The sequence below is a fragment of the Lathyrus oleraceus genome, chromosome 6 (assembly GCF_024323335.1).
Source record: "Lathyrus oleraceus cultivar Zhongwan6 chromosome 6, CAAS_Psat_ZW6_1.0, whole genome shotgun sequence".
Classification (NCBI taxonomy): Eukaryota; Viridiplantae; Streptophyta; class Magnoliopsida; order Fabales; family Fabaceae; genus Lathyrus; species Lathyrus oleraceus.
Genome location: NC_066584.1, coordinates 497,113,127 through 497,185,215, shown reverse-complemented (window position 1 = coordinate 497,185,215; position 72,089 = coordinate 497,113,127). Strand labels below are relative to the sequence as shown.

The 72,089-nt window shown below is 36.8% G+C and overlaps 1 protein-coding gene and 2 pseudogenes across 1 annotated transcript; 1 reads left to right on the top strand and 2 right to left on the bottom strand.

Annotated features, from left to right (window-relative positions):
* Positions 1-33,314: 33,314 nt before the first annotated feature.
* On the bottom strand, positions 33,315-35,227 carry LOC127098449 (uncharacterized; annotated as a pseudogene).
* A 1,424-nt stretch (positions 35,228-36,651) lies between these two features.
* LOC127096429 (uncharacterized) lies at positions 36,652-56,369 on the bottom strand (annotated as a pseudogene).
* A 1,655-nt stretch (positions 56,370-58,024) lies between these two features.
* Positions 58,025-60,329, top strand: LOC127098448 (40S ribosomal protein S3-3). The gene is made up of 6 exons (XM_051037049.1): positions 58,025-58,200; positions 58,287-58,434; positions 58,546-58,717; positions 59,507-59,561; positions 59,646-59,777; positions 59,892-60,329. Exons 1-6 carry the CDS (start codon positions 58,171-58,173, stop codon positions 60,066-60,068), a joined length of 714 nt encoding a protein of 237 aa, XP_050893006.1. The 5' UTR covers positions 58,025-58,170; the 3' UTR covers positions 60,069-60,329.
* Positions 60,330-72,089: the final 11,760 nt, after the last annotated feature.

Below are 72,089 nucleotides of genomic sequence, written 5' to 3'. Positions count from 1 at the left end.
TCATGTCCTCCTTTTTCATTTTGGTGATGGTTGAGGGTGGACCAATCCGATGAGATCTACCAGAGAAGAAGATCGGAGATCTAGCTCCGGCGATGCGTTGGCATGTCTCAAACCATAGGATCCATCTATTTTGTTCTAATCATGAGCGTTGGTTTCAATTACCACTTGTGCAGCGCATTTTCTCTTTCATTTTCTGAATTAAAATTATTTTTTGGATCAATGTTAATATTTTTCATGATTTAATTGTTTTTGTGCATATATTTAATTGTTTAAAAACACTTTTAAGTTTCCAAAAATATTGAAATTTTTTCTCCAAGGTCCTTTGACCTTGTTTGACCTATGATAAATCTCATGGTCATTTATTTGGTGTTTTGATGAGGTTTTAGGATTTTGACCAACCATATTTTAATTTAATGCATTTTTAATTGTTTAATTGCAAATAAATTGTGTTGAGTTATTTTTATTGACTTGTTGAGTTTGACTATTGTTGTTGGGCCTTGGTCAAGGTTGATTTGACTTTGTTGGATTAAAATCATTGGATTTAGGGGATTGATGAAATATACATTTCATCTCCCAAAATGAATGGATGATTTTAATTTGATAAAAGTCCTCATTAGACCAATTTGTGTTGATTTCATGTCCCCTCCCTCTTCATCTCAATCCCATTCTATCCTCATCCATTTCTTTGACCTATGATATCTCTATATCATAAGGCTAGTTGATTGCAAAATTAACATAAGTATGGATGAGATTAGGTCCACCCTTTTGCCATTTTCTTTTAAGTGTGGTATGTTTTAGAAGTATGGTTCATAATAACATATCTCTAACATGCATTAACACTAAAATTTCTATTGTCCGACCTCAAATAATTGTGACTTCTACATAAGTCCAATTACGATTGCTTAACATAGCGCTAAATTTTGACACAAAAAGGCATAGCATTCTAGTAAGTGAGATTGTAAGTCTCCCCCCTTTCATGGTATTGTATGGAAACTTAGCCTTTTTTCCTTCCTTTGGAAGATGTCTTGGTTCAAGGATCCATGCTTGTGAATAGTGGGTTGAGTGTTCTCCAAAGAATGACTTAAACAACAAAAAGCAAAAGCAATACTAACTTTTAATCAACTAACATTTGACTAACTTTTAATTTCAAGTCATTTATCTTTTTCACTTTAAATTCAAGCCTTTATTCATTTGCCATTATTCATACCATTTAACTTGTTTACTTTAATATCATTTTCACTTTGCTCACTTGAGCCATATCTTGTGATTATATTGTGATTGTATATACTTGTTTGTGTATTTTTTTTGTGTATTTTGTTTGTGTATTTTATTTGTGTTTGTGGTCTTTTGACCTTAATGTACATAATAACAACAAAAACCCTAAAAAATGTTTGTGTGGACTGTTCGATTTGATCTGAGACATTGGACTTAGAGTTAGGCAACACTCCTTATGCAAAAGGACTTGGACAATGCCAACTTTTCTGAGACCAAGTGCTTGTGAAGAAAACTTTCATCTGATGCAAGTATTGAGACCCACTTTGAGTTTTTCTTCTACATGGTCTTGATGAAGTTGTTACTTTGAACCTGTGTCCAATGCCTATCTCTTAGCCATTCAAGGAGTATGTCATCTAGTGCATGGGAGATTATGAAGAAGATCATGGAGTTACTAAGCTTGGATGTGGTTATCTTTATTTGATGTTTTGCTCTTCACCTTGCTATTGTGTGTATTGATATTGCTTGATTCTAAAGTCCAAGGGAAATTTGGGTTTCTATATGAAATTTTTGTCTATTAGATTGCATCCCATTGGTCAGATCTTTTCAACTCTTAACTTTTAATTTTTTGCTTAGGATTAGTCTCTTCATCTCTTCCCACTTCTTTAATTTCAAAATCTCTTCCCCCTTTCAAAATCTTCTTTGCTTGTGATTTCAAAACTTAGACCTGGTTGCAAATTAGAAACTTTGGCCTTATGCCATTGCATTTTCAAACTCTTTTTCTTAACCAAACTTGTAAATGAAATTAACTATACTTGACTTAAAATTTCAAAAGACAAAAAGAACTAACACTCATTCAAACCTTTTTAGGCCTTTGTGCCTCTTTTAAATTTAAAGTTTTATTAAAAGCAATGCATTCACTTTGAAATTGTTACTATGAACTACGAGGTTTTGATCCCTCATTTTATGTTGGTACATAGGCACAAGTCTGAAGGTCTTGTCAAACACAAAAATATAATTAATGAATTCTTTTCTCATCCCCACACTCTATTTATTGTAAACATCTTTTATACCAAAACACATGTACACACAAAAAAGGGCTCCCTAGGAGTACCTAGGACACTTTGGGTGCTAACACCTTCCCTCTGTGTAACCAACCCTCTTCCCTGTAATCTCTGGCATTTTATTAGTTTTGATTTGAAAACTTCTTATCTTTGGGTTTTGTTCGTGCTTTTCCCTTTTCCCTTGGAAACAATAAAAGCGCGGCGGTGACTCTAATTTAATTGACGTTAAGTTTATCCATAGCTTAACGGTCATGAATTTACCGCTACAGAAAATTAAGTGGCGACTCTGTTGGGGATTAGTCTCCAGCGGGTTTAGCCTACTTTTGTGTATGTATATAATTGTATATTTGATGTATGTATATTTGTTTGTATGATATAATTTGCTTGTTGTGCTTGGTGATCTCTGAGTGGTGAGATAAGTTCTAACCCGAACTTGATGCAATTAAGATAGGAGGATGGTATAGTCATGTTCTACTTATGTGGAGTAGTCCTTAATAAGTTGGCTTGAGACCCATCTACTCAGTGGAGACCCTTTTGGAGCTATTGATGTCACACAAGTTATTTGTGGTTAGGCATTACTTTCTCTGATTTGGGGTCTGAGAAGTTGAGGGACGTAGAACATTTAACCCATCTTGGCCTATTTAGGACGTAGTACGGAGACTGTTCAGGTGTAGACTTAATAATAGTTGTTACGCGATACTACACTCAGACGAGTTTCTCTTGAGAATATTATGGGTTGATGAGTCAGTCATCCTAACCTATAATATCCGATAGATGGAATTAAGACTCTGGGAACTTTTTAGAACATGATCTACAGGTTTTATCCTTAGTACACTCCTTTAGGATGGTTCTTAACCTGACTCCATGCTCGTGACTCACAATAAACCCTTGATTCTTGGTTGATCCAATCAAGTCTTGTCAATATCACTATAACTTGGGTGTTGATAGGGTGAAAACCATAATCCACCAAAATGGATTATTGATCTTGATAATGACTTGATTCATCCCTTGACCTTTGTTTGTCTTGTGTGTGATCCCTTACTTGTGATTTTTGAATTCATGTACTCATGTGTATCATAACATTCATCACACCAAAAAAATAGCTTCAAGGAACTGAGGTTTTATTTACAAATATTTTCAGACCATGGACTATGGACGAAGAAACACTAAGAAGTACAATTTCAGATGTCCATATTTGAAAGAGTTAAGGAAGCTATCAGATTTTGTATTAGATCCCTTGGACTTCAAACAACGTCATGGGAAGCTTCTATCTGTATTATATGCTGATATGGTTGAAGGACTCTTGAGTGTGTTGGTTCAGCTTTATGACCCTCTCTACCGTTGCTTCACTTTTCCTGATTATCAGCTTATGCCTATGTTGGAGGAGTATGCTCATCTCTTGGGAATACCCATTTCTAGCAAAGTTCCTTTTAGTGGATTGGAAGAGATTCCCAGATCTCATACTATAGCTGAAGCTCTTCACTTGAAGAAGTATGAGATTGAGGCCCATTGGGTGAAGAAAGGAGGAATGCTCAGGTTGACTTCTGAGTTCCTCGTCAAGGAAGCTACTACGTTTGCTCAAGCTGGTAGTGCGGATGATTTTGAAGTTATCTTTGTGTTGCTCATCTATGGGTTGGCTTTGTTCCCTAACATTGACGGTTTTGTTGATGTTAATTCCATTAGAATTTTCTTGATTGGGAAATCCTGTGCCTACTTTGTTGGGTGATGTGTACTTCTCTTTGCATCTAAGGAATTCTAAAGGTGGTGGAACTATTGTGTGATATGTTCCTCTTCTGTACAAGTGGCTTATTTCGCACTTGCCTCAGACGCCTGCTTTTGTAGAGAACAAACAATGTCTAAGGTGGTCTCAGAGGATTATGTCTCTCACTAATGATGATATAGTCTGGTACGATCCTTCATTGAGTAGCTTGGAGATTATTGATAGTTGTGGTGAATTCTCTAATGTGCCTCTCATTGGTACACAAGGAGGAATCAACTACAATCCAATTTTGGCTCGTCGTCAACTTGGGTTCCCCTTGAGAAACAAACCTAATAACACTCAGTTAGAAGGTCTTTTCAATCAAGAGGGTAAAGATCCCCAACATTTGAAGCAGAAGATGGTACATGCGTGGCATAATATGCATAGGAAGGGAAGATCCGAGCTTGGTCCGTGCAACTGTGTAGCTTTAGAAGCTTACACTCTTTGGGTGAAGAAGAGAGCTTTGGAGTTGAAGATGTCGTATGCTTGTGAGAGACCTATGTCTAGGGTTATGGTTGAGCCATTAACTCTCCCTAACCAAGATGTAGAGGAGTTGGAAGACGCACTTGCCAAGATGAAGCAAGAGAAGGATATGTGGGAAGAGCGATTCCATGTTTTGAGCAGAAAGCATGAAGAGTTACAGCTTGAGTCTAAGGACAAGGATGCGCTAATTGAGCTTCTTGAAGACCGAGCAGTGAAGAGACAGAGAGATCCAGAGGGTCCATCTTCCTCTAGTATGCCTCAACTTTCCGGTGCTTGGAAGAAGATTGTTGATTAGCTTATCCTCGAGAAGGCTCGGATGTCTTTTGAGTCCGAGATCCGACTCATCCGAAGGAAGTACGCGCCTGCATCCAGATCATCTGATATTGTTGTTAGGGGATCCTTAGGATGACTAGTTTCCATTTCTCTTGTATTTTTGTATTTTGGTTTCTGAAATTGTACTCAGTGTAATCCTTCCAATTATATAAATAAAAGAGATTTTATGGTCAATCAAATTGTTACTATATATTGGCAAATAAAATATTATGTTCCTTGAAAATAAAAACAATCAAAGCATTACATTTTATGCATCATTTACATAATAGGTCTTTCTTCCTCCAGATGTCTCATTGGTTATTCTTCTATGCTTCAGCCAAGCTGACTCATCGATACAATACTCGCGCCAATCATCTAAGAATCATGGAACACTTAAAGCAAGAGAACAGAGAGCTGAAGGACGAAATCTCCCGCCTGACTGCCATGATGAAGTCAATTCTAGCTGCTCAAAGTCAATCTTCTCCAACGCCCGCAACTCCTCCTCCTCAGAGGACTCTCATTTCAGAGGTTGTTTCTTCAATTATGCCTGCCACTCAGTTCGCTCCCGCTATGCCTGTCGGATTCTCGTGGGGAATGCCACCCAACTTTGTGCCCGAAGGTTTTGCGCCTACTTTTTCTTCCATGCCGGCATCTAGCCCGGTCATGTCTGTGCCGCCACCGGTTGTTCATACGCTGCCTCGTGTTGAGGATACCATTTACCATTCAGAGCCGTCTTCGGGTCCGAATGTCTATGAGAAGATGAACGAGATTAAATACCAATTCCTTGAGTTGCGAAAGGAGTTTAAGACCTTGAGGGGAAAGGATTTGTTCGGTAAAAGTGCCACGGAACTTTGCTTGGTTCCCAATGTTAAGATCTCGATGAAGTTCAAAGTCCCTGACTTTGAAAAGTATAAAGGGAATACCTGTCCGCTCAGTCATCTCGTCGTGTATGCTAGAAATATGTCGATGCAAACTGATAATGATCAGTTACTGATTCATTATTTCCAAGATAGTCTGACTGGTGTCACTCTGAGGTGGTACATGGGTTTGGATAGTGCGAGTGTCTGCACGTTCAATGATTTGGGTGAGTCCTTTGTGAAACAATACAAGTACAATATGGATATGGCACCTGATAGGGACCAACTTCGGTCAATGTCTCAGAAGGACAAAGAGACATTCAAAGAGTATTCCTAGAGATGGAGAGAGCTAGTCGTTCAGATTACCCCTCCTTTGGAAGAAAAGGAGATGACTAAGATATTTCTCAAGACCCTGAGCTCATTTTATTATGAGCAAATGATTGCTAGTGCCCCTAGTGATTTTATCGAAATGGTAAATATGGGGATGAGGTTAGAAGAAGGTGTCTGTAAGGGACGATAATCTAAGGAAGAGGTATCATCGAGCAAGAGGTATGGTAATCGTTTCGCTAAGAAGAAGGAAGCCGAAGTCAATGCAGTATCAGTTGGGAGGCAGAGGAGGCCTCATGTCAAAAGAAGTCTACAACCCCGTCAACATCATCATCAAGTATCATCTATTATTCCAATATTTTCCAATAATCAATCTATGTCAATTTAACAACAACGTCAACAACAACGTCAACAACAACCACAACAAAGAACAAACAACTACAACAGCACCAATACCAATAATAATCATCAACAACAACAAAATTTCGAGAGGGAGAAGGTCTCTTTTGACCCTATTCATATGTCTTATGTTGAATTGTATCCGTCTTTGGTTCTCAAGAACCTTCTACAACCAAGAAATCCTCCACAGATTCCAGAACCACTTCCATGGTGGTACAAGCCAGAGCTTCACTGTGCCTTTTACCAAGGAGCTCCCGGTCATGATATTGAGAACTGTTACCCCCTGAAATATGAAGTCCAGAAGTTGGTCAAAAGTGGGATGGTGTCCTTTGAGGACCGTGCGCCTAATGTCAAAGCTAACCCATTACCCGCTCATGGTAATCCTTCTATCAATATGGTGGACGACTATCCTGGAGAGTTCAACGTATATGATGTTTGTTTCATTAAAAGGTCCTTGGTGATGATGCACAAAGATATATGTATGGTGAGTGATTGTGAGCATGACCATGATGGTTGTGCAATTTGCAGTGTTAATCCCCGAGGTTGTGTGGTCGTGAAGAGAGACATCCAGAGGTTGATGGATGAAGGTATGATCCAGATTTTTCAGTCCCGTCACTTAGGTGATGATGTGAATGTAATAGTTCATGTGTTCAAGACACCCGAGAGGGTGGTAATTCAATTTGACAGCAGCAGTACTAACAGTGTCAACAATAGATCGGTATCACCGTTAGTAATATAGTTAACGGGCCCTATCCCGTATGCGTCCGATAAAGCTGTTCCATATCAGTACAATGCTACCATGTTGGAGAATGGTCAAAAGGTCCCATTGCCTACGACCAGTTCTATTGTGAGCATTGCTGATGTGACGAAGGTGACCCGTAGTGGTCGTGTTTTTGGGCTTGTGTTCCCGAAGAGTGTAAAGGATGTCAATAAGAAGGTTGAAGTTCCTGCGGTTGATCCGGTTAGCGCTCTAAAGTGTCTGGTGAATCCAGAAGTTTGAATCCTAATGATGATGATGAGGTACTCCGTTTAATCAATAAGAGCGAGTTTAATGTGGTAGAGCAATTGCTCCAAACTCCTTCCAAGATTTCAGTGTTGTCTCTACTCATGAATTCTGAAGCACACAGAGAAGCATTACAAAAGGTATTGGAGCAAGCTTATGTGGAACATGATGTGACAGTGGATCAGTTTGATCATATCGTGGCTAACATCACTTCCTTCAACAATTTGAGCTTTTGTGATGAAGAACTTCCCGAGGAAGGTAGGAATCACAATCTGACACTACATATATCGATGAACTGCAAAGAGGATGCGCTGTCAAATGTGTTGGTTGACATCGATTCTTCACTGAATATGCTCCCCAAATCAACTATTTCCAGATTGTCATATCAAGGAGCTCTGATGAGGTACAGTGGCGTGATTGTCAAAGCTTTTGATGGTTCTCGCAAGATTGTAATTGGTGAGGTGGACCTTCCTGTGAAGATAGGTCCGAGTGATTTCCAAATTACTTTCCAAGTAATGGATATCCACTCGGCCTATAGCTGCTTGTTAGGAAGGCCATGGATACACGAGGCGGAGGCTGTTACGTCAACACTACATCAGAAGTTGAAGTTTGTGAAGAATGGTAAGCTTGTTATCGTCGATGGAGAGAAAGCTCTCTTGGTGAGCCATCTGTCGTCTTTCTCTTATGTAGAAGCTGAGGATGAGATTGGGACTCCGTTCCAAGCTCTATCTATTGCGGAAGAAAAGAGAGTTGGGGCACCCATGTCCTCCTTTAAAGACACGTAGAAAGTTGTTGAAGATGGTAATTTTGATCAGTGAGGCCGAATGGTAGAGGTCGTCGAGAACAAGAGCAGAGCTGGTTTGGGTTTCCAACGAGGGACGTTTGTGATTAAGGTTGAAGATATGCAACCCAGTTTTCATAGCGGAGGGTTCATTCATGGTAATGAACAACACTCAGCTGCAGTGATCGAGGGTGATGAAGATGAAGACTGCACCAATTTTGTGACGCATGGAAAAGCTTGCAACAATTAAACCGTTGTCGATGTTCCTGTTATTATGCATCATTCTAAGTAATTGCTTTTATTGTTTTTGAAAATCCTTCTCCTATGTCTAAGGGAGAAGTGAACATTGTTTGGCATCTTTCAATTTGATCATTAATAAAATGCAATTCTATTCATCCACATCTATGATGTTTTATCTTTACTTTTTTTGCTTTTCTGAAAATGGTAATCACAAAAAAAACATAAATAAATAAATACAATTGTCCATCTACATAATATTTGGTCACAGATCAGTTATCTAAAATCAAAATATCAAATTATTATGCAGGTTGGTTTCTAAACCCATTGAATACAATGATCCTACTCCTTCTCCAAACATTGAATTCCATGTGTTTGAGGCTGAGGAAGAAAGTGATGAAGAAGTATCTGATGAATTATCTCGTCTACTTGAGCACGAGGAAAAAGTCATTCAGCCATTTGAAGAGCAGATTGAGTTAGTCAACTTGGGTTCCGAAGATGATGTGAAGGAAGTCAAGATTGGGCCTCAACTGTGTCCAGAGGTTAAGAAGGGGTTGATTGATCTTCTCCAAGAGTATTCAGATGTGTTTTCTTGGTCCTATCAAGACATGCCTGGTTTGGATTATGAGATTGTGGAGCATAGATTGTCGTTGAAGCCAGAATGCCCGCCAGTCAAGCAGAAGTTGAGGAGGACTCATCCTGATATGGCAGTAAAGATCAAAGAAGAAGTGCAAAAGCAGATTGATGTCGGTTTCCTTGTTACTGTTGAGTATCCGCAGTGGGTGGCCAATATTGTGCGTGTTCCAAAGAAGGATGGAAAAGTCCGTATGTGTGTTGATTATAGAGATTTGAATAAACTCAGTCCGAAAGATGATTTCCCTCTACCACACATTGATATGTTGGTAGACAATATAGATAAATTCAAAGTCTTTTCATTTATGGATGGATTTTCTGATTATAATCAGATCAAGATGGCACCCGAAGATATGAAGAAGACCATATTCATTACACCTTGGGGAACATTCTGTTATAGAGTGATGCCTTTCAGTTTAAAGAATGCTGGTGCAACTTACCAGAGAGCAATGACCACTCTTTTTCATGATATGATGCATAAAGAGATCAAAGTCTATGTTGATGATATGATTGCCAAATCCAGTGATGAAGAAGAACATATTGAGCATTTGTTGAAGCTATTCCAGCGTTTGAGGAAATACAAACTTCTCTTGAATCCTAATAAGTGTATATTTGGTGTTCATTCTGGTAAGTTGTTGGGATTTATCATCAGCGAGAAGGGTATTGAAGTTGATCATGTCAAGGTCAAAGAAATACGAGAGATGCATGCACCTAAAACTGAGAAGCAAGTCAGAGGTTTTCTCGGCCGCTTGAATTATATTTCAAGATTCATTTCGCATATGACTGCCACATATGCGCCTATATTCAAGCTTCTTCGGAAAGATCAGTCTTGTGATTGGACCGAGGACTGCCAGAAAGCTTTTGACAGTATCAAAGAGTATCTGCTGGAGCCTCCGATTCTGTCTCCGACCGTTGATCATGTATTTGACTGTGCTTGAAGAAAGTATGGGTTGTGTCCTTGGGCAGCAAGATGAAACTGGAAAGAAAGAATATGCTATTTACTAACTCAGTAAGAAGTTCATCGATTATGAGACTCGGTATTCTATGCTAGAGAAAACTTGTTGCACATTGGCTTGGGCTGCTAAGCGTCTGCGTCAGTATATGTTGAATCATACCACTTGGTTGATATCCAAAATGGATCCAATCAAGTATATTTTTGAGAAGCCTGCTTTAACTGGGAGGATTGTCCGTTTGCAGATGTTGTTATCAGAGTGTGATATCGAATAACAATCTCATAAAGCAGTTAAAGGTAGTATCTTGGTTGACCATTTGGCTCACCAACCAATTGAAGATTACCAGTCAATGCAGTATGATTTTCTTGATGAAGAGATCTTGTGCTTGAAGATGAAAGATTATGATGAACCATAGCTTGAAGAAGGGCCAGAACCTGGTTCCCGTTGGGGCATGGTATTTGATAGAGCTGTTAATCAATATGGTAATGGCATTGGGGCAGTGATTATTACTCCTCAAGGCACTCATTTTCCGTTTACAGCTAGATTGACTTTCAAGTGTACAAATAATATGACTGAGTATGAAGCTTGCATTATGGGGCTTGAAGAGGCATTGATCTCAGAATCAAGTATTTAGACGTCTATGGGGATTCAGCTTTGGTTGTGAATCAGATTAAAGGTGAATGGGAGACGAATCAACCCGGTTTGATACCATATAGAGATTATGCGAGGAGGATTTCAACTTTCTTTACAAAGGTTGAGTTTCATCATATCCCTCAAGATGAAAACCGGATGGCAGATGCTCTTGCAACGTTGGCTTCAATGATTATGGTGAAGTATTGGAGTGAAGTTCCCAATTTGACTGTAATGCGTCTTGATAGGCCAGCTCATGTGTTTGCTGTTGAGGAAGTCAAAGATGAGAAGCCATGATATTTTGATATTAAGTGTTTCCTCCAAAGTCAGATTTACCCGTCAGGGGCATCTTTGAAAGATAAGAAGACTTTGAGGAGATTAGCCGACAATTTCTACCTAAATGGTGATGTGCTTTACAAGAGAAACTTCGATATGGTTCTGCTCAGATGCGTGGATAGACACGAAGCAGACTTATTGATGACTGAAGTCCATGAAGGTTCCTTTGGTACTCATTGCAATGGACATGCTATGGCAAAGAAGATGTTGCGAGCATGTTACTATTGGCTGACGATGGAATCTTGTTGCAAGTGTCATACCCCAAAATTTGCCCGTTGATATTACAAAGCATTTTCCAAGACCCTCTGACTTGATCTGCAAGGCACTGATATCAAATGGACAAAAGCCCAGCTCACAACAGGCCTAATCCAAAGTGGCCCAAAATAGCTTGCTCGCTAGGCGAGCAATTCCTTCGCCTAGCGAATATCTCAGCATGCCACTCGCCCAGCGAAGCACCAGGTCCAGAAAAAGCCCAGACCTAGCTTGCTCGCTAGGCGAGCAATCCCTTCGCCTAGCGAAGCTTGCGAAAATTTGAAGTTTTGGACCTCATTTTAAGCCCATTAGGTCACCACCACTACCACTATAAATACCAGCTCCTCTGCCACGAAAAAGAACACAGAGAGACGGACTCACTCACCCGGAGACACTCACACAGAGATCCCGAGAAAACCCTAGCACCGAAACCCTGCTGGTCCAAAGAGTTCAGAAGGCGGAAACCCTGAAGGCCGCTACCCGCTCCGAAGCTACCGTCGCCCAACTCAATCCGGCTCGCCAATTCAAGGTTGCAACTCGATTTGCAAACAGGTTTGCCTCACTATTATCGCTTTAGTTTCTTACTTGGCATATGATTTAGGATTCTTAATCTACATATGATTATCACTTTGTGTCCTTATTTTGCATGTGGTACCACTTTAGTGTCTTAATTTGCATATAATATCATTTTGTACTCTCATTTGGCATATGGTACCACCTCATGTTCTTAATTTGTGGAGGATATTATAATTGAATTCATAAACATTTTGGAGTCTTGCATGAGAATTTAAATGTGCTTGAATATTGTGAAATTGAACCATATAATTATGTGTTGGATGCCATAAGCCATGCTGCAGGTTGAGGTCATAATATTCTCAAATTTCAAACTCGTGGCCGCTCGCTAGCTCATCGCTAGGCGAGCCCGCAGCGAGCCTTCGCTGAGCCTTCGCTAGGCGAAGCAGAGGCGAACGGGACAGGGGCTGCTTTGTCTCTTTGTTGCCCATTTTATGTTTATCTAATCATGATTCTGCATTATTTGGCTTAACTTCCTGATTGTTATATTTATTTTATGGGGCAATTTCCAATTATATTTTGCCTCAATGCTCTAATCCGTGTGTTGCATGATGTAAAGGCTAGCATACTTCCAAAGAAATAACCGGCTAGGCATGCCGCTTTAGGTGTGGACATTCTTGAGGAGATGGCTTTTGGATGACCTAAGTTTAATATGGAGATTCATCTTGAATCACCAAGCTTGATTTTTAATGTATTGATTTCATTGATTCCGGTGGACCTAATTACCTAACTGATTACGGCTATTTAATTAATTGTTAAAATCCGGACCTTAAATAAATGATATCGGACCTCTCTTTATTACCCCACGATTACGTAATACGGTCATGTCCCGCGAATATGGGGATATCCTTAGCAAAGACCCTTCGGTTAAATCATCATAGTCCCTCGGATGTTGCCTTCAGAAATACGACTTTGTCCCTCGATGACCCTTCGGTGTAGCCTACGGTTAAATGATGATAGTCCCTTCGAATGCTAAGGTATCCTCACAACTGTTGCCTTCAATGACCAATCGATGACCCTACGATGACCCTTCTACATCCCAAGGATAAAACTACTTACTTCTCAATAGTAAGGACAGTTTTACCCTCATAAGGATAGGAAACGCCCGGAAAGACCTCAGACAGGTATAACCTTAATTGCTCATTCATAACCAAAAAATATACTTTTCACCTCACACCTTTCAAACCTCTTTTTTGGAAAATCACCACTTAGCATACATCCGCACTAGGATCATTGCCGAGTTATATTTTTCTAAACTATTTTCTAAATTAAAACGAGATAACCACTTTGTACACATTCATGCAAGAATCATTACAAAGTTAAATTCTCATTTTGCAAAACATTTTTCACACCTTTCTCAACCACCTTTTTCAAACTAGAAAACATAAATGATTGAGCAATTAAGAGCCCATGGATAACCATGGATACAAAGGGTGCTAATACCTTCCCTTTGTATAAAGTACCTCCCGAACCTAAGAATTTAAAATTAAGGTCTTTCCTGTTCTTTTCCACCTTTCCTTATGGGATAAAAGAAAAGTCGGTGGCGACTCTTGCTAACCGCGACATTGCGATTAAAAATCCAATAAAGTCCAGTTCACCGTATGACAGAACTGGCGACTCTGCTGGGGACGATTAAAGAGAGGTCCATCTTAAAAAAAAAAATCATTTATGTTTTAAATTGTTCCTTCGTTTAAGGGATTGTTTGAGTGAAAGATCCTACACCCGGATCTAGTGTACCTTAGGTAAGTAGCAATAGATCATCGCGACTATCCGGCGTATACTGGAATGGTTAAAATGATGGCTACGGTTAATGTGACACTTTGGTTGTCCTGATGTTCCTCATGTTACTTGAGGAAAAATTTGGCTTCCGCGTGGTGTCATCAAAGCATTAACCAGACCTTTAGAACCCTAATTGACTCATCCTAGCCATTAGAAAGTAGTGAGATAACTGGCTTCGGTTCCGACTGGGGTTGGTTGATACTCGATACTACACTCCTTGAGATTGGACTTTAGGGAAGCTTCGGTCAACCACTTGGTGTTGCACTGAAGTGGACTTAAAGGAAGGTCAATGATTGGAGATCCCTCTAGAACCCGGTTACTATTCTAGGACAGGTTGAACCAACCAAACTTCAGTGGGGAGGGTACTTACCTATGGAACTCATGCAAGCCTTAAAACCTAGGAATAATTGTTGTGTGACATGCTTGTGCTTGCATAACATCATGACATCATAACATTGAACTAACCATTTCAAGGACTTAGGGATTTAACTTTGCTCTGTTTTGTATAAAAAAAACAAAAAAAAAAACAAAAAAAAAAACAAAAAAAAAACAAAAAAAAAGTTTCCCTTTTCGGTAGTTTATGCAAAGTTAAATTCCAAAAGGCCTTGAAAACATTTCATGCATTGCATAGCATAACATAGCATAACAGGTACTCTAAAGGGATCAGTGTTCTCACGGTTTTCCTCCAAACAGAAAAATGGACCTCGAACAAACTGTCAAGGATCTCCATGCTCAGAATGCTCAACTCCAGGAGATGATTTTGAACTTATCCAGGGGGCAGGAGGAACTGAAAGCTCTCTTGCTCGAGAAAAAGAAAGACAAGAAAGCTGTGAGTTACATTAACCCGGGAAGAAGGCTTAAAGGACAGGCTGCGGGAATCAAAATCAGAATTCCGAAGGATCAAGAAGAGGAAACAGAGACAGATTCAGAAGATGAGAATGCTGATCCTTTCAACCCTGAGGATGACGATGAAGATTACGAGAATGAACAGTACTCTCCAAAAGATGGCAAGTACAAGTTGCTGGAAGAACGCATGCTAGTTATGGAAGGTCAGAAGACACCTGGTCTGGATTTTGAAAGTTTGGGTCTAGTCTCCGATGTGATCATTCCTCGCAAATTCAAGGTCCCCGCTTTCACTCAGTATGATGGGGCATCTTGTCCTCAGATGCATCTGAGAGCTTACGTGAGAAAGATTCAGCCGTATACCACTAATAAGAAGCTCTGGATCCATTTCTTCCAAGAGAGTCTGTCTGGCACGCAATTGGAGTGGTATTATCAGCTCGAGAGCTCTGACATCCATACATGGACTGATTTAGCAACTGCTTTCTATAAACAGTACCAGTATAATTCTGAACTAGCGCCTACTCGGCTACAGTTGCAGAATATGACTATGGGATCTAAAGAAAGTTTCAAAGAATATGCTCAAAAGTGGAGAGATTTGGCTGGCAGAGTCAACCCCCTATGACTGATCGAGAATTAGTGGACATGTTCATGAGCACACTGACTGGCCCATTCTACAGCCATCTATTGAGGAGTTCCTCATTGGGTTTCACTGAACTTATATTAACAGGTGAACATGTTGAAAGTGGCATTCGAAGTGGGAAGATACAGGCGACTATCTTTGATCCTCCGGAGACTCCTAATGGCATCACTGCCCCTCTGCCTAATCATGACGAGACTGTCAATGCTGTGGAAGATACTGATAACGATTATGACTTGGATAGCTGGATTTTCCCAACAATTGGTGACGGACCCAATAATTGGAAGGCTGAAGACACTATCCCGATTTCCTTTAGTCAGGAGTAATTGTTATTGCTATTTTAGTGTTTTAAAGCATTGTGTCTATACCCGGGGCACAATAGCTAATTTTTCAAGCGTTTTGTCATTTTCATAAGCATATTCATATTCAATAAATCAATGGACTTTTTGCATTCAAATATTGCGCTCTTTATCTTTCCTGTCTTCTTTTAAACAAGCTATGTTTTCTTGCACACACTCACGTAACAATTTGCCGATCCATATCCACTCTGGATCCTGTTGGTAATGACTCTGCTACTGTTCATTATGACTTTGAGAATCCGATCTACCAAGCCGAGGATGGAAGTGAGGAAGATTGTGAAGTCCCTGGTGAACTTGTCAGACTGTTACTACAAGAAGAAAAGACCATACAGCCGCAGGAGGAATCAATTGAAATTGCAATGGGTACTGAAATAGACAAGAAAGAAGTCAGAAGTTTCTTGGGGCACTCGAATTACATTGTCCGATTCATCCCGCACTTGACTGCTACCTGCAAACCCATCTTCAAATTACTAAAAAAGAAAAATCAAGAGATGGTATAGAATGATGAATGACAAAATCAAGAAATATCTCCAAGAACCTCCAATTCTAATGCTACCAGTTGAAGGAAGACCTCTAACTATGTATTTGACCGTGTTAGAAAATTCAATAGGGTGTGTTGGGGCAACATGACGAGTCTGGTCGAAAAGAGCATGTCATACACTGCCTTAGCAAAAGGTATCGACTGTGAAACAAGATACTCACAGCTCGAGAAAGCTTGCTGCGCTTTGGCTTGGGCTGCTCGCCGACTAAGACAGTATATGTTGAATCATACCACTTTATTGATTTCTAAGATGGATTCTATCAAATATCTACTTGAGAAACCTGCTGTCTCCTGAGAGAGTTATCACTGATAATGGTACTAAACTGAACTCTACACGCAGTTCAAAATAAGGCACCAGGACTCTTCTCCGTACCGGCCAAAGACGAACGGCGCCGTGGAGACTGCTAATAAGAATATCAAGAAGATCATACAAAAAATGACATAACATACAAAGACTGGCATGAGATGTTATCTATTGCTCTTCATGGTTACCGCACTTCGACAGGGGCAACTCCGTTCTCTTTAGTCTATGGAATGGAAGCCGCTTTACCAGTGGAAGTTCAGATTCCCTCTCTAAGAATCATGAAAGAGGCGGGCTTAGATGAAGATGAATGGATTCAGACTCGACTCGATCAGATAAACTTGATTGATGAGAAGAGACTTGCGGCTGTTTGTCACGGGCAGATATATCAGAAGCGCATGACCCAGGCATTTAGCAAAAGAGTCAAGAGACAGGTGTATCAAGTTGGTGACTTGGTGATCAAGCGTATCATTCTACCACAAGGGGATCCCAGAGGCAAGTGGACTCCCACATACGAAGGGCCATTTGTGGTTAAGAAGGTATTCTCTGGTGGAGCCATGATACTTGCTACAATGGATGGCGAAGACTTCCCGCATCCTGTGAACGCGGACATAGTTAAAAAATACTACGCATAAAAGAGACCCGCTAGGTCGACGTACCTAGGCAAAAGTAAGGGCATCCCGGCGAACCAAAAGGGTTCGGGCAAAAGTTAGGGATAAATATATAAAGACGTATACCCGGCAAGTCGAAAATCTGAAAAGGCGGCTTGGGCAAAAAGGGGCATCCCGGTGGACTGAAAACCTGAAAAGGCGGTCCAGGCAAAAATTAGGGATTAAAGCGTATGACTATGTCCCGTTCTCTGCCACCTTCACCCAAGTTCAAGGGGCTGAACAAGCCAATCACCTCTATCCGACAGCAGGAGATGAGATGCTTGAAGACATAATGACAGTAATGGAGTCAAAATCAATAGGGCTTATTCTGCATAGCTTTCTTTTTGTTGTCTTGACAACTTCCTCTTACTAGGATTTCTGTCTCCTTGTACACAAATTGCCTGTTTATAGGCCCTCTTTCAAAATCAATACAATTTCATTTCCAAAAAGATGCTTTTGTTTTTACCTGTTCTGTTTTGTTTGCGTAAACGTCCATTGATTTAACTTGAATTGACTTATGCACTTGGATATGACCAATGTTTACAAAAATGCATGCCTAAAATAGCAATAGCAATTACTACACGACTTCAGGATCGAGGAGAAGGTCTAACCACGCTTTCCAAGGAGGCTGTTACTAATTCGATTCCCCGGCAACGCCAATTATTCCCCAGAAGAGGTCGGCATCGCCCTACCGAAAGGTCATCCCTTCTATCCCCAGCCAGGCCCCGTTGGACAGAACCCGAATCCCCAGCTAAGGAAGGGCCATCAATACCAATGTCTCCGACCAGCGGACTGGGATCTATCTCCCCAGTAGAGTCCCCTGGAAGAATGTTTCAGACGCCTAATGCATTCATTACATCATTTCATATTACATACCTGCATACAACGCTCATATTTACTTCGTTCCGCGTCATACACTCTACATCATTTCATAATATATACATGCATACACATGCATACCAGGTTCGCAAGCATAAAACATCTCATGCATCATGACAGTGCATAAAACTAACTTTATTTTTCAGGTCAATTATCCTCCTGACATAGTCAAAACAAAGGTCCATTCAGACGGACATCCTCGTCAATTACATTCAAAATTCAACTATATCCCTCAGAGACTGCCTAGCATATGGTACATTCCGAGGTGTAGTCTAGCGTACGACTACTTTCTTCTTCAGATACATCTTCCAGATCTGCTCCATGTCGACATCCATTCTGACATCCTCCTAACGATGGCATCTATAAGCCCATCCCAAATATTCATTGCAAATACAGCATACACCAATACTATCAGATATAGCCTAGCATACGGTTCATTCTGATTCAGCTCAACATATAACTCCTTCCACTCAGATACGATCTAACGGACGATCCATTCTGATCTTCAACTACTCCAACACGGTCTAATGTATGACCCAGTTGGACCTTCACTTCTCAGGTACTGCCTAGTATATGGTCCATCCTGATTCATCTCAACACATGACTCCTTCAAATCTTCAAATACCACTCAAAGACAGTCTAATGTACGACCAAGTTAGACCTTCAAATCTTCAAATACCACTCAAATACAGTCTAATGTACGACCAAGTTAGACCAGATTCTGCTCAGTGACAGTCTAATGTACGACCAAGTTAGACCGTCAAGTCCTCGGATTCTGCCCAGATACAGTCTAATGTACGACCAAGTTAGACCCTCATCCCTTTTCTCAGGTGCTACCTTCGGACAGGTACATTCCTGAATGGTAGTCTGGTATCCGGCTACTCCCCTTGCTCAGGTGCTACCTTCGGACAGGTACATTCCTGAATGGTAGTCTGGTATACGGCTACTCCTTTTCTCAGGTGCTACCTTCGGACAGGTACATTCCTGAATGGTAGTCTAGTATACGACTACCCCCTTTCTCAGGTGCTACCTTCGGACAGGTACATTCCTGAATGGTAGTCTGGTATACGACTACTCCCTTTCTCAGGTGCTACCTTTGGACAGGTACATTCCTGAATGGTAGTCTAGTATACGGCTACTCCCTTTCTCAGGTGCTACCTTCGGACAGGTACATTCCTGAATGGTAGTCTAGTATACGGCTACTCCCTTTCTCAGGTGCTACCTTCGGACAGGTACATCCCTGAATGGTAGTCTAGTATACGGCTACTCCCTTTCTCAGGTGCTACCTTCGGACAGGTACATTCCTGAATGGTAGTCTAGTATACGGCTACTCCCTTTCTCAGGTGCTACCTTCGGACAGGTACATTCCTGAATGGTAGTCTGGTATACGGCTACTCCTTTTCTCAGGTGCTACCTTCGGACAGGTACATTCCTGAATGGTAGTCTGGTATACGGCTACTCCTTTTCTCAGGTGCTACCTTCGGACAGGTACATTCCTGAATGGTAGTCTAGTATACGACTACTCCCTTTCTCAGGTGCTACCTTCGGACAGGTACATTCCTGAATGGTAGTCTGGTATACGACTACTCCCTTTCTCAGGTGCTACCTTCGGACAGGTACATTCCTGAATGGTAGTCTAGTATACGGCTACTCCCTTTCTCAGGTGCTACCTTCGGACAGGTACATTCCTGAATGGTAGTCTGGTATACGGCTACTCCTTTTCTCAGGTGCTACCTTCGGACAGGTACATTCCTGAATGGTAGTCTAGTATACGGCTACTCCCTTTCTCAGGTGCTACCTTCGGACAGGTACATTCCTGAATGGTAGTCTGGTATACGGCTACTCCTTTTCTCAGGTGCTACCTTCGGACAGGTACATTCCTGAATGGTAGTCTAGTATACGGCTACTCCCTTTCTCAGGTGCTACCTTCGGACAGGTACATTCCTGAATGGTAGTCTAGTATACGACTACTCCCTTTTCAGCAGATTCAGCCTAATGGACGGCTCATTCTGCTCAGATATGGTTTAATGTACGACCAAGTTAAACCTTCATCTTCTCAGATGCTACCTAGTGTACGGTACATTTCTGAAGTGTAGTCTAGTGCACGACTACCCCCTTTTATCATCAGATTCAGCCTAATGGACGGCTCATCCAATACAGTCTATCATAAGGCCCATTTGGATCTTCAACTCAGATACGATCTAGCGTACGATCCATTCTGATCTTTCATCCCCAGCAAAGTCATCCGCCTAATGAATAACTCACTCTGGTATTCAGACACGGTCTAATATACGATCCATTCTGATCCCTCATCCCCAGCAGTGTATAGCATACTCTGACTCCCCAACGAAGTCAACAGCATGATGGATGATTCGCTATACGGCGTAGCGTATGACCCGGCATGACATCCATGGCTTCAGACATCGTCTAACGTACGACACCATCGGAAGCTCGTCATCAAACTTCCTGGATGGCATCTTTAAGCCCATCTCCCTCAAGACTAGCTCCTGATTGACAATCGCAAATTTTAGGGGCATTCTAGTGTTCAATAATCTTTCACCTCCAGATCACGAACGGCACATACCATTCTACTCTCTCGGTTCAAGAATATTGAACAGGGGCAGCTGTCATACCCCAAAATTTGCCCGTTGATATTACAAAGCATTTTCCAAGACCCTCTGACTTGATCTGCAAGGCACTGATATCAAATGGACAAAAGCCCAGCTCACAACAGGCCTAATCCAAAGTGGCCCAAAATAGCTTGCTCGCTAGGCGAGCAATTCCTTCGCCTAGCGAATATCTCAGCATGCCACTCGCCCAGCGAAGCACCAGGTCCAGAAAAAGCCCAGACCTAGCTTGCTCGCTAGGCGAGCAATCCCTTCGCCTAGCGAAGCTTGCGAAAATTTGAAGTTTTGGACCTCATTTTAAGCCCATTAGGTCACCACCACTACCACTATAAATACCAGCTCCTCTGCCACGAAAAAGAACACAGAGAGACGGACTCACTCACCCGGAGACACTCACACAGAGATCCCGAGAAAACCCTAGCACCGAAACCCTGCTGGTCCAAAGAGTTCAGAAGGCGGAAACCCTGAAGGCCGCTACCCGCTCCGAAGCTACCGTCGCCCAACTCAATCCGGCTCGCCAATTCAAGGTTGCAACTCGATTTGCAAACAGGTTTGCCTCACTATTATCGCTTTAGTTTCTTACTTGGCATATGATTTAGGATTCTTAATCTACATATGATTATCACTTTGTGTCCTTATTTTGCATGTGGTACCACTTTAGTGTCTTAATTTGCATATAATATCATTTTGTACTCTCATTTGGCATATGGTACCACCTCATGTTCTTAATTTGTGGAGGATATTATAATTGAATTCATAAACATTTTGGAGTCTTGCATGAGAATTTAAATGTGCTTGAATATTGTGAAATTGAACCATATAATTATGTGTTGGATGCCATAAGCCATGCTGCAGGTTGAGGTCATAATGTTCTCAAATTTCAAACCCGTGGCCGCTCGCTAGCTCATCGCTAGGCGAGCCCGCAGCGAGCCTTCGCTGAGCCTTCGCTAGGCGAAGCAGAGGCGAACGGGACAGGGGCTGCTTTGTCTCTTTGTTGCCCATTTTATGTTTATCTAATCATGATTCTGCATTATTTGGCTTAACTTCCTGATTGTTATATTTATTTTATGGGGCAATTTCCAATTATATTTTGCCTCAATGCTCTAATCCGTGTGTTGCATGATGTAAAGGCTAGCATACTTCCAAAGAAATAACCGGCTAGGCATGCCGCTTTAGGTGTGGACATTCTTGAGGAGATGGCTTTTGGATGACCTAAGTTTAATATGGAGATTCATCTTGAATCACCAAGCTTGATTTTTAATGTATTGATTTCATTGATTTCCGGTGGACCTAATTACCTAACTGATTACGGCTATTTAATTAATTGTTAAAATCCGGACCTTAAATAAATGATATCGGACCTCTCTTTATTACCCCACGATTACGTAATACGGTCATGTCCCGCGAATATGGGGATATCCTTAGCAAAGACCCTTCGGTTAAATCATCATAGTCCCTCGGATGTTGCCTTCGGAAATACGACTTTGTCCCTCGATGACCCTTCGGTGTAGCCTACGGTTAAATGATGATAGTCCCTTCGAATGCTAAGGTATCCTCACAACTGTTGCCTTCAATGACCAATCGATGACCCTACGATGACCCTTCTACATCCCAAGGATAAAACTACTTACTTCTCAATAGTAAGGACAGTTTTACCCTCATAAGGATAGGAAACGCCCGGAAAGACCTCAGACAGGTATAACCTTAATTGCTCATTCATAACCAAAAAATATACTTTTCACCTCACACCTTTCAAACCTCTTTTTTGGAAAATCACCACTTAGCATACATCCGCACTAGGATCATTGCCGAGTTATATTTTTCTAAACTATTTTCTAAATTAAAACGAGATAACCACTTTGTACACATTCATGCAAGAATCATTACAAAGTTAAATTCTCATTTTGCAAAACATTTTTCACACCTTTCTCAACCACCTTTTTCAAACTAGAAAACATAAATGATTGAGCAATTAAGAGCCCATGGATAACCATGGATACAAAGGGTGCTAATACCTTCCCTTTGTATAAAGTACCTCCCGAACCTAAGAATTTAAAATTAAGGTCTTTCCTGTTCTTTTCCACCTTTCCTTATGGGATAAAAGAAAAGTCGGTGGCGACTCTTGCTAACCGCGACATTGCGATTAAAAATCCAATAAAGTCCAGTTCACCGTATGACAGCAAGTTTGTGAAGAAATGCCACAAGTGTCAAATCTATGCAAATAAGATTCATGTTCCTATGACACTGTTGAACGTCATTTCCTCTCCATGGCCCTTCTCCATGCGGGGAATTGATATGATTGGCATGATTGAGCCTAAAGCTTCAAACGGACATCGTTTCATTTTGGCGGATATTGACTACTTCATGAAGTGGGTTGAAGCGGCATCGTATGCAAATGTAACAAAGCAAGTTGTTGTGAGGTTTATCAAGAATCAGATTATATGCCGATATGGTGTGCCAAGTAAGATCATTACTGATAATGGATCGAACTTGAATAACAATATGGTGGAAGCTCTTTGCAAAGACTTCAAGATTGCACATCATAATTCTTCTCCCTACATACCGAAGATGAATGGGACTATTGAAGCTGCAAACAAGAACATCATTCAGAAAATGGTTGTGACGTACAAGGATTGGCATGAGATGCTCCCATTTGCCTTGCACGGGTATCATACATCCATCTGCACTTCATAAGGGGAAACCCCTTTATCACTTGTTTATGGCATGGAAGTTGTGCTCCTAGTAGAAGTTGAGATCCCATCATTGTGTGTCTTGATAGAAGCCAAGTTGACTAAGGCTGAATGGTGCCAGACCAGGTATGCCCATTTGAATTTGATTGAAGAGAAAAGGTTAACTGCCATGTGTCATGGTCAGTTATATCAGCAGAGAATGAAGAAAGCTTTTGATAAGATGGTCAGGCCTCGTGTATTCAAAGAAGGTGATCTTGTGCTCAAGAAGATTCTATCTTTCAAACCAGATTCTAGGGGCAAATGGACTCCTAATTATGAAGGCTCATATGTTGTTAAGAGAGCCTTTTCAGGCGGTGCTTTGATTCTCACAACTATGGATGGTGAAGAGTTCACTCGTCCTGTGAATGATGATGCAGTCAAGAAATACTTCGCCTAAAAAGAAAATAACAGCTCGCTAAGTTGAAAACCTGAAAGGGCGGCTTAGGCAAAAATGAGCGTCTTGGTGGATTGAAAACCCGAAAGGGCGATCCAGGCAAAAATTAGAGACATAAAACAGAAAAATTATCCCGATAAATTGAGTACCCCGCCTTGGGTAAATTTATGCAAAAATAGGGATCATGGCAAGTAACTGCAAGCTGGTTGATCTTCAGTCTTGAAGACTTTCTTGAGCACAATGCTTGGTTCTGATTCATCTTCAACCAAAGCTAAGAGCACAGCGGATATTGAAGGCGGTAGAAGGATTAGTGATCATTTTATTCAATGTAACCCTTTTCCATGTAAATTACCATTTTTCAACTTTTGTAAAGATCTATGGAGTCTTGCCATTTACGTACTACCATCCTATTAAATAAAGTTGAGCTTTTTATCCAATTATTTCCACTCTTATTTATTCAGCTAAATAGAATTAAATTTTATTGTGATCATTTTTTGAAATTAAAATTTTAAAATAAAAATCATGTTTTCTTAAATAATAAATGCAAATACTTTTAAAAGAGCAATCAATTTCATTAAGGAACATCAATAGCGGTTTGAAAAGCGGTAAGCCCTAAATGTGAAGTATTATTGGTTCTCCCTAAGCAGCTGGCGTGATCCCTGTTTCATTCCCCAACAGCTTTTCAGCATCTCGAGTCGGGTTTCGTTGGTTTCCCCAGTTGAATTTGTTTTTGCCTCCCTTGAGTTGTAGGGGTGTTATTTGCAGCAGTTCGCACAGTTCGGTAGAATTTTGCTTCCCCGCAAGTCACCATCAGAGTTGTCCCTAACCTCTATTAGCCCTGACTCTGAGCAGTGTTGTAGTGGTCCCCTGCAGGGTTGTCTCCCATTTGATATGGTGTTGACCTAAAATTCCCCGCAGAGTTGATGTTGTAGTTTCCTCAGCAAATCCTCTCCTCTCTCCCCGTCCTGGGTTGACCCATTTGAGGTGGATGATTCTTGTGCATTCCTTTTGCACCTTGTTCTCTCCAACAGTTGTTTCCTCCCTTTGTGGATTGACGGAGAATTGTATCGATGATTCAGACCAGTGACACTTGTATCCTTTGTGATCATTTTGTCAGCATAATCATCATATATACATATACATATACATATACATTCATTTCATTATTGCATTACTAATACACTTTGTGATTCATTATTTCTCTGATCCTCTGCTACGGTGGTATACTTTTCCCCACGCAGATTTGGTTTGTCTGTCCTCTTTCAATTATAGAGTGTCAGCCCATTAAGCAGAAAAAATTTAACCTTTCTCATTCCCCACTGAGTTACTTCCGCGTGGATGATTGTTATTTTAGTTTCCTCCCCAATTGATTATCTGGATGGAATCATTCCCCTTGAGTTATATCCCCATTGGGTTGAGTCTTTGATTGACTGTTTCTTTCTAGATCTTACCTAGATACTTTTGGTCCCCTTGAGAGTCTATTACCCAGTAACTGGTAATATTCTTCTCAATTTTTGCAGATTTTTACTTTTTTCCCAATACCCGGCAAAAGTAACCCTTTACTCCCCAGCGGAATCGTTTTTACGTTTCCCCAGGAAGTTTATCATTGATATGTTCATCCTAACCGATGACGGATATTTTCTTCCCCTGCTTTGAGTTTATCTTTGATATGTTCATCTTAAACGGTGACGGATATTCTCGTTTTGGTATTCTACCCAATAAAAAGGTAGTTTTAATCCCTATTTTGTTCCCTAGAGAGTTAATCCTTGATATGTTCATCCTAACCGATGACAGGTTTCCTTCTCTTTGCGGTCTTCTGCCCAGTAATCGGTAGTTGTAAATCATGTTTCCCCCTGTAGAGTTTATCCTTGATATGTTCATCCTAACAGGTGAGGAATATTCTCTTTTTGGTATTCTATCCATTAACTGATAGATATAATCCATATTTTTCCCTTCGGAGTATATCCTTGATATGTTCATCCTAATCGATGACGGATATCCTCTTTTTGGTGTTCTATCCAATATCCGATAGATGTAATTCCTACTTTGTCAGGTGGGTTATCCTTGATATGTTCATCTTAATCGGTGATGGATATCCTTCCTAATGTCCCCAGGCAAGTCTATCCTTGATATGTTCATCCTAACCGGTGACAGATATTCTTCCCCTTTGATTATATCCTTGATATGTTCATTTTAATCAATGACATGTATTCTCTTTCTTTGTGGTCTTCTGCCCAGTAACCGGTAGTTGTAAATCCTATTTGACTTTTCCCAACAGGTTATTCTTACCTAGTAGCTGGTAAGAATGCATCCCCTGGTTACCCTCAGCAAGTCATCCTTGATATGTTTACCCTAACCGGTAACGGATGTCCTCCCTGTCAGAATTTATTATACCCTTACCCAGTAACCGGTAATGGATAATATACTTTTATTCCTCCTGTGTTGAAGATCATTTCTTCCCCAGTTGAGTTTGAGTGCGTATTTCCTCAGGGAATCTCCTTTTCTTGCTTAGGTCGAGTATTTCAGCTTGGTTCTGATCTACCCATTTCCCCGGCAGATGTTTTTTTCTTTCCCCAACTGAGTCCTTCCATATATTTAGTTTCATGGAATCCCTCGAGTCCCCCGGAAATTTTAAGTCGTAGCCTGGCCTACGCACAACTTTTTATCCCTAGAGTCTCTATCTCCCCCAATGAGTTTTCCTTATGGAATGCATTATGCTCCTGTGGACTTTCAGTCTCTTTGGATTCTTTTCCTTTGTGGCAACATTCTCCCCACAAAGATTATTTTAACATTCATATTATATGCATCATGAGGTCTCTTAGGGATTAAAATTTATTTATATATGTTATTATTTAAGTCCATTCTACTGATTCGATGCAAAGATTTTAACCTTCATCTCCTCAGCTAGAACGTCCTTAAATAGGGGCAGCTGTAAGACCCCAATTTTGACCATAATATCCCTAATGTTATTCTCATCATATGCATTAGCATTGGGATCACACCTTGGTATCCTCCTTACCCCTCATTCATTGGGTTTGCATTGGGAGAGATCACCAAACACCATATGATTGTATCATACTTTTTTTAATCATTTACTAACCAAAATACCAAAAATATGTCATTATATAGTTTAACTATTTTGTAGGTAGGGCACATGCTCACCCTTTTTATCTATCAAGCTTACATCTAGGGTTTAAGACCCTCATTACAAGGAGCTCAATAAAGATTTGATTTACTATGGCTCTAAGTATCATATATGAATCCCTGTGATCTTCACATGTTATGCTGATCAAGAAATCATCAAGAGTTTGGAGTTGATTTACCTTGGAAACCCTAATTCATCTAGGTATCTTATGTGACTTCTTCAACAAGCTTCTTCACCATTTGATCCAATACTTCAATGGATAATTCACATTTCATCATCTTATGCATATATGATCCTCCATGAGTCCCAAAAGTCAAGAGAATATCAAGCTAGCAAGTTGGTTCATGGTGGTTGACCAGAGGAATTCAACTAATCAAAACTGGGGTTCCCTAGACCCTGTCTCCTACAATTTGAATCATATGAAAATGATTACAAGAGAAAAGTTACTCTAAATTACATTCCAAACAACTTTATTGTTTAGGTCAAGAGCTAGTTTTGCTTGGTAAGTCATTTTTTATGGTGAAAGATTATAGGTTATTTTGTCTAAACCCTAATTTGGAGGTCAACTTCCCAAGACCATAACTTGCTCATTTTTTATGATATTAAAGCCATTCAAATTTCATGATCAAATTAGATATCTTTACTTCAACTTTTATGTTTAGAGGAAGAGAAAATTCAACTTTTAAATGCATGTGATATGAGGAGACATTATAGGTCATTTTGGGCCAATACCATTGAACAAGTGATTTTCCTCAACTTCTAAAATGCATAACTCCTTCATGCTAAATCCAAATGAGGTCAAATTTGTGACTAATTTGAAGTAATTTGAGAGGGATACAACTTTGATGAAGTAACGTTTCTCATTTGAAGCCCATAGAAAAATTTACTCAAGGTGGAAGAAGTGAACATATGGCTTGGTACTTAGAAATTTTTTTGATATGTTTGATTTTCCAAACTTCCACCTCAAAATTCATCATAATCCAAGGTTCAAATTAAAAAGTGTTCTACATGAAAGTTGTTCCTCTTGATCTAACCTTTCCAAAAAGTCCAAATTCATCCAATTTGGACAAAGTATGAGTGACTTGTGCATGGCTTAAAGTTGGATGACAATTTGGCATATTTGAATTTCCACTTTCCATACACAAATGCATGGCTTGTTAACATGACTTCAGCATTGCTTGCACATGATTTTGGACCTGAATGCATCATTACATGGGCCTATCACACGCTCATGCATCCATGCAAATCCATTTTTCTATTTTTGAAAGCTTGAAACAAGTGTGCAAATAACAATGCCTTGGTTATAAATAGAAACTCTTTCACTCTGAATTAAGGACCCTTGCGCGCCAGCTTTGAATCTCCAACCCTAAACCCTCACATTCAAAGGATAACCTCGAGGATTTTCATTGAAAATCTAGTTTGAATCTCTACTATTTTGAGATTCAAATCTCCAAGAGTCCTTCTTCTTTCTTGATCCATTTCTACTCCATCAAGCATCCAGAGCAAGGCCAAGCACAATTGAGAGCAAGATCGTGTCCATTTGAACCTGCAGTGAAGGTGAATTTATGAATTTTTTATCTCTTCGATTCTCACTCAATTCTCCATAATTCCTTGTTGATTTTTAGTTGTCTGAAGTCCTACCAATGTAGGCAACAAGATTGAGTTGCTTAGAGGTCAAATCGAAGCAACTCAGATCATGATCCTCAAAATTCAACTCCCTGTATCTTTCAATATACTTGGAGTTATGAAAAATTGAGGCCAGATTCAAGTTCCTGAGCATTTTTACTTTAAATTCATGTCCTCTTTTTTTATTTTGGTGATGGTTAAGGATGGACCAGTCCGGTAAGGTCCACCGGAGAAGAAGACCGGAGCTCTAGCTTCGGCGATGCGTTGGCATGTCTCAAACCATAGGATCCATCTTTTTTGTTCTAATCCTGAGCGTTGGTTTCAATTACCACTTGTGCAGCGCATTTACTCTAGTCTACCATGGAATGCACACTAGGAGCCACTTGATCTGCCACCTCAATTAATGAGGGAGATCAAGTGGTCCACGTATTTTTGCATTTTCTGATTTTTAGTTTAATTTCTTTATTTTCATTAATTCATATTAATTTTAATATTGATCCAAAAAATATTGGACTTTCACCAAAAATTCTCAAATATTTTTCTCTTTCATTTTCTGAATTAAAATTATTTTTTGGATCAATGTTAATATTTTTCATGATTTAATTGTTTTAGGGCATATTTTTAATTGTTTAAAAATAGTTTTAAGTTTCCAAAAATATTGAAATTTTTTCTCCAAGGTCCTTTGACCTTGTTTGATCTATGATAAATCTCATGGCCCTTTATTTGGTGTTTTGATGAGGTTTTAGGATTTTGATCAACCATAATTTAATTTAATGCATTTTTAATTGATTTTTAATTGTTTAATTACAAATAAATTATGTTGATCTATTTTTATTGACTTGTTGAGTTTGACTATTGTTGTGAGCCTTAGTCAAGGTTGATTTGACTTTGTTGGATTAAAATTATTGGATTTAGGGGATTGATGAAATATACATTTCATCTCCCAAAATGAATGGATGATTTTAATTTGATAAAAGTCCTTCTTTGACCAATTTGTGTTGATTTCATTTCCCCTCCCTCTTCATCTCAATCCCATTCTATCCCCATCCATTTCTTTGACCTATGATATCTCTATATCCTAAGGCTAATTGATTGCAAAATTAACATAAGTATGGATGCGATTAGGTCCACCCTTTTGCCATTTTCTTTTAAGTGTGGTATATTTTAGGAGTATGGTTCATAATACCATATCTCTAACATGCATTAACACTAAAATTTCTATTGCGAGATCTCAAATAGTTGTGACTTCTACATAAGTCCAATTACGATTGCTTAACATAGCGCTAAATTTTGACACAAAAAGGCATAACATTCTAGTAAGTGAGATTGTAAGTCTCCCCCCTTTCATGGTATTGCGTGAAAACTTTGTCTTTTTTCCTTCCTTTGGAAGATGTCTTGGTTCAAGGATCCATGCTTGTGAGTAGTGGGTTGAGTGTTCTTCAAAGAATGACTTAAACAACAAAAAGCAAAAGTAATACTAACTTCTAATCAACTAACATTTGACTAACTTTTAATTTCAAGTCATTTATCCTTTTCACTTTAAATTCAAGTCTTTATTCATTTGACATTATTCATACCATCTAACTTGTTTACTTTAATGTCATTTTCACTTTGCTCACTTGAGTCATATCTTGTGATTATATTGTGATTGTATATACTTGTTTGTGTATTTTTTTTTGTGTTTGTGATCTTTTGACCTTAATGTACATAATAACAACAAAAACCCTAAAAAATGTTTGTGTGGACTGTTGGATTTGATCTGAGACATTGGACTTAGAGTTAGGCAACATTCCTTATGCAAAAGGACTTGGCCAATGCCAACTTTTCTGAAACCAAGTGCTTGTGAAAAAAACTTTCATCTGATGCAAGTATTGAGACCCCTTTTGAGTTCATCTGCTACATGGTCTTGATGAAGTTGTTACTTTGAATCTGTGTCTAATGCCTATCTCTGAGCCATTCAAGGAGTATGTCATCTGGTGCATTGGAGATTATGAAGAAGATCATGGAGTTACTAAGCTTGGATATGGATATCTTTATTTGATGTCTTACTCTTCACATTGCTATTGTGTGTATTGATATTGCTTGATTCTAAAGTCCAAGGGAAATTTGGGTTTATGTATGACATTCTTGTCTATTGGATTGCATCTCATTGGTCAGATCTTTTCAACTCTTAACTTTTAATTTTTTGCTTAGGATTAGTCTCTTCATCTCTTCCCACTTCTTTAATTTCAAAATCTCTTCCCCCTTTCAAAATCTTCTTTGCTTGTGATTTCTAAACTTAGACCTGGTTGCAAATTAGAAACTATGGTCTTATGCCATTGCATTTTCAAACTCTTTTTCTTAACCAAACTTGTAAATGAACTTAACTATACTTGATTTAAAATTTCAAAAGACAAATAACTAACACTCATTCAAACCTTTTTAGGCCTTTTGTGCCTCTTTTAAATTTAAAGTTTTGTTAAAAGCAATGCACTCACTTGAAATTGTTACCACGAACTACGAGGTTTTGATCCCTCATTTTATGTTGGTACGTAGGTACAAGTCCGAAGGTCTTGTCAAACACAAAAATATAATTAATGAATTTTTTTCTCATCCACACACTCTATTTATTGTAAACATCTTTTATACCAAAACACATGTACACACAAAAAAGGACTCCCTAGGAGTACCTAGGACACTTTGGGTGCTAACACCTTCCCTCTGTGTAACCAACCCCCTTACCTGTAATCTCTGGCATTTTATTAGTTTTGATTTGAAAACTTCTTATCTTTGGGTTTTGTTCGTGCTTTTCCCTTTTCCCTTGGAAACAATAAAAGCGCGGCGGCGACTCTGGTTTAATTGACGTTAAGTTTATCCATAGCTTAATGGTCATGAATTTACCGCTACACACTGCTTTTATCCTATTTGTTTTACACATATTTCAAAATCTAATTTTGTCAAAGTTTTTTTTTTAAATAATTTTTCAAACCCACACTATTCACCTCCTCTTGTTTTTAGAGTCACTTGATCAAGAAGCTCCACCCTGTAACTCCAACATATTTCTATGTATCGCTTCTTTCATCTCTCTTCCTTGGGGTTCATCCTCATTACCGTCGTGGCCACCAAAAATGGAGTCAACGTCATCCTTATTATTGTCACCATTGTAATCTTGTCTTAGGGATTAAACTTGTGGTCCAGATCAATTTTACCGGACCCTGCAGTGGATGCCAAATGTACTTACTATGAATAGAATAATATATGTCGATGATGTGCTAAGCGAGGGTCTTTTGTTTGCATATATGTAAAAATTGTGATTCTTGTAAACAATAGATAGCAACCTAATAGGGGGTGAATTAGGATTGCCAGATTTTTTCTGAATTTCAGTGCTTATTTTTGAAAATTATTTTATCAGAAGCGAATTTGTGAACTAATAATTAATTCAAAAATTTCAATAAGTAAAGTGCTAAAAAAATTAAAAGGTTGAATGCAAAAGGTAAGGGAGAAGAAGAACACAAATAATTTGTATCCTAGTTCACCTTCTCCAACTGAAGGGTACATCCAATCCCTCTTTCTGGTTAGAGGATTTCCATTATGTATCAAGATTTTCAATTACAATCCTCACACCAAGAATCTTCTCAAAATAAATCTTAATATCAAATCAAGAAAGCGCACCACTTTATATTTTACATACACTTTCACCAACACTGATGAAGTAAGAATCACTTACACTCATTCTTTTTAAGAAATGAAGAACTTTTTGTAGGTTGTAGAATCTTCAAATCAATACTAGGATAACAAACTTATTATCAATATCATTTTTCCGATTAATATCACTTATAGCTCATAACTCTTTTCCTAATTTTTCAAAATTTTAACAAAGTCTTAAAACTTCGGATTGTAAAAAACCACTTAAAAATGAATAAATGTGTAATATAGGTTCTTTAATCTTGTTTGAAAGTTCTTTAATATTTTCAGGTTTGTTAACCAATATTTATAGAATCATAGAAGACATCATGAATCAATTAAACACTTTAAAGAGCATCATCATGAACCATTGCAAAGCTTGAAAGTCACAATGGTTCATGAAAAAGTTTGTTTCAGCGTGATGTAATCGATTACAAGCACGTGGTAATTGACTACATGCTTTCACTGATTTCTTTGAAAACTCAAATTTTAAAGTCTATTTCAATGATTTTTACCTTTTAAAAAAAATGAAAGTCATCTTTTTATTATATAAGTTTTTATGAGCCTTTAAGTAATATTTGGCCTTAGAAGTGATATATCAAAGATAAAGACTTTTACCGTTAACTTAATGATTTTTTCATTTGCTTTTGAAATTTTATTGTCTTCACATTTTTCTTCTTTGTTGATATTGTTGTCTTCATTAAAACCCAATCAATTTTATATGTGAGATCTTCTTCACAATCTTCCCCTTTTTTATGATGACAAAAAGCATGATTTGAATTTTTTTGTTCTGACATTTGATACTCCCCTTATCTTGTATATCTCCCTCTTGTTTTGTAATTTAAGCTTTGGTATCCTAAAATAAGATTAACAAAAGCACACCATATACTTTCTCTCCCTTTTGACATTATCAAAAAGAAGAAAAACAATAATGCATCAAACAAAGATTGTAGATATCAAAAATCAATTTCATCTAAGATACCAATTTTTGTTCTAATTTTGATGAAAGGTTCTTTGAAAAAAAGTTTAATAAATATACCAGCTAATTGTGCACGAGTATCAACGAATTCAAGTTTCACATGCTTCTTAAGCACATGATCTCTTAATAAATCGTGTCTTATGTCAATATATTTGATTCTTGAATGATTAAGCTCATTTTATTCTTAGATGAAATTGATTTTTGATATCTACAATCTTTATTTGATGCATTATTAGGATTGTAGATATCAAAAATCAATTTCACCATTGACAACAACTACTAAAAGCTCATTTTATTCTCATATTAGGATTTAAATAATAATTACTAAGAAATAATTCAAGAGAAAATTCAAATGATTAAGCTCATTTTATTCTTGTATTTTTATTTTTATTTTACAATCTTCAAATATTCGCTAAGAATAACTCTTCTTTACAATCTTAAAAATTTGATAATGGTAAAGTTCATATATTTGAAAAATCGGTGTGAACATGAACTTTATTTCTTAGCGCCTTTCTCCGTCTTTCCGGTGTTCTTTACTTCCACTATTTCGGCTTCTACCTTATACCTTTTTGTATATATCACCTTTGTAAAACTTTCTTGTTCTCGCCACTAAAGTAAGTGAGACAATCGCACCCAAAAAAAGTTGCAGTTGTAATAATAATAAAAGATAATTTGAAACAATCAACGCCAACACAATTCAATTGTTGTCCTTCTTTTCTCTTTAGTCCAAATGCTTCCAATTGCTTTGTACCTTCTTTGTCATACAAATAACCAGTGACCATCACATTAAGAACATATAACCCAAGAGGACTTGCTACATTTCCAAAATTATACAAAGTTGCATAATATTTAAGCCCAAAAAGTTCTGAAATTATGGCGAAAAGTAATGGCCATTGCGCACCAAAACAAAATCCAATAATCACCGATGCTGCGTAGAGACCATTCGGAACATCAAATGCTATCAAAAGATGTCCAACACATGATATGAAGAGAGTTAAAGTAAGCATAAGAGGACGAGGAAATTTGTACTTTGTTAGAACATGTTCTGAAACAAATCCTGAGAAAACTCGTCCGAGATAATTCCAAATACTTACTAATGACACAAAAGTGCTTATGCTTTTCTTTGGATATCGAAGCGATGTTCCGATCTGGTTAAGATTATCGATCGCTGTTAACGCTCCACCAACACCGGAGATACATGCCACGAAGAGTATCAACATGTCAATGCTGAAAAGTGCTTGAAGAATTGTATAATCCTCACCTCTTGCAGGTGGATGAAACACATCTTCATACCATTTTGGATCTTTCTTTGGAGATGAAACTGAAACTGAATGAACAGCATTGACTTTTTCAGTTTCTGCAATTTCACCTTCTGTTACTATTTTCACCGGCGAAGAATCAACCAAAGCGAGTTTCTTACTCCGCCAAATCTTGTTCTCTTCGATAAAAACAACAACAAGTGGAAGAAGAAGCAAGAAAATAACCACTGCCGCACTTAAACCAAACTCACTCTGTGTGAAATTAGTCTTCTTCTGTATGATAATCATAGCCAACAAAAAACCAGCAAGACCGAGTGAAATATACAAGAAATTATAAAACACCTTAATCTCGTTAACTTGTCGAAAGTTTCATGTATCGAACGGTACGGAGAAAAGCGAAAGAAACAACGGCGGGAAGCCAGCCTATTAACAGAATCAAAGCCTTGGTGTCATCATAGTAAAAAGCTGAGTAAAGCTGAGTTATGATAGCGCCACTGAGACCAACATAGCCTTTCAGAACTCCCAAAACAGCGCCGCGAGACTCGGGGAAATTCTTCACACAGGTAACAAGTGAACCGGTGTTTGCGAAAGACTGAGAGTTAGCACCAATGCAAATGTAAAGACACATTTGCCAGACTTTTGGTGTTGCTATTTTCTTGGTTACGGATAACCAAATCATGAAGTAACCAAAGAAATTGAGAATAGCACCAATGGTTAGAACTACCCAAGGTGGATATACTTCATTGACTAATCCGGCAAGAATACCAACGTTGGCACCAAAATCTTTGAAGAAACTAAGGAGGTTTAGTGTGCTTTGGTCATAGCCAAGTATTGTTTTTAAGTCGTTGGAGTATAGACCAAACATGTAGGTGGCTCCAGCAACGGACATGATTAAAAAAGAGGCGAACACGACAAACCATCTCGTGTCGGCCCAACCATGAACACCAATGGAATTAATTTTAGTCTCCATTTTAGTGAATTGCAGGCAAATTTGCTTTTACATTTATAGTTGTTTCAATATATAGATATAGCTGTTGGTTCTATCACATTGATTTTTTTTTATATTTGTAGATATTTTACAATTTTATATTATTAATTAGAAGAGTTTAATGGATATATAATGAAAATATAAATATTTTATTTTATTGTCTAATAGAATAATTTTATATTATTATTTAATAAAAAATCCAAAAACTTATTATATTATTAAAATAATTTTAAAATGTAAATGTGACAAAATCAGCAGCATATCCTATTTTCTTTAATGAGAAAAGCTAAACTTATATTACTTTGATATGAATGGACATTTTTTAATTGATACCATTCCATATTTAATATTTAGTATAATATTTATTGATTTTTTAAATTATACTTTTTAATTAATTTTATTTGTATCATTTATTAAAAGTTCAATATTTTATTTTTTTATTTATTAAAAAATAAATACAATAATATATGATAAAAATATTTCCTTAAAAGTGTAATTATATTTTTCTTTTTATTATAGTCTTTTCAACGTGTATGAACGAAATAATGAATTAAATTAGATATTTTTAAAAGGAAAAGTTATTGGATGTATATATCTAGAAAATAAGTGTCGACACTCTTATCCATTGCAAAACTATTAGATTTAATTTATACATTTTGGATGTTACTAAATTATAAAAATTATTATTGATTAAATTTTATCCACTATCCAGATCAAAACAAGGACATCATAAAGATGGGAATTTGAATGATTTATTTGGAAGGTGTTATGGGTCGGTCATTTCTTCAAAGATGGAAGTTCATTTATCAGTCATGTCATTAAAACATTGGACGTGCAATGATACTCTACTTTTGAGCTCCTCGTTAGATTCATGTTAGGGGTTGTTGCTAACTATTAGAAGTCATCACACGGGTTCTTGCATTTCACGTCGAAATTGTAGGGAACGTCCATAACATTCATTCATATATTAAGGCATATCACATGAGATTTGAGATACCCTCTCTAATCCATAATTGCTTTAAATTTTCACAATCAATTTTTTTTTAATCCAAAGTCACTAATCATAACAACGATTACGCTCGAACGAGGAAGTTTTTTATCCAACCATAGAAAACGCCATAGCTCATCCAACACCCAGATCATCTCTTACCTTCGTCGTTGATAGAGTTGGTATCAGATCTTCTAGCAAGAAAGGTGTTCCATCAAGAAGTTCATTCGAATCATCAGCATCAGTCCAAAGGCAAGAGGAAGATAGACTTGTCCTAGGGTTTTGAGACCACGACAAGGTGGATGGAACTCCTAATATAATACTTCTACTAGTCGTAACAGGGGCGGATCCATACATTATATTTTGGTATGTCTAAACATAAAATAAATTACAAACAAAATCATATTAAAAATGAAAATTAATATTGTTTAATGCAATACATTATAATGAAAATCATCTATCATTCATTTATTGAAAATAAGCTAAAATAACATCGTTAATTATTCCAAGAACATCCCGTTCTATAAAAGTTACAAGAAAATCATTTAACCATTGATCACTCATTTTGTTACATAGTTGACTTTTCACAAACTTCATAGTTAAAAAAACACGTACCACGCCTGCAGTTGCTACAGGCAAGACTAAAGTCAATTTCATAAGCTTATAAACCATATCAAATGTGTGACACTTATTTATTTTCACAAGTTTTGCACAAAGATCTGAAAGTCCTTTTAACTTTACAAATTTTGGGTCACATTAAGCATTTCTAACATAATTTTGAAGTTAATGTCACATCACCACTTCCGGCACATCTACAAAATCATTTGGACAAAATTCAACCATCCTTAATAATTTTTTCACATCAAAAGTTGCAAATGACGGTGAAGGACTCAAACATGAAACACATTCTAAAAGTTCAGTATTCTCTTCATCAAACCTTACATTGAGCTCGTGCAACTTCAAATATAAAACACAAAATAAATAATTGTGCTTATAATGATGCAAATTAGAAACATTAGAAGTTGTAGCATACCACCTAGGTTTATTCCTTTGCACATGCGGTGTACCCATATAAGGAACATCAATATCATGCTTATTGCAAATTTTTATAACCTTATATATAAGTTTTTCCCACCTATCATTCCTTGTTTCTTGTAATTCTCGTTTGGTAGCATTGACAAGTGATAAAGCATTCAAAAGATCTTGATCATACTTTTGTAACGCTACACTCAAATAATTTATAAATCCTAAAATCTCAACCATCATATATAGCATGAAGATAAAATCAAAGGATTGAAGCACGTCTAACAAAAGCCTAGTTTCACCATATTTTTCAAATGACGTATCATTCCCAACTTCTTAACCCCAATACTGGCATCATACAAAGTCATCAAACTAGTGAGAGTACTAAAGTGGGAACCCCGACGAGTGTAACCCTCTCTAGCAATAGATGATTCTTGATTTAATCCACTACTAGTCTCAATTTGGCCCTTTTCAATCAATTTAGAAAACTGAGTTATGTGTTTGTCCCAAAGCAATTCTTATCTCTTGTTAGAAGATCGTATGAAATTAACAAGCATATTGACCTTACCGAAAAAACCACTAACATCTTTGTGAGTCTTAGCACATGCAGCAAGTGCCAATTGAAGTTGATGGGCGAAACAATGCACATAATAAGAAGATGGATTCTCATTTTGGATTAAAGTTCTCAAACCACCAAACTTATCTCTCATATTGCTAGCTCAGTCATACCCTTACCCCCTAATGCTGTATATACTCAAATGCAAGATCAATACTTTAAAGTCAACATCAGTCAAGCATAGCTAGCAAAATGGACTACTTCTCAAGGCATAACAAAGGTATCAACACTTGACAAGTGCGATTCAAATTGTAAGCCATAAGCCTTAAGTAATGAGGACTGATGATAAGGAGTTTCTCCTACCCTTGTCTAGAATGACTTTGCGTACGGGGCATAAGCCCTAGCTATTCAAAGCGTTCGCCCTCATTCATAGACTTTAGCACAATTTGTATCAAACAATTATCAAGTCTTCGCAATACAACAAACAACATGGCACCGTCAAGATCAACAATCAGGACCTTCTCAATAATCAGAAGCCTCTAACAACACTTGCCAATCATAATAAAGGTTACACGCTATGAGCCTTAAGTAATGAGGAATGATGAGACAGAGTTTCTCTTACCCTTGTCTAGAGTGACTTTACGTACGGAGCGTAGGCCCTAGCTGTTCAAAGCACTCTCCCTCGTTCATAAACTTTAGTGCAATTTGAGTCATGTAATTGACAAGTCTTATTCAAGCAAACACCAATCATTCAACACTTCAACCAGTGAAGCCCTATTGCACTTCAGTCATTTCTCCTCAAGTGGATCATTAATCATACTCTCTTTGACAGTCATATATCCTTTTGATCAATTCACTTGTAATCAAATCTTGAAATCATAATCAATCAATCCAATCATTTTTTGCCTCGTTAGTCCTCTTGTGCTTTGGCAAACCCTTATTCATTGTGAGCAGGCCCACTCCATTCAATTATTGTTTGCCTTATCAGTCCTCTTGTGCCTTGGCAAACCCCCCATTCATTTCTCGTCTTATAATACCTCTCGTGCTTAGACGAAACTTGCCTTGTAAATCCTCTCGTGTGTAGGACAATCATTTCATAATCATTCCTTGTCTTATAAGACCTCTCGTGCTTAGACAAAGCTCTTTTGCCTTCTAAATCCTCTTGTGTGTAGGCCAATCATTTCATAATCATCGCTTGTCTTATAAGACCTCTCGTGCTTAGACAAAGCTCTTTTGCCTTCTAAATCCTCTCGTGTGTAGGCCAATCATTTCATAATCATTGTTCGTCTTATAAGACCTCTCGTGCTTAGACAAATCTCTTGCCTTGTAAATCCTCTCGGGTGTAGGCCAATCATATCTCATTTGTCCTGGTGGTTAATTACCATCATTGGTTAGTGCTACACTCTTGCTTGTTAAGCAACCTACCCTGCCTATTGGCAACCAATTCATTCTCCTTTGTTTCAGACGTAGTAGGCTGAACTATAATTGCTCTGATTTTCTCATTGCACGATGAGAATACGTAGGCACGAGGGTTCAAATCCTCTGTGAGCATACTTATTTACTATTCTTTCTTACGACTTAGGGAACCATTCATATCTTTCATGATCCACTGTCTAGCTTCGATCATAAATCGTTCACCTAGTGACGTATTGTTTCTTTGAGACCGAAATACAGTTTTCTTTGGAATTCCATATATACCCTTTTAGAACCATATAGTGACGAATTTGCATTTGTACCTAGAGTTGTTTGGCTTGTACCCAAACATTTAATTCTTCTTTTTTCGACCCAACCATACAGTGATACCATACCTTAGGCCCCTCACTTATGGTTTGTGACTTCTTCATCTATGGTACAAATTCCATTTCTCCTATGGATTCCAATACATCATTACCTTTTGGTTTAAAATCCTACCTTTTCAGTCACTTATTACCAAATCTTCAATTCTTTGACTTTGGTCATTCACTGTATTCATTTCCATGATGCATTCATACTCTACCTTCATTCATTTCATGTGATATATCAGTTATCTTTGAACCAAATACACTAATATGCACCTCTTTGTGAACCAAGAGTTGTTTGTGTTATGAAACCCAACACTTAATTCCTTCTTTTTCGATTAATCCAATACAGTGACATCATGCCTTAGGCCCCTCACTTGTTGGTTCATACCAGTTTTACTCTTGGGTTCATATTTCACCCTTTGTTGGAGTTCAAATCAGATAATCCTTTGGTTTAGACCATACATTTATCATAATATTTTTCACCTCCCACCACTTGTTCTTCGAACTACGGAGCTCTGAATTCCTCATTGCACTGTGAGGATAAGTAGGCATGAGGTCCTCAATCCTCACCGAGCACTTTACCTATTTCCTTCTTTTTCCTTCATTCTTTTGCGAGTAACATTAGATATAACACATATTCGAGCAAGAACAATCAAAACGGTTTCTATGGAGTACCATGGATGTAAGGGGTGTTAATATCTTCCCTTTGCATAATCGACTTCCTTACCCAATATATCTATTTCCCTCGGGTTTTATCGATGTTTTCCCTTTCCTTCGGGAATAAATAAAGTTCGATGGCGACTCTGTTGTATGTTCGAGCGTGCGATACGTTCGGGTATATTTCTGCTAGCTTCAGCAGGGATCCAAGAATGTTAAATTCAATTAAAATGACTTTCCATTTAGCAAGCTCTTTCCCACCTCACCTGGTCACAAAGTTACAAGTACACACATCAATCATACAAATGTGTCTTTCTTTCTTCCTAACCCAAATTCTACATTACTACTCAAGAGACCAATAAGTCAACAATTATATATCAATAATATATCGCTTTTGTTGCAAAAGATTTCAAGCTAGTGGTTAACAAATTCACCACCATGATCACTTATTAGGGTGATTATTTTCAAATTAAGTTGGTTTTGGACAAGATTAGCAAATTTCACAAAAAAAATATTAAATTTTGTTGCATAGGTAAAGGATGTCACACATAGTGTTAGAATAATGTGTATGACAATATGAAGGCGTAGCAATAAATAACAAACAAGCAAACTAAATAACACAGGTAATTGTTAACCCGTTTCGATGCAAATTCAACTACGTTTGGAGAGCATCAACCCAATGAAGATAAATTCACTATTAGTAATCAACAATACACAATCGTCTCATCTGAACTATCCTAGTTTGGTTCCATATTTCCTAAATTACCTGTGAACTTCAATCCAGTCTCCCCCTGAATATGAGACCCCCTCACTTTCACTCAAACATTGTCCCAAGTGTTTATATAATTACAAAAGTAAATGGCATGATGAATCACATTTAGAAAAAAAATTCTATCCTTCTAACTTAGAAATATAATCCCATGATAGAGTATTACAAACCCCAAAAAAGAGACTCAGGCAAAACTATAAAATGACAAATCAAGTGCTTGCCATCCTTCCTTTTATCTTCCATCTTTTTTGACGAATAAGACCTCCTAAAGTTGATCAATTTTTTTCAATGCTTAAGACAAATTATTTTAATGTACTTGTTATAACGTTTAATGAACAGATTCATTTCCCCTTCTTTAAAGGATTCATCATCAGTACTCTCATCATTTTCCTCTATCTTGACATTGGAAATGGAGGAATTCAAGGAGATACTTCTATTATCTTCTCTTTATTATGTGTATTGGCTTCCAGACAATATTGTTATATCCAAAGTATTCAAGTCTTGTGACTCTTTTATGAGTGTTAGTTTTTGTTGCCATTCTCTACATACAAACCTCAAAACTTTGTTGGCTTAATTAGAAATGGTTTTGCCTAAATTCTCTAGTTTGTTGATTATATTAGAAAACCTCATCTACATGGAGGCCACATGTTCACTGGGTTTCACGGAGAAAAGATTATATTCTTCTGCCAATATATTGATCTTAGATTATTTGACGTCTTCAGTTCCCTCATGTAGAACTTGAAGAGTGTCCCACATTGCCTTATCGACATTACAATGTGATATTGAAAATATACATCTACACTTAATGAATATATGAGTATATTTCTTACTTTCAAATTATTAAAGACCTTTATAATCTCACATTCATTCCATTCCCTTGGTGGTTTCTTAACGAATACACCATCCAAGATCTTTTAAGGAACAAAAGATTCTTATTTGATGGCTACCCATAATTGCACATTCACATAGATAAGGTGTACATACACACAATCCTTATAATATGCGTAGTTTTCACCTGTTAAAATTGAGGCTATAATGTACGCTTCATCCAGGTCAATTTGCACCATATTCAATAACTTTTGAGGTTGTTAAACCTTATCTAAAGGACAACTCTTGACGCCAATTATTGGTTTGAATAACCAACTAAAAATTATTTTATTTCGTTTATAAAAATTAGATTAACGCGCGAAAGATGATTTGGTGAAAACTTGATTCTAAAATATTTTAGCAATTGGAAGATGATTGTAGTAATGCGTGTGTGCGCGCGCACGCACACACACACACACACACACACACACACACCTGAGATCTATAATAAGGTGATGAACAATATGATAGATAATCCTTAATGTTTAAAATAATATATTTGATACACTCAATTATTATTCAATTTGAAACAATCTTCAATTATTCTCTTTATAGAATAATCAACAATGAGATTGTTTGGAAAACTAGTTCCAATTAATCTCACACTTATATAATTTAATTCGATGAACTCAATAAATCTAAGAAGCATGCAAATATATATTAAGAGATAACTCTAACAGCTAACATAATTATGCAAAAAATGTAAATGTGTGTGTGTGTGTGTTTGTTTATGCGTGCGCGGGCGCGCGCGCGCGCGAGAGGAGAGAGAGAGAGAGAGAGAGAGAGAGAGAGAGATGAGATAATGCATAAAGATTTATATTGGTTCGGTGTTATCGTCCTCGCAGGCACCCAATATAGTATTCAATGGTAAACCATAAAAAAATTGTTCTTCCACTAAATGATTTGATTTAGGTTTTGGTAACAACAATTTGATAATACACAAGATAAAGTATAACAATCCATTTTATCTTCTTCCTTGCTTCTTGATTGAATTTGTCTACGACTAGCTCCTTAGCCATTGTAATCTTCACTCCATCACCATCTCCAACCTTTGACATACTTTAACCTTTAATGATTGTTGATCTTCACTTAATCCCGAGCTTCAAACCTTGGGAAAATATAATTATATTAATGATCCTGCTCACGTATGTGACAACAAGAGAATTTGTATGCTAATTATGAAAAATTAGTGATTGATCTTCCTAACTTTAAAGGTTGGGATATTAATAGTCAATACTATAAGCCATATCAAGATAAAAAAAAGTGGTATTCCCTGAACTTCCTAAAGAGTTCGTAGGAGTAGGGAGAACAATTTCCTCCTTAATTAGGGGAATGATTTCCTCAGCAGCCTTGACCATAATTACCTCGGTCAAGGACATTTCACTAGCCACATACTAAGGTGATTGACTCGTGATAAATACGGGCTTGGGGTCGGGTGACCTGAGCTCCAATTAGACGATTGTGGCCCGCATTATCGCGTCCGTCTATTCTATCTTATAGCCCTTTCATAACACCTTTTAACTTTTTAAGTTACGAGTCACTCTCGTTTAAGGTCAAATCAAAATTTTCCCAGTCTAAAACTAAATTGAAAAGAATTTCTAATTTAGTGCACACTTAATTTTATAGTGATAAAAAATTAATTTTGACTAAAATTGAGTTGAAATAAAATAATTTATATTTAAATACACTTATACAAAATTGAATTGGATAATAAATTTTACTGTAAAAATCTTATTTAAAGTTAAAAACTACTAGTTATAAATTGTAAGAAAAATCAATTATAAATGCAAAATCAAAATGCATTAAAATCAATTCTCTATCTTTAAACTTATTTCACATTTCTAAAAGTGGATTTTTTTTTAAATAACCACTTTTTTGAAAATAATTTCTAAAATAACCAATATTTCAAAAAAATTACCGAAATAACTACCATTCAAAACAGATGCGCCAGATCAATTGGCGCATCCATTTTAAACCAAGAGGAGGCGCCATCACCATTGACGCAAGCTTTAAAAGTTATGCATGGAGGCGCCAAGGGTGCCGGCGCATGCATGTGTTCACATGTGTGACGTCTAGCCATTTGGCGCATGCATTTTCAAACTTCTTCTATAAATAAGTCGCCCTTCAGCCATATTTTTCATACAACTTTTACCCTACAACCACATTTTCTTTCATTCAACTTTAATCTCCTTCAAGTTTTTGAGTTTTAACCATGTCTGAATACATTCACAAGTAAAATGCCGATTTAATCTTTTCTGCCGTCACGTCTTTGATAAAGATCCGACTTTGGAATATAGATTCGTTTGAACATCTTAATTGTACGTTGAACAGTTGGTTAGATGGAGAAATTGGAGATGGTTAAAGGATTAGAAGAATCCAATGGCTTGTGTCCACGTTCAACCAAAATGGAGAAGTGCGTGAATGGATGAATATTAAGACTGACAGAGATGTTCATATGATGATGCATTATGTGTTCAAAATTATTTTGATGGTTGTAATCGCTTAGTTATTGTAATGATATTTTAATTGTTTTAGTTGTTTGTGTTGTTGTTTATGTAACGGTATTTCCTCACAAACTTATAATATGAAATAAATTTTGTTTTTTATATATTGCAACATAGGTACATGTGAATTTATTTTGTTGTGCTCATTCCAACACTAGGACAGTTAGTACGATTGTGACCTGGCTGGCGGCATGAACTACATAATCTAACCATTTTGTTCGTCGTATCCATTTCGGTTCGAATACGGGTGTTGTTTGGGCAACCCTTTTTCTTTCTTTGCATAACTTCGTTGTGCCAGATAATGTCTCATTGATATTCTGGCCAGTAATCCTCTTTTGCCACTACGAAAAAACTAATTTTGTAAACATTTGATAGGCAGGTGACTTTGTAAACGTCAAATAATAAGTAGGATGGATCCTTTCGAACCTTTGAACATGCCGTAATGACATGGGAGCAGGGCATACGAAAGGCTTGGAACTTTCCGCAGTCGCACCAACCTCTATCTAGTTCAACTCTGTATTGTCCCATCGGCATGCCCTCATTGTGATCCATGGACTCAGCAACATTATACCAACCTTTAGTGCGATCAAACACCGTGACCATGTATGTGTTTGCTTTGGAAGCTTCGTGTCTAATGAATTTCATTAAAGCATCACTGAACAACTGCCCAGATTACAACACTGAACTCCATTTGGAACGTCTGGTCTCAAACAACGCCCCTAGCCTGAAATATGTTGCCTGCACCAAAGCGGTTATAGGTAGATTTTAGATGCCTTTGAAGATAGTGTTCATTGATTCCATAAGATTTGTTGTCATGTGGCCCCAACATTGACCGTTGTCGTATGCCATAGTCCACTTCTCCAATGGAATATTGTTGATCCACCGTACTGCATTTGCGTTTGACAATCTTATTTCTTCGTGGTAGTGTTTGAAAGAAGGTTCTGATAATGCGTAACATGCGTTGACAACCTTCTTCCGCAACATTTTGTCTTTGATCTCCCGCATAAAATTATGAACAATATGTCTAATACAGAAGACATACATCGAAGAAGGATCCTGTCAGCCATTATCAATGTTATTGTATGCTCTGATGATTAAAGGGTGTCTGTCGAAGATCAAACATAAGTTAGGTTGAGGTGCAATATGCAATCGGAGATTTCTTAAGAAAAAACTCCATCCCTCGACAGTCTCCCCTTCAACAAGGGAAAAGACGATTGGAAAAATGTTGTTGTTGCCATCTTGTGCTACTGCCATTAGTAACGTTCCTTTGTATTTCCCGTACAACCATGTACCATCAATTTGTATTATAGGTTTACAGAAAGAAAAACCGAATAATTGATGCTCAAATATTTCACCTTCGGTATGGGCACTGATCATGTAATGTGGTGAGGAAGACATTTTTTAAAATCTAACTTTAGTATTTTTATTGATCTGTATGGGTACTGATGGTGAATCCATTGATATGTTATTCACATGCAATTAAATAGGGTAAACATTGAATGCATTGCTAATACAATTCATCTGTAAAGACAAGACAATGCAATGAAAAGAATCCATGTAGAGACAAGATAATACAATGCAATTAAAACTCGATGTTATATTATGATTTTATTTGGTAACTTTTATTTCCATAAATTACTAGTAATACGGTAAATATTATGTATTTACCGTTGCTACGCAACATTAATAAGGTAAGCACATATAGTCGGGGTTCAACTGTATTGGCCCATCTATATAGTTCAATGTGTAAAAATGCCAAAAAAAATTATACTTTTTATTCATGTGCGTATTTGCTACAAGTATGGGGTTGGTCAAGAATGTCATCACTCACCCCGGTAAACGAGAAGTCATTCATATTCCGGTTTGCAACAAAGCATGTTTAAAACTTTACCATATAATTAATTAGACTTTATATTACTATTAACTATACATAATATTTTTCTATTGTTTATGATCTAGGTGGTCAGTTAGAGGGATAAACTACAATAGGTGTCTGAAATACGCTATAGTAGTCTATCACAATCTATTGGATCACATTGGACCAGACGATGTAATACTCATACACAACTCTATTTTTATTTAAACATACTTATCAAATTATTTATCATCTAATCGTGTCGTATTATTGTACAGTTTATCTAGAGGACATATCTGGGTCTTGATCATCAGGTTAACCATGATGTGTTGGTGTAAGCCCTAGAGGCCAATACTTTTGGTACTTGTATCGAATTATTTATTAATAATAAAAAGCTTTTTCTTTATTATGTTTGTTTAATAAAGTCCCTAGAATAGCTAATCCGTTTAATGTATCAAGTGTGACTTAATCATGAGATCTCATTAAACATAAGGATATTATTCTTAAAGTATTTGTAGTCAAACTTTATTGTGAAATGGGATAACATTAAAACATTAAGACTATTATGTATATAGATTGATGATCACATCTCATGGATCATGGATAAAGAGTTATCAAGTCTTAAACATATGTATGAATATTAAGAGTAATATTTATACTGGATTGACCCGCTATGAGAATACTATATAGAATATTATGTAAAGTGTCATAAGTTATTCTCATGGTGATAATGGTGTATACCACTGTCGCATCTCGAAAAATACGATTCCTCGCGATGGTCGCGGAAAAAATTATGTTCGAACAAAGTCGCCACCGAACTTTATTTATCCCAATGAAGGAATAGGAAAATATCGATAAAACCTTTTAGAAAATGGAATAATGGTCGTCGCAACCATATTCGGGTTCGGGAGTCGATTACACAGGGGGAAGGTATTAGCACCCCTCACGTCCGCTGTACTCAACGGAAACCTTTTAGTCTAATTTGCTATTTGAATGTTAGTTAAATGTTATTTGCTTTCTTTGAGTAATTAGAGTTAATAACAGAGATGGATGAAGATCTCAGGAAGGGGAAATGGGAGGTTTTTTATTAGTGTGCTCGCGAAGATACAACTATATCCTGCCTACGTATCCTTATGGTGTAATGAGGAAATCAGAGCAATCGTAGTTCGGGGGACTACGAATATTTGGGTGTTTTGTTTTGATGAACGACTATGTAGGTCGGCGTTCTAAAGGCTAAACGTTGGCTTGTCTACTCTCGGCGGAGGCTTAAGCACTGATTTGTTGTGCGTATTAGAAAGGACTGATAGTGTTCTTTTGAAAAGGGTTTTGGTCACGCGGGGGTGACAAGTTGCATTTATGTGTTTGAGGTTGGAAATGTTTTTGAAGAACGACGAAAGATTGAGCAATGTGGTGTACACCAATCGTCCAATTCTTTCGAGGAATAACAAGGCGACCGCCTTCTACTCCTTTTTCGTTCGAATTATTTTGAAAGTTTGTTTGTGGATGTTGAATATGCACGGTAGTGAAGCGTACGCCTCCTACTTGCTTATTAAAAGAATAATGAGGCGTGCGCCACTTATTCCTTTATCCAAGTTTAGTTAAAATGTATTAATCGGAAGTCGATAATTTGAGCAATGTGGTGTACGCCAATTATTCAAATAATTGAGAGATGGTGAGGCGAACGCCTCCCATCTGTTGTCATCCGAAGTTTAATTTAAGAAAAATATGTTTTTAGATATTGTATTTGATTTGAGAAAATAGTTTGAATTTATTCGATTGTGTTTTAATTTGATGACAAAGATTCGAGCAATGTGGCGTACGCCAATTATTCAAATAATCGAAAAATAGTGAGGCGTACGCCTCCTATCCTTTTATTATCGAAAATTTAGAATTAAAAGAATTAGGATTTGTAGTTGATTTAAAGGAAATGATTTAAATCATGTATGATTAAGGTTTTAATTTGATGACGAAGATTCGAGCAATGTGGCGTACGCCAATTATTTGAATAATCGAAAGATAGTGAGGCGTACGCCTCCTATCCTTTTTTATCATAAACTTAGAATTTTGAAGGATTTAGAAATGGTAGTTAACTTAAAATAAATGATTTGAAATGTTATGGTTGAAGTTTAAAAATGATTTGAATTTAGGAATTATATTTAATTTGAAAAAAAGGGATTTGAAATTGTATGATTAAGGTTTAATTGGGTGACAAGAACTCGAGCAATATGGCGTACGCCAATTATTCAAGTGCTTGAGAAATAGTGAAGCGTACGCTTCCTATATCTTTCTCAACCCAATATTTAATTAAGAAAAAGATTGAATTTCAAATTGCCATATTTGCATCTTATATATATAATATATATATTATATATATATATATATATATATATATATATATATATATATATATATATATATATATATTAATATATATATATATATATATATATATATATATATATATATATATATATATATAATATATATATAATATATATATATATAATATAAAATGTATATTCAAATAATTATAAAAATAATAAATAAATATAAAGAACCGAAGACTTGAAATTTAAAAAAAATGAGTGAAGTCACGTGATAGCTGTTAACGAAATTGAAAAAATAATAATTGTAGGAACCATTTGTAATTTAATAGTATCATATGTTAGTAATTAATTACTATTATAAAATTTGAAGTGAAAAAAAAACTAAGTGAATATGAAAAATCCAATTACATTAATTAGAATCATGATAACTAGCTAATCATGGAGAATGTAAGATACATATATATTATATAACACTTTTATACAGTAAATGCAACATCAAAATAGAGCTACAAATTTTGCAAGTTTCTTACACTTTTAATCTTAATAGTCATTCAACTTTGGAGTACTAATTATTTTCTATAGTAAAACTAATAAGTAAACACATAACCAAAAGAATGAAGTTTAAAACAAATAGGTTGTCTTTGTATGTTTATAACATAAAATCCACATCATCACAAGAAGAGAGGGAAGAGAACCCATAATCACACATTCTTAAAACAAGCAAACAAACCACACCAAAAAAGAAACACTACCAAATATAATTTTAAAAAAATGCAGACAAAGAGCAAACAAGGGAGTGTAATAGACCGAAGGTAAGCACAGTGAGAGGATGGCGATATTGCGGCATACTTGTAGATGGTGGGGATGCGTTGTCGGTTCAGACGAAAGAGGCGAATGAGTTCACAAAGAAGAAGAAAAAGTTCACAAATGGAGTTTTTGTTCAATGTGTTATTTTATACGGTGGATCAACGTTATTATGAGCAGTGGTAGCGTACAACAAATGTTATAATATTGGATTGCAATGTACTACACAAAATTAGAAAGGAAATGATAAAACTAAATACATTCCAAATAGGTTCATTGTGATAACAACTCTCATATAAACACATATTAGATTCCAACTATCATCAACCTAAAATAAATATCAAATCCTATTGCAAATAATATTAACCACTCAGCAAAACTATTAACACAGACAAGCTATTAACATAAGCTATTAACAAGATATTAACATAAGCTATTAACAACCTTCAGTTCAAGTTATATTAACACACTCAATAAACTTACTGCAATCAATATTGACCATATAATGAACAGGTTGATATCCAAGGAACAACACAACACAAAGCCATATAATGAAGTCAATATTAGGACTTGTTCAGTATAGAGTATTATATGAACCAAAGCTCAAACTGAAAGTTACCGCCGTAAACGAAGATAACAGAGTTGTCGGAAATTTGTGGTGGAGCACGGATGACGAAGGGTGTTTCGTCGTTGAGTCGTTGCGTTCATGTGTGCTTTAGTGATGATGGATCAACGCCGAAGTAGATGTAAGGCAACCGGCAACCGTGCTTTGATAGCAAGTGTGAACTGAAGATGAACCTGGCGATGTCGCGGCAAGAACTAATCAGATCTCGAGTTTGAATCAGATTTACAACCTGCATAAAAAGGGACAACAAATCCAACAGAATCGAAATACAAGCTTCATGTATTTGAAACTGGAAAAAAAAACAGAGTTGAATTGGAAATGAAAGTTCCACTGTCGTTGTCGGCATGCTAGCGGTGGAATTAATTTGTGGTAATGTTTGGTTGTTAACTCTAGCAGGATGTTATGGGTGTTTTGAGTCACTGTTTGTGTGAAAGGATGTGCGAATGGTGTAAAGGTTGGTCTAAGGTTTTGCTGACGGTGCAGGGTGGTTAGGGTGAGTGAGAGCGGCGGTGTGGGTGCGATTGTTGCATGTCGGAGGATGGAAGATTTAGGTGGAAACGTGGTTACAGCGGTGGATTATGAAGAAGCACGGCGGTGGTTTGAAGTGGGATGGACGGAAAATGGGTTTTGAGAGTTGTGGAAGACGGACGGAGCGGTTTGGTCCAGTGAGAGAGAGTGCGAGGTGGATAGTGTAGAGAGAGGGTATCCGTGAGGTAGACGCGTGTCTGTTAATAAATGAGTGGAGGTAGCAAAAGTTTGTTGTGTGAGAGAGATAAGAGTGACGCGTGTCACACTGCTATTGGTTCTCCAAAATTCACCAAATCTCTTTCTTCTTATCCGTTTCCTTTTCAGATTGAGAGAGATTTTGTATGAATAATTCTAAATTTACATTTTTAACCTTCTTTTCACTATACTTAAAAATTAATAATTAAGCAAATCAAAATAAATTCAACAATAATTATGATTATTTACACTAATTATTTTAGTTAAACAATTAACCTAATAAAAATAGTTACCGATTATAAATATAAGCCGGATATAAATTTGCTTGGAAAATTAAATCAGGCACACTAAAATAATCAGCACGAAATATACTTATTGAAAAAATACAACGTTTCCTCAAATTCTGAAATAAATTTGCACCGGTTAAAAGGCTCAGGCGGGTCAAAATGTGATCGATACCGTCGCTGAAAAATACAACGAACACACCAGGTTAAACTACGTGAACCGTATATTAATAATACTGGTGTCTGCAATTTTAATTTTAAAACATTTTACCCGCTGATTTTGCATGCTCTTGAGAAACGAATTAACCAATTTGTCTGTATTTTCAATAAATTTATCCTGACTGATATTTTATGTGTTATTCATGATGAAATGCGTGTTATGTTGTACATATGATGTAAACTGAAAATGAAATCAAAGTTATGAAAATTTAAAATGCCCGGACAAAATTGGGGTATGACAGCTGCCCCTATTTAGTTACCTTGAACTAGAAAGTAAGAATGACGACAGTCTTCATACGTTCGTGGTGGAAGGTAATTAAATACGAAAAGACCCAAATTTTGTCATTTGAAATGCAAGGAAGAAATGCAGTGAGAAATACAGTAAGAAAAGTTATTAGAAGGTAAAATGAAACAGTCAAGACTCTCTGGGAATCGTCAGAACAGTATCTTGGATGTCATAATCGAGATATTCCAATAATGGAATGATACCTCAACTGTATCTAAGACTTTCTGATAATTAGCAGAACAGTGTCTCGATTTGAACACACGAGATTCTCTGAGGATCAACGAAGCAGTACCTTATATGATATAATTGAGATATTCCGACAAGGGAATGGTGCCTCAATCATATCTAAGATTCTCCGAGGATACTAGAGCATTATCTCTAAAAATGAATGAGACTCTTCATATTGATGAAGCAGCATCTGAAACAGCAGGAATGAGATTCTCTGTATCGAGTCGAAGCAGCATCTTATCTGATAGAATTAAGATATTCCGAACAAGGGAATGATACCTTAATCAAATCTAAGACTCTTCGAGGATACTAGAGCAGTATCTCTAAAAACTGAATAAGACTCTTCATATCGATGAAGCAGAATCTCAAACAGACAACTGAGATTCTCCATATAAATGAAGCAGTATCTCAGATGTTTATCTGTTGGGGGAAATATTTTAGACAAGACTCCTTTTGGAGGAGATTTACTATAAATGCTCTGCAGTGGAAAAACTCATAAGAGACTTTTTAGGGTAACCTCTGCTTGGGAAGCAATGATAGCAAAGATGTTGGGGAATATCATCATTAATCCCAAAGTTGAAGAATGGTTGGCTGGGAAATAAATCCACGAGCACATGCAAGGTAATAACTCTATTGAATTAAATTAGGAAAGTCCGGGGGTACATATGGACAACCCTGGATCTTGATATTTTATGTTTGTATGATGTTCCACTTCGGGTGGCAATGCCATGCATGAGATGATGCATTAGATGCATGAAGGGATGCAGTTGCTGGGGATATTTAGGATGTGTATGTATGAATGCGAGTAATTTTGTTCATTTTTTATGAAATTTCCGTTTTGACAGGAGTGCTTATGCATGGGTATGCTGATGATTGATAGGACTATGATTTTTTTTAATCTTCCTGTTTGGCAGGAAAATTATGCATGAAATGATGCATGTGATGCATGTGGGAATGCAATTGGGTAATTGGATGTTTTTGTAGGGTTTTTATTCTTGATTGCCAATGAGGTTGGACTTTAAATGGGAATTGCTAAATAGGAATTTGTGAACAATATTGAACTGTCAGATGAGAACAGATCTTGAAGGATATGTTACCAGACAAGAACTGGGGGAAATATTTGAGATGTCAGATGGGACTGAATTTGTTTTTGTTTGTCAGGCGACAACTGGCTTTTTTTTAAAATAGGCTACCAGACGAGAACTGGTGAAAATAATTGACTACCAGACGAGAACTGGTATCGAAATAAGTGACCTACCAGACGAGAACTGGTATTAAGAGATAATTTACCAGACGAGAACTGGTATTTGGCAAATGATTTGTCATGCAAGAACTGATTTTTGATATAGTTCGCCAGACGGGAACTGGGGTTTGAAATAAAATCCCAAACGAGAATTGGACTTTGAAAAGGTTTTCCAGACGGGAACTGGACTTTGAAATGAATGCTAAACGAGAATTAGACTTTGAAAAGGTTTGCCAGACGGGAACTGGACTTTGAATTGCCAAGCGATGTTGGGCTTTGGTGTCAGATTTTGTGTTTCAAGGATTTTTGATGTCGGGTTCATGTTATGGGGGGTTATGCCTGATAAATGATATGATATGCATGGCTTTATGCTAGAGCAAAGCGACATGACTAATGCATGATAATGATTTATGTAATGATTTGTAGGTTTTCAAAATGCCCCTGCGTGGGTATTGGAAGAGAAGGTTCTTTGTGACAAGGCTTCTTATCATATCGAAAGGTTATTTGATAGGGTGATAACATGATTCCCCGACACTCATCCTGAACTCTGCAGTTGATGACGTGTGAAAAAGGTTTTGCTTGAACCGCTTGAAAACATGGAGAGGACTCGCTCCTGTATGGCTCATCTTGCTCCAATGTGATGGGTATATGCAGAAGTTTACCTCGAAAGGATTGTGAAAGCAATTGTACCATAATTTGGAGATGGCTTGCCCCAGAATTTTGATCCATGAAAGGATTTATTCTTGGTTAACCGACTCTTGGAGTGGTTGACTTTCTGTGCTCCTGAGGTAGCTTGCCCCGGTATGAGCGTTGAAGCGACTTAACTCACCCTGACTGAACATTGAAGGGTTGTGCCTCTGGGTCAATAAATCCTCTAGGTGATATGCCCATAGTTAATAGAGTCTTTAGATGATTTGGTATAGATCAACTGATTCTTGAAATGACTTTCCCCTGATTAATAGATGTTTGGAGACTGTTTCAGGATGACTGATCCTCCACATTGGCAATCTTTGGCCATTTTGTTATCATTGCATTTGTAATTTCTTGGATTAAATGCTGTTTGTTTTTAAAATTTTGTTGTCTTTAATGGTAATATTAATGAGGTAATGATGCGTGTTTTGAACACATTATCTCGCATTCGCTCATTTTTCTTCTCTTATATAAAAAAAAATATACATCCATGTTCTCCACCTCACCTCGTTTATCAAACTGTTGTTTTAGCAAAATTGGAGGGAGGATGACGAAAATAAAATATCCATAATTGCTGACTGTATGCTTTCAGATAAGATCCTGCTGATGATGTACAAGCATTGTTTCAAATTCCCAAACACTAGAGAGATAAGGAGTTAATCCCTAGTCAACCACTTTGAGCCTAGAAGTAGGTGTTTCTTTCAGATGAACAAACCCTTACGTTTAACCTGGGGAAGGGTAGTGTTCAGTTAATATGACTACGCATTCAAATTACAAGATGGAATATCCCGTCTGTGGATCAACTACATGCCATTCTTCGCACACATCCTAAAGTGTTGAAGGAACCCTGAAAAATCCAAAAGTTATGACGGTTGTTCTTCAATGACCCATGACTTGGCAATCACATTCTAAAAATGGAATCAAAAGAAAAACCCGCTAAGTTGAACACCCAAGAGGCGACTTAGGCAAAGATTAGGGGCAATCCCGATGGACTAAAGCTTCAAAAGCAGTTCAGGCAAAAGTTAGGGATCAAGAAAAAAAATCAAAAAAGGTCACGAAAAATCCTCAACAAAACAAAACAAGATTCAGTGACCACCATACCAAAATCAAAAGGTCACTGACACCAAAAAAACAAAATCAGGTGGCTGCCATTTCAAGAGACCTTGAATCACCATCTTTATCCTTACACATTCAAAAAGACGAATGTGTATGTTGAATTAACTGAGCGTAGGATTGGAGTTTATCAAGAAGAAGGGTGGATACAAAAATAATTTTGAGCCTCATATCCTTTGTTTCGATAACCATGAACCAAGCCACGTTACAACCCATAAAAGACCTAATTGAAGCACGGTTTATTCTGAAAGCATACTACATCAAAGTTGCGTAAACTGACTCCTAAAGTTTTGCTAACCATCTACTTTGGTATACTCTTCTTGTTGTATCTTTCATATTGTTAAACCAACATTACGCTTGGACTCATGGTCCATTCGCCACACACTATCACATCATTCAAATAAATGATTTTTCAAAACTTGCATGAGTATCACATTAAAATTACCATTTATGAATAAACAATTTTAACTGCAAGTCAGCACTTGACGTCAGGGAAATTCCAACAATAAGGAACAATCAGAGGAACTTGGACATTCGTTGGTGCTGACCCGAATCAAGACTACCTCATAATCCATGAATCAGGGGCATGATACCCGAAAACAGCAGTTGATCGGAGGAAGATTACTCTAGGAATGTCTTCCTGTTTGAACCACTGGCCTTATGAGATACTCCTTTGAAGTCTTCGAACTTATTCAGACGAGAGGTTGACGTGCACCAATAGATTTCCATCTGGAAAGGATATGTACTTTTTGTCAATCAACTGTTGAACCTTGGCTTTGAAAGCGTTGCAGTCTTCGGTCGAGTGCCCTATTGACCCGGCATGATATCCACATTGCACATCAGGGTCATATCCAGGTGGGTATGGTTCTGGCAATGGCCTGAGAGACTTGGGATCCACCAACGAGTTTTGAATCAGATATGGCAGAAGTTGACTGTATGACATAGGAATTGGATCGAGAGGAGCATTCCTTCTTTCCAGATTGTTTTGAGGCCTAGATTGGTTCGAAGGCTGATTTTGATATCCTCGACCACGAGATCGTTGATTTGCGTAAGGAGCAGACCATGGTTGCTGGTATGGTGCCCTCAGTGTTGCTGGTTGCCTGTCATCTATTATGACTGCATTGAGGTTTCATCCTCTTCTTCCTTTTGGGAATTGCTGAGGGATTCTGTCTCGCTAGCTTGGTTGCTCGAGGCGCTTTGGATTCTTCCGCTTTTTAGGGCACTCTCGATGCGTTCTCCAATTGTCACTAAGTGGGCGAAGTCTGATAACACATTGCCTACCATCCTTTCAAAGTAAGGACTTTGTAAGGTATCCATAAACAAGTCAACCAATTCCTTATCCAAGAGTGGTGGTTGCACTTGGGCTGCCAGTTCTCTCCATCGCTGCGCATATCCTTTGAAAGATTCGTTGCTCTTTTGGGATAAGCTTCGTAACTGCCTTCGGTCTGGAGCCATGTCCAAGTTATAGTTATACTGCTTCAAAAAAGCATTGGCTAAGTCTTCCCATGACCGAATATGGCTTCTTTTCAATTTCATATACCAGCTCAACGATGCTCCAATCAAACTGTCCTGAAAATAGTGAATCATCAGCTTGTCATCGTGAGTATGTGATGCCATTTTTCGGAAGAACATCACCAAGTGGTGCCTTGGACAACTATCCCCTTTGTACTTCTCGAAGTTCGGTAATTTGAATTTCGGGGGGATTATTAGGCCTGGTACTAAGCACATATCAAGCCTAAAATTGTCATTTACATCCATTGCTCAGACTCTCTCCTCAAGGGCATGAAGCCTTTCAACATCAGGATTGATTAATGGCATCAACTGGCAGAACCTCCGACGTGTTTAGGAGATTGGCATCAAAAAAGAGTCGACGCCCAATGGGATTATTCCGACTGGAGAGACCTCACAAAAGAGATATGTCGTCATTGGAGGAATCGACGACAACACATCTTAAACGAACCAGTCATACATGGTGCTAAACCAACTCAACAATATATGACATGGTTTAGGTCGGTTACAACACAACAATTTGTGTATGAGCCACGATATTTGATTGATCCACGCCAACTAGCTTCGCCATCATACGCCCAACAACAAGTCCCCGTCCAACACCAATGTCAAATCATCCAAACCCAACAACCAACCTCACACCATCACCCTACCACATACCCAAACACCCAACTTTGTAACCCATTCATGCCAAATATCCAACCTCACAATCCATTCATGCCACCCACCTAACCACAAAACCAAGAATCAAACCTTATCCACCAACAACCATACACATCAACCACAACCATCTATGACCCAAATGATTCATATGGGTCACTTCATCGTAGCCGTCCACCAATGACCACCCAAACATTCCATCACCAAAACACCCAACCATTGTTTAACTAGAGTACACCATAGTAACCATTGCTTCGTTTCCAAAACGATTAAATGTCCCAATTCAGGCAACTATACCGTCCACAATTCACCTAACCACATCCACCCAACTACGACAACATGGGCACCGAACTACATTACGAAAGTGTCGTTGGCCAGAGCCCCCTGACTATTGAGAACAAATGATGACACATCTATCAAATATCACTAGAACTTCCGCCAGACCTTCACAGCAGCCATCATTGGATCAGGTCAGCACACAAAGACCCCAAACACCTCAGAAAAATCGTGGGAGACCTCGAAGATAAACTAATGCACCTGGATGTGGAACAGGGAAATGTTTTGATCGGACTGATCATTAAATTTTTGTCAATCCCATGTAACTTTTATTATATCATGAATAATTTTTTTTTATAATATTCTATTTTATTATTTATTAAATAAATAATAAAAATTAAAAAAAAAAATATTAAGGTGTATGCGCCAGATGAATTGACGCATATACCAATGCCAATGCATAGGTGCCACGGTTGCTAGCGCCTCCACGCATTGCTTTTAAAGCATGCACCAGCACCAATGACGCCTCCTCTTGGTTTAAAATGGATGCGTCAGTTGATACGACACATTTGTTTTGAAATGTGGTTATTCTGGTATTTTTTATTTAAAATATTGGTCATTTTAGAAATTATTTTGAAAAAAAATGATTATTTAATTTTTTTCTTCATAAAATTGAAAACAAACATACATTAATTAAATTGATTTTTTGGTTTTGTTGTCAATTAATTTCTTTTACACATTTTGATCAAGTAATTGATTGTTTGTTTATAAATAAATAAATAGATTCAAGTGATTTGAACCATACGATAAAACCCTAAAGTAATCTGACCCGTTGGATTGGTTATCGCCTATCCTAATATAAATTGAATCTTTTATCTTCCACATACTCTCTACTCTCTGCTTCAAATCTAGGGTTTGCTGTTTTCAGATCTCGCGCCACCGTCTTCCCCAACTACAGACCAATCCTGCAAACATGGCGACCCAGATGAGCAAGAAGAGAAAGGTAACCGCCTCGATTCGCATTCCAATGATGTAAGTTTTATCTATTATTGTTTAGATTCACGAGTTTTGTGTTTTTGTGTGTTGTAGTTTGTTGCCGATGGTGTTTTCTTTGCTGAATTGAACGAGGTTCTGACCCGTGAACTCGCTGAGGATGGTTACTCTGGTGTCGAGGTTAGGGTTACACCGATGAGGACAGAAATCATCATCAGAGCTACTCGTACCCAAGCTGTTCTAGGTGTGTTTTGCATTAATGTTTGGAAATTTGATTGCTTTGGTGCAATTTGATTTGATGTGAATTGTTATTTATTTTGGGTTTTGTTGTCGTTGTTGTTATTGTGATTCGTAGGTGAGAAGGGAAGGAGGATTAGAGAGCTTACCTCTGTGGTTCAGAAGAGGTTTAAGTTCCCAGAAAACAGTGTTGAGCTTTATGCTGAAAAGGTTAACAATAGAGGACTTTGTGCTATTGCTCAAGCTGAATCACTTCGTTACAAGCTTCTCGGTGGTCTTGCTGTGCGCAGGTATATTGTTTAGGAATATGTAAATGAATCTTATAATGCTTCATATTGCACCATACTATGCTTAACCTATATTATTTGCTTTCACTAGTTACATGCAGAAGGGAATTTTATTTCATTACAGGACATACCATGAATCAATGCATTATAATTTGTGATAAACAGATTTATGCTTGCATTTTCTTCCTGTGTCTTATCAAACATTAATGAAACAAACATTTGGCACTTATTTTTTCAACATTGCTTGTTTTAATCCATTTTCTATGAATGAAGAATGCTACATCATGGCATTGTTAGATCTATGTAGCCTATCCCACTTTTAATTGGTTAAGGCTTGCTTGTTTTTTTTACTAGCGTTATGGTTGTTGTTTTATAAATTTGTATAATATTTGTTAATTTCTTTATGTTGATTTGGATTCTGGAAGTATGGTTGATTTAATTTAATTATTGATTGATTGATTCTGGCTCTATAACTTGGTGCATTGTCTAACCATCCATTTTAAGAAAGGAAAATGCTATAGTTAGGCATCATAAGTTACATTAGCGTCTGCTTGCTCTGTAACATGTGATTTAGGTTTAATGTGTGCTCTAACTCTAAAATCATAAAGCTGCAATATTCCCAAGGATTTGATCCAGTTGTTTCTTTGCCAGCATATAGATTTCTTTCTTGGATGACAGATTTTTGCATTTTACTTGTCTAGAATTTATCCAAGCGCTTCTATTTTTTTAAAACCTTCCCATTTTATTTCCTTGTGCGAATGTATGAACTGTATCTCAAACTATTTGTTGCAGGGCATGCTATGGTGTTTTGAGATTTGTTATGGAAAGTGGTGCCAAGGGATGTGAGGTCTGTTCTACTAAACAGCTTGAATCCGTTTATTTTATTGCTTATTGTATGAATTTTGTTGTAATTTCTGTTTGATTTGATTAGGTCATTGTCAGTGGAAAACTGAGGGCCCAAAGAGCTAAATCCATGAAGTTCAAGGATGGATACATGATTTCCTCTGGTCAACCTGTCAAAGATTACATTGATTCTGCAGTTAGACACGTGCTCCTCAGACAGGTTTTGCTTACGCTATTCATAGTTACTCACGAAAATTAATTCGTGTCCCCAGTGTTCTCTAGTTCAGTTTTTTTGACATGGAGTGATATCGTAAACAATTTTTTCCTCTTGTAGGGTGTTCTTGGAATCAAAGTGAAGATTATGCTTGATTGGGATCCTAAAGGGAAGCAAGGTCCTAAGACTCCCCTCCCTGATATTGTTACTATCCACACTCCAAAGGAGGAAGAGGAATACAGACCAGCTGCAGCCGCCGTTTTGCCCACTGCAGATATTGAGGTGCCAGTTGCTTAAAGATGTTTTTGATGTTTTTTGGAGTATAATTAAATTCGCAGAAGAGGCTTTATGCAATGTTTACTTCCAAGCACTTCAAAATTTTGTAGCTTTTTTGACTTTTTAAGAGAGTTGCTATACTCGGTTACAAGTGTTTAAGCATCAATTATTACTATTTATTTTCATATTTTATTCCCTCATTAGCACTAAAACTCAAGAACTCAGCTATCTTGTTTCTTTATTATCTCTTTAATGGTTGAAATATGATCTCTATTTAGAATATCTATTTAGTAAATATTCGTAACAATCATTTCAAATACCATCTTGTTTTTATAAACAGATTTAAATTTAACTGTCTTTCATTTTTATTGAATGGAGTCATGTTATTTAGTTCCCTCATTAGCAATACAACTCTTATCTTGCCTTTTTTTACTATCTCTTGACAATCAATTAATAACTGTTATTTTGTTCTGGTAAATGAAAATATGTACATATCTTTTATTGGGATATATAATTTTTTAAAAATAAAAATAAGTTATGTAGTTTTATTCATTAATATTTATTTATTTTGATAAGTTCACGACTTCAGTCCGAAGCCAAAAGATATATAAATAATAAGGGAAAATATGTTTGTGATCTTGATTTTAGTAAAAAGATTGTTTTGAATAATGGTCTTTTTAAATTTTCAGTCTTCAATTTTGGTTTTTAATTTTGAAGATTGGAGAATTTTGTATTTTTATAAGTAATGCTAAACTTTACACACAAGGGAAAATTGAAGATAAAAAAGTGGAGGGTTATTATTCGAAATTAGTTTTTGGATGTATTTGGAATTATTTTACTCAAATAACTTAGTTTTTCTATAATCATAAAATAATTAACATTTCGTTTTTTTCCAAACTACCCCTTTCTAATAATTTTATTTAGAAACAAAGTGGTGGCCAGGTGAGTCGGTTTGGATTAACTTTTCTAAATATGGCGTTGCTAGTCTAATTGGCCTAATGTATCAATAGTGGTGTCAATTCATCCAGCAGCAGTGTGCATATATTTTCTATTTATAAAAACAATATATTTTATTAAAAAATAAAAAATGAAATAATATTTAATTTAAATTTCGTTTAACCAGGACGAACAAGTTGGTCACATTTTGGCCACAAGTTCCACATCCCTAGCTATCCCAATTCATTGTATTAGTTGTTGATTCACCTAAGTGTTTGAAGATTTGAGGTATCAAGAATATCACTGGAATCTCTAAGAAGTATTTGCATTTTTAAGAAGTTTTGTGTATAGACGGACACATTACTATAACTGAGTTTGTGACCCATGATAGAGTAGTTGAGTTTTATTGATGAAGTTATTAGTGTGAGGTCGGGACGATTGAAATGAGACATTGGTTGAACAATTCATTGGAGAAAGATTGAAATTGTTGTTATGGTGTTTGATAGTCGTATATTTGTTACGTATTTTGGTATTGTGATGTTTGGACGTTTTGGATATGGTAGGAGGAAGGGTTGTTGTTATATGTTCCTTGTGTGTTTTGACTATTGTAGGATGATGTGTTGTGGCGTGGGTATATGAATTTTGGATGTCTTGATAATAATCATCTTGTTGACGATGATATGTGGTATCCACTTGATATTGTGGTTGAGTGGCCGACATGTTTTGGTTGTGAGTTTGTGTGTTTTTGGGTTGTTTATTTTGTTGATTAAGGGGGTTATGAGTAAGTGATAGGATAATTTTGTGGGGGCCACATGCCAACAAACCTTATTAAATACATGAATAATGTCTTCAAAGACATTAAAAACTACCAATAACTACGTTGGTAAAAACAACCTATTTTAAGTTAGGATCACCTACCAATAAAAAATGCATGATATATTGAATGCTAATGAATTATGCTTACATTCATATATTTTAAAAATTTTTTTTACACCAAATTCACTATGGATATAGTTGTGTAATAATAAAAATAATTAACTAAATTAATTGTTTACAAATTTTATGATACAAACGATTAAGTCGATCATACCTTCTACATTCTTATATAGGCTTATCTTCGTTAGGCTTATCTTCGTTATCTTTGTTGATGTAGTATGACGTGTGCATTAGAGTTAAGTTTTTTTTTTCATTCTAAATCTCTTAATTAGTTTTTCAGCATTTTGTTTTGTTTAAATATTTTTTTTAATGAAATTGTAAGCCAGAAAAATACGGGGTTCACTCACTATACATTTTAAGTTTGCTAGTTTAGAGAGCTTCGACCTATCATCTCTTTTGAGATATCTTTCATGACATTATCAAGAGGAAGATTCTTTAAGTTCTTCATTATTTGGTCAAATATTTTTAAGGCGATTGATCTTCTTCATCATTATATTTGACTTTTAAAAGATTTTTTCCTTCAAATTCCGACACAATCATCAACATCCTTCACTACAATAATTTTGTGGTTAGTTTTTTTTAAAGATAACATGCAAACATTCTTCCATAGTCATGGTTCATTTGTTATAAATTTCAAAAGCTTTATTAGAAGTGAAATAACCAAGTAATATTTTAGCATCAAACTCGCCATGATTATTTTTTTGCTACTCAAAATAAAATATTTGCATCCAAAAATATGAAAATGAGAAACATTTGACTTCCTTCCTTTGTATATATCAAAGACCATTTATTTTAGAATAGTTCTTACGAGCTCTATTTATAACATAACATGTAGTGCTCAATGTGCATATCTAAAAATATTTATGAAAATTTATTCCATTAAATACCGTCATCTCTATCTCTTCAAAAGATCTATTTTTTCTTTCAATTATTCTATTTATGGAGTTTGAGGAGCACAAAAGATGTGTTTCTTTTAATTAAAAAAGTTTTTGAAATTCTGTTTTTAAAACTTACCTCCAAAATTCCTTCGGATGGATGAAATGTTTGAACCCTTTTGATTTTGAATAATATTGGTAAATTTTTGAAAAATAACAAAAACTTAATTTTTATGAGAAATAGAAAAGGTCTATGTATCATGAGAGTAGTCGTCCTCAACGACCATTACGTAGTAATTTTAACCAAAGTTAATAGTTGTGGATGAGCGAAAATCATCTATAGATAAAGTTGTAAAGGTCGATTTGAAGAAATAATATTCTTAGATTTGAAAGTGACATTTACTTATTTATCTTTTTGAAACGTATCTTATAATTTTTTTAAACGGATTTTTTGCTACACCAATTACTAATTCTTTTCTAATTAATTTATTAAAATGATCCATGTGGAGGTGGGATACTCTCGTATGTTATAATCAAATTCCATCCTATTTAATATTAATACAATATATATCATTTGTAGGAAGATTATTTAGATAAACGTAGGTATTTTCACTTCTTTGATCAATAAAAATAATTTTGTTTCGTTATTTGAATTTATGGCCTTGCATATAGAAGAATCAAATACAGCTATATTATCTTTGTCACACAATTGACTAATGCTTGAGAAATCGTGCTTTAAACCTACAACAAGCAAAGCATTTTCAATGCTAGAGTTGAGACTCTTACTAATAGTACCAATACAAAGATTTACCTTTGTTATTGTCACCAAAAGTCACATAACCTTCATTCTCAGGATTTAAATAGGAGAACTTAGTTTATAGATATTCAAGAAATTAAGCTTTCAGAGGTAGGTGAATTTTTGTGTAGTTCTCTATGGGGAAACTCAGCCTGTGGTTGCAGTTTTTATGGATCTATATATTTGCAGGTATGAAGTGGATGATTCTGCTGACAACCTTCCTAGTGTTTTAATGACGACAACACTAATGAATTATGAATTCAGTGACAATATATTTCCAACTCTTTGATGACGACGATTAATTTGAAGATATCTAAGGCCTCATCCAAAAGAAGATTTAAGATTCTAGTAAAGTGCTTATATGAGCGATACATCTAACAAAGGAACTTGAATGCTTTATAGTTGTGAAAGAGAGGAAGTGTCAAAACTCATATGATTGTGTCTGAGAGTGACCAGAGTCTTGTGAAAGTAGGGGAGTGTCTCCTAACACAGACATGCACACACACGCGCGCACACACACACACACATACACATACACGCACATGCACACGCACACACATACACACACATACACACATACACACGCGCACACACCCACCCACACACACATACATACATACACACACACAAACACAAAAACACACATACACACCCACTCATCCATGCAGACGCAACACGCACACCCACCCATCCACCCACGCACGCACATGCACACACACACACACACATACACATACACATGCATACACACACGCACACGCACACACATACACACACACGCACGCACACGCACACACACATGAATGCACGTACACGTACACGTACACACACACACGCGTGCACACACACGAACACACACACACGCACACACACACACGCGCGTGCACACACATGAATACACACACACACACACACACACGTATCCACACACATACACACACATGCACATGCAGACACACACACATGCATGAAGGTAGAGAAAAACAAGAAATGGGGGTTTGAATTGTTTTCCCAAACAATAAAAACTTTTACAAACACCACTCACACAAAAAATCACAACAAACAACACAAAAGTTTATCCTGATTCGCTTGAAATTCGAAGCTACTCCAGTCCATCCGACCAAGGTGATTTCGCCTTCAAAAAGGACTTAATCCACTAATCTTGATAGATTACAAAAACGTCTTAGAGTCCAAAGATCTCTTATCCCTCTCAAGTTTACAGACTTCACAAGTCACTTGAGGAAATATTACAACAGATAATAAAGAATTACAAGAGGTGTTTTATGCTTCTAAGTAAGCAGAATGAACACAGTAGGAACAATTAAATCTCACACTGATGAGCAAAAACTTGTGTGAATGAATGAGCAAGAATACGTGTGTATTTGAATTTGTGATGAGCAAAATTCTTGTTGAGTGTTTTTGTTGTTCTTCGTTATGATGAAGGTTAGACCTTTATATAGTGCTTGGAAATGATACCGCTGGATGATGCATTTATGCTGATATCTTTGCCAATGATGAAACTTAATTGCCATTAAGTTTGTTGTCCTTTCCATAGCAGTTTAGGAGTGTACTTAATATTCTCCATATATAGGTTTATATCATATTTGGAATACTTCGTTGTTAAGTTTTCGATTTGTTCTGACAGGTGAGACTTATAGTGCACGAAGTTCAGATACTTTTACTCAGATCTCGTATTCTCCAGATGGTTGCCTGATGTGTTCATTAGAAGCTCTTGAGTTATATTAGACTTTACGTTCCTCAGATGTAGTGAGCCTTAGAGACTTCAGAGGAGAGATCTTTCAGATACAAAAGGTCAGAGCCTTGAGTTATCAGAGGGACGTTTCAACTGTAAGTTCAGCTGTTCTGGATTTGCTTAACGCTTAGACTGTGTTTCTTCAGATGCATTAATCATTAGAGCCCTGCACACTTAGAGAATTTTGTTAGGGTACCAAAATGTTTCATCTTTTGTCATCATCAAAACTTAAGGATTAATTGTAGAATCGAAATCTTGTTCTAACAATGTATACACACACACACATACACACACATATACACGCACGATCGCACACACACGTGCACACCCCCCACACACATATACATGCACGACCGCACACACACGTGCACACACAAACACAAACACACAGACACACACACACACACACATACACACATGCACACGCGCGTACAGACACACACTCACATATTCGCACATGCATGCACACACGCACGCACATGCATGCATACACACGTACGCACGCACACACACATGTATGCGCACACACACATACACACACGCACACACGCACACATATACAGACACACACACACAACCACACACATACAGACACACACACACATACAGACACATACATACACAGACACATACACAGACACATACACACACATACACAAACAATCTTTCTCTCTCTCTCTCTCTCTCTCACACACACACCCACACACATACACACACACATACACATATTCTCTCTCTCCCTCTCTCTCTCTCACACACACACACACATGATATCCTCTAAGTCTTAATATGCATCTTAGCATTAGAAAGAATAAAAATATTTTGGAAATGATTTAGAAAAGGTTAGAAATGATTCTACATGGAAATTATGTGTTTTTATGCAAGACACAAGCTTATGTGTCGACACATACGTTGTATGACTTGACACATGTTGTTAAGTTTTTAAATTTGTAGCTTCTGTTTATGCATGTGTCGACACATACGACATATAGGTCAACACGTAGAAGAAACATTTATTCTATGAGTCGACATATGCATGATATGAGTCGACACATGTTGATGAGTTTTAAAGCCTGTAGCTTCTGTTTGATGTGTCGACCGTGGATGAGTTTCAGGTTGACACGTAGAAAATTTTATTTTATGAGTCGATACATGACCTATACAGGTCGACACATGCTTCGAAAGTTTCGATACATACGATGCATTTTTCCAAAAAATCACGATTTTTTCAAATCTTTTGCATTCGCTTTGCCTGCAACTTGCATACATATAAATACTTCACACATGCATCATTTTAAATAGACGAAACCAGGAATATACAAAGAGTTCTCTTCATCTTTAACCTATATTCTCCATGGCACCAAAGATTGCAAGAAACAAGAGTGATCTCAAGGGTAAGGGAAATGCTACCACATTGTCTACCATTCTAGAAACTGTATTTTTGTTGGTTTCTTCTACGTGTGTTCAGGAATTTGAAGAGAAATACCAAAATCATCTTGTTATGAAGCAACATGTTTAGAAACCTACTGTTGATGGCTCCTTGGACATTCCGAAGATTGTTCATCTTGTCGAGCATCAACAAATTAACTACTTCTTAAAGCTTTCACAAGATTACAATGAAGATCTCATCAGTGTTTTCTACTCCGGGCAGCACAATAGACGTCACTCCACCTTCAAGTTCACAATAGGTAATATGATTTATGATTTTACCGATGATCTTTAGAAGTCGCTATTTGGAATTATTATTGTTAGTATTGATGTTGAACCGTTGGTGATAGATACCAACCTTCATCAAGATTTTAAATGGAGCATTCATCTGAATGAGTTTCTTAAGGCTCCCTGGTCTGATGACTGCATCGAAGCTAGTTTATGTTGAGTGAATCTCGTGCCTGATTAAAGATTTGTGTTTATATTTGTCTAATATTGTTTAAACTTTTTATTCACTTTTTGGAATATGAAAGTTTTTCCAAAAGATCATTCACCAGGATTTAAAAATAACAAATATGATATGATGAAGCTTTATCAAATAAATTATGGCAAATAAAATGAAGAATTATTTCATCCGCTTGTGAGATTGATGCAACTGTGCTTAAAGATACAAACCCATTGTGAAACTCAGACCTTGATAATCAAAGCAAGGTGTGTTTAGTTGTTTGAGTCTTTTGTTTTGTTGTGTTTTGTGTTGTCATACTCAATTTATAAGTCTTATTACTATGTTAAGGAATATAGTATTTTAAGTTATAATCCGTTCCATCAATATTATTCTATTGTAACTGTCCAAACACTTGGGAGAATGTTTGAGAGAAAGTGATAGGGGTGTCATATTCAGGGGGAGTCTTGAATAGAAATTCACGGATAGTACTAGAAAAATAGGCATTGAACTAGGAGAGTTCGAATCATACTAATTTGTACTTTTGAATATTAAGAGTGAATTTCCTTTCTTGGGTTAACGCCCTCCAAACATAAGTGACTTTGCACCAAATTGGGTTAACAATTCCTTGTGTATTTTTACTTATCATTATCTTACTGATTATGTACTAATCTTGTCATACACTTTATTGAAACATTGTATATAACATCTTGGCATTCGGAAAACATAATTTCAATTGGCGTAAGATCAGACACCCTATTCTGGTTAGGTGAGCTCGATGGGATTTATACATTCTATTCAAAATGGAAAATGCTAAATAAGGATGACATGTAAATCAACCACCTATTTTAGATGGCATAAACTATGATTATTGGAAAGCCCGCATGGTTGCTTTGCTTAAGTAAATGGATATTAAAATATGAAAAAATTTATTAAAGGATGGACACCCCCAATCATTACTGCATAAGATGGCACACAATTTGTAAAGCTAGAAGAAGTATGGTCTAAAGAGAAAGAAGAAGAAGCTCATGGAACTCGCGCTCTCAATGCTATTTTCAACGGAGTTGACAAAAACATCTTTAGAGTCATCAATATTTATTCCTTTTCCAAAGAAGATTAGGAAGCACTCAAGAATGCTCATGAAGGAACCTCAAAAGTACTCATGTCAATACTTCACCTCCTCATTACCAAATTTGAAAACTTGAGGATGAAAGAAGACGAAACAATTAATAATTTAAATGTTCGTCTCAGTGACAAAGCCAATAACTTATTTTCTCTTGGTGAAAAATTATTGAAGATATGTCGGCGAGAAAAATTCCCAAATATCTACCAAAGAAGTTTGACATGAAATTTACATCAATTGAAAAAGCTTGGGACATTGACACTATCAAATTTGATGAACTCTTAGACTTATAACTTACCTTTGAGATGGCCATCAACGAAAAATTAGAGAAAATAAACAAAGGTGTTTCCTTCAAAGCTGGCATTGAAAATGATGAGGAACATGTAGAAGAAGATACTGGCGATAACCTGTCAGATTCTATTTCTTTACTTGAAAACAAAATTGGTAAGGTTAATAGAAGACTTAACAAAATATCAAGGAACAATGTCAGAACCAATGTCAAAGACAATCTATCGCCCAACTTCATAGGTTTTGGCTCTCAGCGCAAAGGTAGAGAAGAAGACAAAACCAAACAAAGGAAAAGGAGTCCAATGCCATGAATGCGAATGATTTGGACACATTCAAGCGAAATGTACCAATTTCCTTAGGAAACAAAAGAAGGGATACACTGCCACATTGTCAAATGAAGAATCAGAAAAGGACGGTGAAGGGAAAAGGAAAACAATGTGGTTGCCTTTACAACCCGTGTAAGATTTGAGCCAAGTGTTCAAGATGATGGTGAATTCAGTGATGAAGATATCTCAGATGAAGATCTTGTTGAATCATATAGGCTAATGTATCTTAATTGGAAATAAGAATTCTTGTCTAGAGAGAAACAAAAGGAAAAGACAAATGTTATGCTTAAAGACAAAGCAAATCTCATCACAACAATAAAAACATTAAGGAATAAGTCAAGCACCTGAACTCCAAGCTTGAAGGTATGACCAAGTTAGCTAGTATATTAAATTCTTGTTATGATACTCTTGATGAAATCCTAAGGTTTGCCAAAACTGCTAGAGGCATGTAAGGAATTGAGTTTGACTACAACTCCATGAATCTAAAGAATAAGTTTTTTCCTCCTGAGCAAAAGACTGAGTTCCTAATGTCAAACTACGTGTCATAACATCCTGCTCAACATCTTTATCAGCACAACAATGTATACCACCGATCATCATGGTTATGTCATTGCGGTGCTAAAAACTGTATGGAAGACCACACTATAATTATCGAAACTACCATGTCAAAAAATCTTCAAGGAATGTTCATTTTAAATAGGGTTGGAAGGTCAAAGAGGAAACTACAAGCCACATTTCTCAAACCTCGCTAAGGGTTTCCTCTCATTAAAATTTGTATTTTGACAGTGGTCGCTCCAGACACATGACTGCTGAGAAGAATTACTTGAAAGAGGTAAAATCTTACTCAAATAGCTATGTTACGTTTGATGATGGTGATAAAGGAAAGATCATTGAAAAAGGGAATCTGGATTATCCTGGCCTCCCTAGTCTAGATGATGTTCTTCTAGTCGACGGTCTCACTACAAATCTCATCAGCATCAACTAGTGGTGTGATCAAGAATTATGTGTAAACTCCAATCATTCTGAATGTATTTTCACCAACAAACATTTGGAACAAATAAGGAAGAGTATCAAATCCTCAGACAATTGTTATATATGGAGTCCAAAGTACAAGGATCAGCCTCCAGCATGCATGATCTCTAAAGAGAATGAAACCAAGTTGTGGCACAAAAAACTTGGTAATCTAAATCTCAGAAGCATGGGGAAGATTATCTATGAAAATGCTATTTTATATATATATATATATATATATATATATATATATATATATATATATATATATATATATATATATATATATATATATATATATATATTATATATATATATATATATATATATATATAAAATATGTTCCATCCAGGAACCATAAAAGAGAAGGTAAATGGTGGGTAATGGTGGATTGTGACTTTTTCCACGGAGAAGTAAGGGGATCTGCAAGGTTAGAACTCAATGCTCAAGTTAAGATATGAAGAAGGGATAGTGAAATGAAATTGTATTTGAAACATGTTATCTGATTTAGGCATCTTCTCCATATATAGTAGAGAGAGAATAACTAACTCACTATTAGTTAGGAGTGGATTATGAAGAGTCATTAGATTATATACAGTTGATATCTTTGATGATCATTATAATGATAATCTTCGCATATTTGGAAGATTCTGAAAGAAGTAGGACCCTTATCTAGTTGTTGGTCGGGATCAGTAAGGCCAGCAGAAACCCATAAGAGGCCAATCTGACTGCTCATGAATAATATATATATATATATATATATATATATATATATATATATATATATTATATATATATATATATTATATATATATATATATATATATTATATATATATATATATTATATATATATATATATATATATATATATATATATATGCAGAACAGAGAAATAAGGAAGACACATTAGCCAATCCCATTAATGTTTTACTACTTAACTCATGATACGCATGATTTTCCTATACTGAATATAAATAATGTAGGTTTGCCCTATAATAATCATCTTAACCTAAGTCATAGAACTACGCTAGACGGAATTCGAAGTGTACTAAATCTGATCATATGCTTGTTATGGTTTATCTAACTCTAAAAGAGACTGTAGAACCACACTAGGCGTCAGGTGATTAGATAAATAATGACTAATGAATAATTTATAGAGTTATAGGACTTATAGTCCTAATAGATAGACAAATGATATAGCTAAGTTACAGGATCTAGGATTAGAGTCTCCACATTAGGTTCTTAGGAGATAGCTTGTTAGCCTACTAGAATTCATTGATATGTAGTCCTATCTTTCCCTTGTGAATATTATCAGATGAGCAAGATAAGGATGAATATTAAAGTAAAAAGAAAGGGTCCTAACTAGAAGAATCCTTACTTGGGTTATATTTGTATCCATGATATATTAAGAGTTAATCTAGACATGTTGTATTCGAGTTACTAATGACCCCTTAGCCCCATTTATTTTCCTTTTGGTGGTTGCGGGGCTCAACATTTCCTTAAAAATGTAGTTTCAGTTAGGGTGTTTGAGGGTTTCAAGATGGGTTTGGAGGGGTCTGAGGTATCTCATCTTCAGTATGAAAATTACATCGTCATGGTCGAGGTCCCGTTAGTTGATAACCTTTTGACTATTAAGGAAATTCTTAGAAGTTTCAAGCTTTCTTCAAGCCTTAAAGTGGATTTTTTTCCAAGAGTAATATGTTTGGTGTAAATGTGAGAAGGACTTTCCTAGAGCTGGTATAAGCTTTTTTTTCACTATTAGATATGTTCTTTTTCATTTTAATTATTTAGGTTTCCGGTGTCGGTGAACCCGAGGAAGGAAGCGCTTGGGATCCTATTGTCAAACTGGTTTTTAAGAGATTATCCTCATGGAGGAATAGACTTGTGAGCTTAGGAGGTAGGGTGGTGCTGCTAAATTCGGTGTTGAATGTTATCCCGATGTTCTTTTTGTCTTTTATGGAGATTCTGGACTTGATTAGAAAGAAATTGGTTAGTTTTCAAAGGCTTTTTTTGGGAGGTTTGAAAGGGTAACTAAGGTAGCGTGGGTTAAGTGAGAGGATATGTGTAAGGCCAAAAAGGCACGAGTCTTAAGGGTGAGAGATCTTAGACTTGTTAATATTTCCTTA

What these genes read in the sequence shown, in the direction of transcription:
- LOC127098448 (XM_051037049.1), top strand. Translation starts at nt 58,171, where the DNA reads ATGGCGACCCAGATGAGCAAGAAGAGAAAG. An exon ending in GTGGTGCCAAGGGATGTGAG is followed by an intron (nt 59,562 to 59,645) that starts GTCTGTTCTACT and finishes TGATTTGATTAG; the next exon opens with GTCATTGTCAGTGGAAAACT. An exon ending in GACACGTGCTCCTCAGACAG is followed by an intron (nt 59,778 to 59,891) that starts GTTTTGCTTACG and finishes TTCCTCTTGTAG; the next exon opens with GGTGTTCTTGGAATCAAAGT.